We start from the raw sequence: 72089 nt of genomic DNA, 5'->3' as shown, positions 1-72089 counted from the left end.
AAGCTTGGGAAATATTTTTTGTATCCAAATCTGGCTTTAAACTTCTTCACAACAGTATCTCGGACCTGCCTGGTGTGTTCCTTGTTCTTCATGATGCTCTCTGCGCTTTTAACGGACCTCTGAGACTATCACAGTGCAGGTGCATTTATACGGAGACTTGATTACACACAGGTGGATTGTATTTATCATCATTAGTCATTTAGGTCAACATTGGATCATTCAGAGATCCTCACTGAACTTCTGGAGAGAGTTTGCTGCACTGAAAGTAAAGGGGCTGAATCATTTTGCACGCCCAATTTTTCAGTTTTTGATTTGTTAAAAAAGTTTGAAATATCCAATAAATGTCGTTCCACTTCATGATTGTGTCCCACTTGTTGTTGATTCTTCACAAAAAAATACAGTTTTATATCTTTATGTTTGAAGCCTGAAATGTGGCAAAAGGTCACAAAGTTCAAGGGGGCCGAATACTTTCGCAAGGCACTGTATATATATTTTTTTGAACACAAGGCCTGCACTGGAAATAAATATGTTTGAATATGCATGTATCTACAGTACATACCAAGTTGTCAACAGCGCGCAACAATGCCTAATCTATCATCACCGCTACACATAACAAATCATAATTGCTAAATTGCCCAATATACTGTTTACTCTATCAATCTAAAAGGTACAGTGTGGAGCCAGTCAATCTTTAGGAGAGGTTATAGCATACACACACACACACACACACACACACACACACACACACACACACACACGCACGCACGCACACACGCCCTAATAGAGTGGAAGGGGGAGGCACAAGGCTGATACAAAAAAACATAAGGGTACATACACACCTGGTCTCAGCGTTATTGGTACATACACACCTGGTCTCAGTGTTATTGGTACATACACACCTGGTCTCAGTGTTATTGGTACATACACACTTGGTCTCAGTATTATTGGTACATACACACCTGGTCTCAGTGTTATTGGTACATACACACCTGGTCTCAGTGTTATTGGTACATACACACCTGGTCTCAGTGTTATTGGTACATACACACCTGGTCTCAGTGTTATTGGTACATACACACCTGGTCTCAGCGTTATTGGTACATACACACCTGGTCTCAGTGTTATTGGTACATACACACCTGGTCTCAGTGACATTGGTACATACACACCTAGTCTCAGTGACATTGGGGGCAATGACAATCTTCCTGACTCCTGGAGGGGGCCTTTAGAACACCTGAAGAGGGAGACCAGTCAGAATAACTCCCTGAGTTATTCATGTTCTGTTGTGGGTAAAAGGAGGGTTTCTGAGACCATGCTCACCGAGGGACAAAAGGCATCAGGGAGTGCAGAGGAATGATCGCCAACCCATCTGAAACACAAGGTCAGACAACGCTCAGACACACATGCTGTGTGTGTGTGTGTGTGTGTGTGTGTGTGTGTGTGTGTGTGTGTGTGTGTGTGTGTGTGTGTGTGTGTGTTTTGAACATCTGTTGGGCCATGAGGAGGTTATTTCAACCCACGCTCAGGGAACACACACACACATCAAAGCTTTTCCCATTGCAGTGTCAGAAACTAACAAACAGGTCCTTAATAAAACCAACAGGACCTGCATTTGACCACTTTCATAAACATTCCCACTTTCTGTCATCCCAGCCAAGCTCTGAGTAACCACACGAATCCTGCCGCACACCGTCTACACAGTCAAATGAGATAATTACACAGAAGAAGCGCCTCTGTTTTGGGGTTTTGAAGCCTCATTTTGCTCAAAAGACAACAAATAAGGTAATGAGTCACCTACAAGACACACAGCCACACAGAGACAAAGCCGAGTTAAATCCACCGCAAACCACACTAAGCTGGTTAATGGGGTTCAGAGGAGAAATAGTGGCTGTGTTACCATTAGTTTGGCTTCAGATTCAATGGTGGAATTAGGCTGCGTTTACACAGGCAACCCAATTCTGATTGGGTTGCCTTTTTTCACAAATTGGTCTCTTGACCAATCAGATCAGCTCTTTTGTCAATAATTGGGCCAAAGATCAGAATTGAGCTGCCTGTGTAAATGCAGCATACAAGATTACAGTACTTAGGTAGTTAGCTTAGTTGGCGTGTGTCGTGGGTAAGTCGTGTTAGCGTCAGGGTTTTTGGGGTGATGTCTGTATGGTCCTGTTGAACTCATGAAAAATAGTCCGTTATTATGATTTATGAAGAGAATCTGTTACCAAAGCTGACTGAGCGGAGACAGTGAGAGATCATTCCAGATCATTTCGACTAAGCGATGTTACCCACCATCTCAAGATGGATCTGAAATATTTTTTTCTGTAGTTAGAAACGGATTAGCATTCCTAAAAACATTATTTTGTTGAAATATAATTTGATCTCTGAGAAATGTAATTGCCCATTTTTTAAATGTATTGGATTCATATAATCTTCAAATAAATATAGTACCTAGCATCTGATTTGGACTGTAATTATTTCTAACAACGAGTAAGACATGAGGAATGCCCCAAATCCACCCACGGACCCCCCCCACACCTATCCCCCCCACCCCAACAACCAATATACAGTATAATTTCTCCACGTTTGAGTGAAATAATGGAGGACGGGCTTAAATTATTTTTTTACCTTTTTATTTGACCTTTATTTAACTAGGCAAGTCGAGGAACAGTGGGTTAATTGCCTTGTTCAGGGGGAGAATGATAGAGTTTTACCTTGTCAGCGCAGGGATTCAATCTTTCAACTTTTCAGGTACTGCCCCGACGCTCTAACCAATAGGCTGCCTGCCGCCCCATCTTGACTTGTGAGGATGACCACACTGTGCATTTTCATCATGAGTAAAAGCAATTGGTTTTCTACCCAAAATGTGCAAATAAAATGTTGTGATTAATTTACTTAACACCAGACACCAGTAGCAGGAACAGTGTCATCTAGTGGGCAAAACTGGGTACTTTCACACTAATTTATGATATATAATGCAAATGACTTCAATGGCTAATTTCTCTGAACGGGGAAAAACACCACTGTATTCAAAAGGAATACATTTCATATTATGAAGAAGACATACTCCAAGCAGCAGCTCAGATGCTAGGTACTATATTTACTGAATATAACATGAATTCTATAAATTAAAATGGCCAATTTGGGTGCAATCAATTAGCTTAATTCCTCAGAGATCAAATTATATTTAAACAAAGTATCGTTTCAGGAAATGCTAATATTATCTGTTTGTAACAACAGAAACGATATCAGAATAATCCAATGGTGGGTGTTGAAATCTTCTAGTAGACCGTGAGAGAGGGGGAAAGAGAGAGAAGCGGGGAGAGAGAGAGAGAGGGGGGGAGAGGGGGGGGGAGAGAGAGAGAGAGAGAGAGAGGCGGCGAGAGAGAGAGACAGAGGGGGAGGGGGGAGAGAGAGAGAGAGAGAGAGCGAGAGTGGCTCAGCCAGAGCCCGGACTTGAACCTAATTGAACATCTCTGCAGAGACCTGGAGACTATCCATATTACCAAACTGTTGACTAGTTAGACTATCCATATTACCAAACCGTTGACTAGTTAGACTATCCATATTACCAAACCGTTGACTAGTTGGCTATCCATATTACCAAACCGTTGACTAGTTAGACTATCCATATTACCAAACCGTTGACTAGTTAGACTATCCATATTACCAAACCGTTGACTAGTTAGACTATCCATATTACCAAACCGTTGACTAGTTAGACTATCCATATTACCAAACCGTTGACTAGTTGGCTATCCATATTACCAAACCGTTGACTAGTTAGACTATCCATATTACCAAACCGTTGACTAGTTAGGCTATCCATATTACCAAACCGTTGACTAGTTAGACTATCCATATTACCAAACCGTTGACTAGTTGGCTATCCATATTACCAAACCGTTGACTAGTTAGGCTATCCATATTACCAAACCGTTGACTAGTTAGACTATCCATATTACCAAACCGTTGACTAGTTGGCTATCCATATTACCAAACCGTTGACTAGTTAGGCTATCCATATTACCAAACCGTTGACTAGTTAGACTACCCATATTACCAAACCGTTGACTAGTTAGACTATCCATATTACCAAACCGTTGACTAGTTAGACTGTCCATATTACCAAACCGTTGACTAGTTGGCTATCCATATTACCAAACCGTTGACTAGTTAGACTATCCATATTACCAAACCGTTGACTAGTTAGACTATCCATATTACCAAACCGTTGACTAGTTGGCTATCCATATTACCAAACCGTTGACTAGTTAGACTATCCATATTACCAAACCGTTGACTAGTTAGACTATCCATATTACCAAACCGTTGACTAGTTGGCTATCCATATTACCAAACCGTTGACTAGTTAGACTATCCATATTACCAAACCGTTGACTAGTTAGACTATCCATATTACCAAACTGTTGACTAGTTAGACTATCCATATTACCAAACCGTTGACTAGTTAGACTATCCATATTACCAAACTGTTGACTAGTTAGACTATCCATATTACCAAACTGTTGACTAGTTATATTATCCATATTACCAAACCGTTGACTAGTTAGACTATCCATATTACCAAACCGTTGACTAGTTGGCTATCCATATTACCAAACCGTTGACTAGTTGGCTATCCATATTACCAAACCGTTGACTAGTTAGACTATCCATATTACCAAATCGTTGCCTAGTTAGACTATCCATATTACCAAACCGTTGACTAGTTGGCTATCCATATTACCAAACCGTTGACTAGTTGGCTATCCATATTACCAAACCGTTGACTAGTTAGACTATCCATATTACCAAACCGTTGACTAGTTGGCTATCCATATTACCAAACCGTTGACTAGTTAGACTATCCATATTACCAAACCGTTGACTAGTTGGCTATCCATATTACCAAACCGTTGACTAGTTGGCTATCCATATTACCAAACCGTTGACTAGTTAGACTATCCATATTACCAAACCGTTGACTAGTTGGCTATCCATATTACCAAACCGTTGACTAGTTAGACTATCCATATTACCAAACTGTTGACTAGTTAGACTGTCCATATTACCAAACCGTTGACTAGTTAGACTATCCATATTACCAAACCGTTGACTAGTTAGACTATCCATATTACCAAACCGTTGACTAGTTAGACTATCCATATTACCAAACCGTTGACTAGTTAGACTATCCATATTACCAAACCGTTGACTAGTTGGCTATCCATATTACCAAACCGTTGACTAGTTATACTATCCATATTACCAAACCGTTGACTAGTTAGACTATCCATATTACCAAACCGTTGACTAGTTGGCTATCCATATTACCAAACCGTTGACTAGTTATACTATCCATATTACCAAACCGTTGACTAGTTATATTATCCATATTACCAAACCGTTGACTAGTTAGGCTATCCATATTACCAAACCGTTGACTAGTTGGCTATCCATATTACCAAACCGTTGACTAGTTAGACTATCCATATTACCAAACCGTTGACTAGTTGGCTATCCATATTACCAAACCGTTGACTAGTTATACTATCCATATTACCAAACCGTTGACTAGTTAGACTATCCATATTACCAAACCGTTGACTAGTTGGCTATCCATATTACCAAACCGTTGACTAGTTAGACTATCCATATTACCAAACCGTTGACTAGTTAGGCTATCCATATTACCAAACCGTTGACTAGTTGGCTATCCATATTACCAAACTGTTGACTAGTTATACTATCCATATTACCAAACCGTTGACTAGTTAGGCTATCCATATTACCAAACCGTTGACTAGTTAGGCTATCCATATTACCAAACCGTTAACTAGTTGGCTATCCATATTACCAAACTGTTGACTAGTTAGGCTATCCATATTACCAAACCGTTGACTAGTTAGACTATCCATATTACCAAACTGTTGACTAGTTATACTATCCATATTACCAAACCGTTGACTAGTTAGGCTATCCATATTACCAAACCGTTGACTAGTTGGCTATCCATATTACCAAACCGTTGACTAGTTAGACTATCCATATTACCAAACCGTTGACTAGTTAGGCTATCCATATTACCAAACCGTTGACTAGTTAGGCTATCCATATTACCAAACCGTTGACTAGTTAGGCTATCCATATTACCAAACCGTTGACTAGTTAGAATATCAAATCAAATCAAATTTATTCATATAGCCCTTCGTACATCAGCTGATATCTTAAAGTGCTGTACAGAAACCCAGCCTAAAACCCCAAACAGCAAGCAATGCAGGTGTAGAAGCACGGTGGCTAGGAACAACTCCCTAGAAAGGCCAAAACCTAGGAAGAAACCTAGAGAGGAAACAGGCTATGAACCAACTAATGACGATAGATTAAACACATTTTATGGCTTATATTTATTGTGTAAGTTGATTAATAAAGCCTTGGGTCAAGGCAAAAACACCTACATCTACTAAAAAAAAAGGTTTTGAAAATTCAATTTCAGGATGCATATTTTGTGTTTTTAAGGTAACCTTACTGTATTTTTAAAGCCTTTTGAAAACCAGCATTTTTTAAAATACTAAATAAGAAGTTATATTATATTTCCTGGGGACAGACAAGGCACCACACAGTAGCAACGACCCGATTATCAAAAAGGGAAACAACTCCGCTAATCCAGTGAGTCCACAAAATATCTCTCTCTCTCTTCCTCCATATATCCCTCTCCCTCTCTCTCTCTCTCTGTCTCCCCCTCTCTCTCTCTCTCTCTCTGTCTCCTTCTCTCTCTGTCTCTCTCCCTCTCCCTCTCTCTCTCTCTCTGTCTCGCTCTCTCTCTCTCTCTCTCTCTCTCTCTGTCTCCCTCTCTCTCTCTGTCTGTCTCCTTCTCTCTCTGTCTCTCTCCCTCTCCCTCTCCCTCTCTCTCTGCCTCTCTCTCACTCTGTCTCTCTCTCTCTGTCTTTCCCTCTCTCTCTCTCTCTCTCTCTCTCTCTCTCTCTCTCTCCCCATGTCCCTCTCTCTCCCCATTTCTCTCTCTCTCCATGTCTCTCTCTCCATGTCTCTCTCTGTCTCTCTCTCTCTATTTCTCTTTCTCTCTCTCTCGACAATTTTTATGGTCTGTGATGTCATCCCCATGGGTGTGTAATCACCGGGGCAAATGACTTAATTAGCCAATTACCACGGTCGGAACTCTGACAGCCGGCCTCTAGCCCCATCTAAGAACCCTGTCATGGCCAATCTAATGCTTTTCCTCTCAGCTCTTTGACAATGTCACGGCCAATCAGCCAGCTGGCTCCCTTTGGAGTCACGGTAGCTGACAGAAACAGGGTTGCTGAACTTCAAATGGACTCCTAACCTCTAGATACAGTTTAACCGTGTAGAGAAACTATCCTCTTTTCTCTTCATGTCTCTTCTCCTCTCATTCTCATGATTTATACTCCCGAGTGGTCTGAGGCACGGATCTCAGTGCTCGAGGCGTCAGTACAGACACCCTGGTTTGAATCCAGGCTGTATCACAACAGGCCGTGATTGGGAGTCCCGTACGGCGGCGCACAACTGGCCCAGCATCGTCCGGGTTTGGCAGGACTGACTTACCTTGTTAAATAAAGGTAAAATGCACATAGATACAGTTGAAGTCGGAAGTTTACATACACTCAGGTTGGAGTCATTAAAACTTGTTTTTCAACAACTTCTCAAATTTCTTGTTAACAAACCGTAGTTTTGACAAGTCGGTTAGGACATCTTCTTTCTGCACGAGACAAGTAATTTTTCCAACAATTGTTTCCAGACAGATTATTTCAATTATAATTCACTATATCACAATTCCAGTGGGTCAGAAGTTTACATACACTAAGTTGACTGTGCCTTTAAACAGCTTGGACAATTCCAGAATGGCTCTAGAAGCTTCCGATAGGCAACTTGACATAATTTGAGTCAATTGGAGGTGTACCTGTAGATGTATTTCAACGCCTACCTTCAAACTGAGTGCCTCTTTGCTTAACATCATGGGAAAATCAAAAAAAATCAGCCAAGACCTCAGAAAAAAAATTGTAGACCTCCACAAGTCTGGTTCATCATTGGGAGCAATTTCCAACCGCCTGAAGGTACCACGTTCATCTGTACAAACAATAGTACGCAAGTATAAACACCATGCGACCACGCAGCCGTCAAACCGCTCAGGAAGGAGACACGTTCTGTCTCCTAGAGATGAACGTGAAAAGTGCAAATCAATCTCAGAACAACAGCAGAGGACCTTGTGTAGAGTCTGGAGGAAACAGGTACAAAAGTATCTATATCCACTTTAAAACGAGTCCTATATCGACATAACCTGAAATGCCGCTCAGCAAGGAAGAAGCCACTGCTCCAAAACCGCCATAAAATAAGCCAGACTACGGTTTGCAACTGCACACGGGGAAAAAGATGGACGTTTTTGGAGAAATGTCTTCAGGTCTGATGAAACAAAAATAGAACTGTTTGGCCATAATGACCATCGTTATGTTTTGGGGGAGAAAGGGGGAGGCTTTCAAGCCGAAGACACCATCCAACTATATATATATATAAACTTCCAACTATATATATATATATATATATATATATATATAAATATATATATATATATTATTATAATTTTTTTTTTACTTCAATTGTGTGAGGCGCACAGTACTACATAGAGCCATGACTACATTGAGCTCTATTCGATTTCAAGTAACTGATGCAAGCAGTAATATTTTATTTAAAAAAACGGATAAAAACCACCTTATGGAACAGCAGGGACAGTGAAGCAACACAAACATAGGCACGCACACGCACACGCACCAATACACACACAAACACATGGATTTAGTACTGTAGATGTGTGGTAGTGGTGGAGTAGGGGCCTGAGGGGGACTCAGTGTGTTGTGTAATACGTAAATGTATTGTAATGTTTTTAAAATTGTATCAATGCCTTTTAATGTTGCTGGAACCCAGGAAGAGTAGCTGCTGCTTTGGCAGGAACTAATGGGGATCCATAATAAACCCCAGGAAGAGTAGCTGCTGCCTTGGCAGGAACTAATGGGGATCCATAATAAACCCCAGGAAGAGAAGCTGCTGCCTTGGCAGGAACTAATGGGGATCCATAATAAACCCCAGGAAGAGGAGCTGCTGCCTTGACAGGAACTAATGGGGATCCATAATAAACCCCAGGAAGAGTAGCTGCTGCCTTGGCAGGAACTAATGGGGGATCCATAATAAACCCCAGGAAGAGTAGCTGCTGCCTTGGCAGGAACTAATGGGGATCCATAATAAACCCCAGGAAGAGTAGCTGCTGCCTTGGCAGGAACTAATGGGGATCCATAATAAACCCCAGGAAGAGTAGCTGCTGCCTTGACAGGAACTATTGGGGATCCATAATAAACTCCAGGAAGAGTAGCTGCTGCCTTGGCAGGAACTAATGGGGATCCATAATAAACCCCAGGAAGAGTAGCTGGTGCCTTGGCAGGAACTAATGGGGATCCATAATAAACCCCAGGAAGAGTAGCTGCTGCCTTGACAGGAACTAATGGGGATCCATAATAAACCCCAGGAAGAGTAGCTGCTGCCTTGGCAGGAACTAATGGGGATCCATAATAAACCCCAGGAAGAGTAGCTGCTGCCTCGGCAGGAACTAATGGGGATCCATAATAAACCCCAGGAAGAGTAGCTGCTGTCTTGACAGGAACTAATGGGGATCCATAATAAACCCCAGGAAGAGTAGCTGCTGCCTTGACAGGAACTAATGGGGATCCATAATAAACCCCAGGAAGAGTAGCTGCTGCCTTGACAGGAACTAATGGGGATCCATAATAAACCCCAGGAAGAGTAGCTGCTGCCTCGGCAGGAACTAATGGGGATCCATAATAAACCCCAGGAAGAGTAGCTGCTGTCTTGACAGGAACTAATGGGGATCCATAATAAACTCCAGGAAGAGTAGCTGCTGCCTTGGCAGGAACTAATGGGGATCCATAATAAACCCCAGGAAGAGTAGCTGCTGCCTCGGCAGGAACTAATGGGGATCCATAATAAACCCCAGGAAGAGTAGCTGCTGCCTCGGCAGGAACTAATGGGGATCCATAATAAACCCCAGGAAGAGTAGCTGCTGTCTTGACAGGAACTAATGGGGATCCATAATAAACCCCAGGAAGAGTAGCTGCTGCCTTGACAGGAACTAATGGGGATCCATAATAAACCCCAGGAAGAGTAGCTGCTGCCTTGACAGGAACTAATGGGGATTCATAATAAACCCCAGGAAGAGTAGCTGCTGCCTTGACAGGAACTAATGGGGATCCATAATAAACCCCAGGAAGAGTAGCTGCTGCCTTGACAGGAACTAATGGGGATCCATAATAAACCCCAGGAAGAGTAGCTGCTGCTTTGGCAGGAACTAATGGGGATCCATAATAAACTCCAGGAAGAGTAGCTGCTGCCTTGGCAGGAACTAATGGTGATCCATAATAAACCCCAGGAAGAGTAGCTGCTGCCTTGGCAGGAACTAATGGGGGATCCATAATGAATACAAATACTTCTCCCCATGTTTCAACCACACAGCCCTCCCTGTTATCAAACACTGCTACTGGATAATGGTTCCACGTGGGGAAGATCGTTTTTTATTTTTTATCAAGTGGATATTTTATGTCCTATTATTATAAATTCTCGATGGGACAATAAAGATATGGATTGATTATTGATTGAACTTTGTACTGACTCGTGCTGTATTTCACTCTATCAACAGTCACCACCAAAACAGCAGTGGGACTGAGCCCGACCGACATATCGATTCACCGATATTGGCCTTAAGCGCCATAACAGTATCGATCGATAATTCCACTGATAATTAACATTCAATACATAGGAGAGAGAAAAAAAAGGGATTCTTAAGCTTATCTGAGCACTTGCGGCAGGGTAGCCTAGTGGTTAGACCGTTGGACTAGTAACCGGAAGGTTGCAAGTTCAAACCCCCGAGCTGACAAGGTACAAATCTGTCGTCCTGCTCCTGAACAGGCAGTTAACCCACTGTTCCTAGGCTGTCATTGTAAATAATACTTTGTTTCTTAACTGACTTGCCTAGTTAAATAAAGGTCAAATAAAAAGGTAAAAAAATAATTTAAGCCCGTCCTCCATTATTTCACTCAAACATGGAGAAATTATACTGTATATTGGTTGTTGGGATGGGGGGGATTGGTGTGGGGGGGTCCGTGGGTGGATTTGGGGCATTTTATTGTATTTCTCATGTCTTACTCGTTGTTAGAAATAATTACAGTCCAAATCAGATGCTAGGTACTATATTTATTTGAAGATTATATGAATCCAATACATTTAAAAAATGGCCAATTACATTTCTCAGAGATAAAATTATATTTCAACAAAATAATGTTTTTAGGAATGCTAATCTGTTTCTAACTACAGAAACAAATATTTCAGATCCATCTTGAGATGGTGGGTAACATCGCTTAGTCGAAATGATCTGGAATGATCTCTCACTGTCTCCGCTCAGTCAGCTTTGGTAACAGATTCTCTTCATAAATCATAATAACGGACTATTTTTCATGAGTTCAACAGGACCATACAGACATCACCCCAAAAACCCTGACGCTAACACGACTTACCCACGACACACGCCAACTAAGCTAACTACCTAAGTACTGTAATCTTGTACGCTGCATTTACACAGGCAGCTCAATTCTGATCTTTGGCCCAATTATTGACAAAAGAGCTGATCTGATTGGTCAAGAGACCAATTTGTGAAAAAATTTACACTTAAAACAGTATATATCGGTATCGGTAAGTTTTAACTCCCCCCCCCATTTTTTTTTGTTTCAGATCTCAAAAAAACATTGGTTAAGCTCTATTCCTCTCCAAGGATCAGTTTGCAAGTCATTTCCTGGTTCAGTTTGAAAGTCATTTCCTGGCTCAGCACGATGTGTCTGATCAGCTGCACATTGAGCTCCAGGTCAATCTTCTAATCATCGTCCATCATTTCCAACACATCGATGGTGCTGTCAGAGTACCTGCCAATCACAACGAGACAGACACGCGGAGTACCCAATCACGGACAGGAACTGACACAAACAGGAAGAGAAACAGACTAATCAGTCAAAGAATGAGACAGTAATGCTGTCGGCAATGAAAACGAGCCAAAAATAACAGTCATTTATTAAATTAAATCTTTCATTTGTTAGACAGCTTTGACAATCCTCTCAGTACCATTGACATTGTCCCATCAGAGTAATGTAATGGATGTCTAATTAACTAAAGGCATGGTAAGTTAGAGGCACTGGTGGGATAAATTCATCTCTTTAAATTCCCCCAGTAAATCACTGGTCTGGTTGTTTAAGGGCGTAGCAGGGCCAGCACCCCCCCCCCCCCCCAGTAACTCACTGGTCTGGTTGTGTGAGGGCATAGCAGGGCCAGCACCCCACCCAGTGACTCACTGGTCTGGTTGTTTAAAGGCGTAGCAGGGCCAGCATCCCCCCCCCAGTGACTCACTGGTCTGGTTGTGTGAGGGCGTAGCAGGGCCAGCACCCCCCCCCCCCCCCAGTGACTCACTGGTCTGGTTGTGTGAGGGCATAGCAGGGCCAGCACCCCACCCAGTAACTCACTGGTCTGGTTGTGTGAGGGCGTAGCAGGGCCAGCACCCCCCCCCCCCCCCCCCCCCCCAGTAACTCACTGTTCTGCTTGTGTGAGGGCGTAGCAGGGCCAGCTCTCCTTGTACATGTCTCCTCTGTACATGTAAACACACACGGACACACACAGTTCAGGCCAACGTCTTTAGTCACCGGATTAGAAGGTGCTAATCTTCCACATTAATTTAGGCTTGAGGCTAATGGATCTATCCTAGTGTGTACACCTTATCATCTCCAAAACATCCTACAGTGGGCTCTCACCTAATCATCTCCAACATATCTTCCAGTAGGAACTCACCTAATCATCTCCAACACATCCTCCAGTAGGAACTCACCTAATCATCTCCAACACATCCTCCAGTAGGAACTCACCTAATCATCTCCAACACATCCTCCAGTAGGAACTCACCTAATCCTCTCCAACACATCCTCCAGTAGGAACTCACATCCTCCAGTAGGAACTCACCTAATCATCTCCAACACATCCTCCAGTAGGAACTCACATCCTCCAGTAGGAAAGGGAGAGAGAGAGAAAGGGAGAGAGACATGGAGAAAGAGAGAGAGGGAACACGACACGGAGAAAGGGAGAGAAAGAGTGGAGGAGGAATATACTGATTTTATTAAAATGTTAATTCATAATTTCCATTTTTGATTTTCAAACTCCATTGCTCCATTTTGCTATGACCAAACACACACTGAATCCGGTCAGACTCGGAGCAGGTCGTTAACGACGATGAGCAGAACGTCAGAGGGAAGGTTCCTCTCATGAACCAGGTGGCTGACGTTGGACAGTTGACTGACAGAGAGAGAGAGAGAGAAATATTTAGAGGAGATAGGAGAGGAGGATGAGGATGATGAAGAGGAAAGAGAGGATAGGAAGACACTCACGTTGAGGAGCGAAGCCACTGTAGAATAATACCCACTGTGCAATACAGCACCGAGCCCTGTTTCCGTGGTAACCGACTAAAAAAATTCAATACTCAATTGAATATAAACACTTATTAATATGTGTTATTACTGCATAGATACTCACTTATTAATACAGGTTATTACTGCGTAGATACTCATGTATTAATACAGGTTATTACAGTTTATAAATGCACTTATTAATACAGGTTATTACTGTGTATATACTCACTTATTAATACAGGTTATTACTGCGTAGATACTCACTTATTAATACAGGTTATTACTGTGTATATACTCACTTATTAATACAGGTTATTACTGCGTAGATACTCACTTATTAATACAGGTTATTACTGTGTATATACTCACTTATTAATACAGGTTATTACTGCGTAGATACTCACTTATTAATACAGGTTATTACTGCATAGATACTCACATATTAATACAGGTTATTACTGCGTAGATACTCACATATTAATACAGGGTATTACAGCCTAGATACTCACATATTAATACAGGGTATTACAGCCTAGACACTCACTTATTAATACAGGTTATTAATCTTATAAACACACTTTCTCTAATACACTGTAAGCCATTTCATTAGGGCACAGAAAAAGGGGGCGATGTTGGGGAGTGGGAGAGAACTCAGAGAGGCCTAAGCAGGGTCTGACAATTAACCAATTAACCAACTGACAATTGGCATTACTCCTTTGGAATACTTTGTCTTGGCTAGCCTACTTTATCCAGGTCCATATCTCTTCTGGAATACTTTGTCTTGGCCAGCCTACTTTAGCCAGGTCCATATCTCCTTTGGAATACTTTGTCTTGGCTAGCCATATAGGTCCATATCTCTTCTGGAATACTTTGTATTGGCCAGCCTACTTTAGCCAGGTCCATATCTCTTCTGTAATATTTTGTCTTGGCTAGCCTACTTTAGCCAGGTCCATATCTCCTCTGGAATACTTTGTCTTGGCTAGCCTACTTTAGCCAGGTCCATATCTCTTCTGTAATACTTTGTCTTGGCCAGCCTACTTTATCCAGGTCCATATCTCCTCTGGAATACTTTGTCTTGGCTAGCCTACTTTAGCCAGGTCCATATCTCTTCTGTAATACTTTGTCTTGGCTAGCCTACTTTAGCCAGGTCCATATCTCTTCTGGAATACTTTGTATTGGCCAGCCTACTTTAGCCAGGTCCATATCTCTTCTGTAATATTTTGTCTTGGCTAGCCTACTTTAGCCAGGTCCATATCTCCTCTGGAATACTTTGTCTTGGCTAGCCTACTTTAGCCAGGTCCATATCTCTTCTGTAATACTTTGTCTTGGCCAGCCTACTTTAGCCAGGTCCATATCTCCTTTGGAATACTTTGTCTTGGCCAGCCTACTTTAGCCAGGTCCATATCTCCTCTGGAATACTTTGTCTTGGCTAGCCTACTTTAGCCAGGTCCATATCTCTTCTGTAATACTTTGTCTTGGCTCGCCTACTTTATCCAGGTCCATATCTCTTCTGGAATACTTTGTCTTGGCCAGCCTACTTTAGCCAGGTCCATATCTCTTCTGGAATACTTTGTATTGGCCAGCCTACTTTAGCCAGGTCCATATCTCCTTTGGAATACTTTGTCTTGGCTAGCCTACTTTAGCCAGGTCCATATCTCTTCTGTAATACTTTGTCTTGGCTAGCCTACTTTATCCAAGTCCATATCTCTTCTGTAATACTTTGTCTTGGCCAGCCTACTTTATCCAGGTCCATATCTCTTCTGTAATACTTTGTCTTGGCTAGCCATATAGGTCCATATCTCTTCTGTAATACTTTGTCTTGGCTAGCCTACTTTATCCAAGTCCATATCTCTTCTGTAATACTTTGTCTTGGCTAGCCTACTTTATCCAGGTCCATATCTCTTCTGTAATACTTTGTCTTGGCCAGCCTACTTTAGCCAGGTCCATATCTCTTCTGTAATACTTTGTCTTGGCCAGCCTACTTTAGCCAGGTCCATATCTCTTTTGTAATACTTTGTCTTGGCCAGCCTACTTTAGCCAGGTCCATATCTCTTCTGTAATACTTTGTCTTGGCCAGCCTACTTTATCCAGGTCCATATCTCTTCTGGAATACTTTGTCTTGGCCAGCCTACTTTAGCCAGGTCCATATCTCTTCTGTAATACTTTGTCTTGGCTAGCCATATAGGTCCATATCTCTTCTGTAATACTTTGTCTTGGCTAGCCTACTTTAGCCAGGTCCATATCTCTTCTGTAATACTTTGTCTTGGCTAGCCTACTTAAGCCAGGTCCCTATCTCTTCTGTAATACTTTGTCTTGGCCAGCCTACTTTAGCCAGGTCCATATCTCTTCTGTAATACTTTGTCTTGGCTAGCCTACTTTAGCCAGGTCCATATCTCTTCTGTAATATTTTGTCTTGGCCAGCCTATTTTAGCCAGGTCCATATCTCTTCTGTAATACTTTGTCTTGGCCAGCCTACTTTAGCCAGGTCCATATCTCCTTTGGAATACTTTGTCTTGGCTAGCCTACTTTAGCCAGATCCATATCACTTCTGTAATACTTTGTCTTGGCCAGCCTACTTTAGCCAGGTCCATATCTCTTCTGTAATACTTTGTCTTGGCTAGCCTACTTTAGCCAGGTCCATATCTCTTCTGTAATACTTTGTCTTGGCCAGTCTACTTTAGCCAGGTCCATATCTCTTCTGTAATACTTTGTCTTGGCTAGCCTACTTTAGCCAGGTCCATATCTCTTCTGTAATACTTTGTCTTGGCCAGCCTACATTAGCCAGGTCCATATCTCTTCTGTAATACTTTGTCTTGGCTAGCCTACTTTAGCCAGGTCCATATCTCTTCTGTAATACTTTGTCTTGGCCAGCCTACTTTAGCCAGGTCCATATCTCTTCTGTAATACTTTGTCTTGGCTAGCCATATAGGTCCATATCTCTTCTGTAATACTTTGTCTTGGCTAGCCTACTTTAGCCAGGTCCATATCTCTTCTGTAATACTTTGTCTTGGCTAGCCTACTTAAGCCAGGTCCCTATCTCTTCTGTAATACTTTGTCTTGGCCAGCCTACTTTAGCCAGGTCCATATCTCTTCTGTAATACTTTGTCTTGGCTAGCCTACTTTAGCCAGGTCCATATCTCTTCTGTAATATTTTGTCTTGGCCAGCCTATTTTAGCCAGGTCCATATCTCTTCTGTAATACTTTGTCTTGGCCAGCCTACTTTAGCCAGGTCCATATCTCCTTTGGAATACTTTGTCTTGGCTAGCCTACTTTAGCCAGATCCATATCTCTTCTGTAATACTTTGTCTTGGCCAGCCTACTTTAGCCAGGTCCATATCTCTTCTGTAATACTTTGTCTTGGCTAGCCTACTTTAGCCAGGTCCATATCTCTTCTGTAATACTTTGTCTTGGCCAGCCTACTTTAGCCAGGTCCATATCTCTTCTGTAATACTTTGTCTTGGCCAGCCTACTTTAGCCAGGTCCATATCTCTTCTGTAATACTTTGTCTTGGCCAGCCTACTTTAGCCAGGTCCATATCTCTTCTGTAATACTTTGTCTTGGCCAGCCTACTTTAGCCAGGTCCATATCTCTTCTGTAATACTTTGTCTTGGCCAGCCTACTTTAGCCAGGTCCATATCTCTTCTGTAATACTTTGTCTTGGCCAGCCTACTTTAGCCAGGTCCATATCTCTTCTGTAATACTTTGTCTTGGCCAGCCTACTTTAGCCAGGTCCATATCTCTTCTGTAATACTTTGTCTTGGCCAGCCTACTTTAGCCAGGTCCATATCTCTTCTGTAATACTTTGTCTTGGCCAGCCTACTTTAGCCAGGTCCATATCTCTTCTGTAATACTTTGTCTTGGCCAGCCTACTTTAGCCAGGTCCATATCTCCTTTGGAACTTGTCTTAAAAAAAGAAAAGGGGGCGGCGTCCTATTTTTAGATGTAAACAACAAAAACATATTCTCAAAATGACATTGGTCTGCTTTAGAAGCAATAATTACTACAATGCAATTCTAAAGAACAGGGAAAATATCATTTTTGACTGTACTGCCCCTTTAATACATATCATAACAACGCATGTAGCCTATAAATAACTGAATATAAATTCTGTTCGGGCCTGTACATTTTTGGCCAAGTAGCTCGACAAAGTTATCTTTGGACGTTGGGCCTACAGGCTACACACAAAAAATAGCAGCAAGTGTATTTCACTATCAAATATTTTATATCTTCCATCACCAACACATTTGAGGATGTGGACTAAGCGTCTGGCTGACACACACACACGCACACACACACACACACACGACCTGTGTGCATGATGTATTGATCACATTAGCCTGTCTCTGAGCCACTGGACACATAATTACCCCAGTCTGTCATCTCTCCTCCGTGATTATTCTGTCCTATTTCCTCTGTCTGTCTATTCTGTCCTATTTCCTATGTCTGTCTGTCTATTCTGTCATATTTCCTCTGTCTATTCTGTCCTATTTCCTCTGTCTGTCTATGTTGTCCTATTTCCTCTGTCTGTCTATTCTGTCCTATTTCCTCTGTCTGTCTATGTTGTCCTAGTTCCTCTGTCTGTCTATGCTGTCCTATTTCCTCTGTCTGTCTATTCTGTCCTATTTCCTCTGTCTGTCTATGTTGTCCTATTTCCTCTGTCTGTCTATTCTGTCCTATTTCCTCTGTCTGTCTATGTTGTCCTATTTCCTCTGTCTGTCTATGTTGTCCTATTTCCTCTGTCTGTCTATTCTGTCCTATTTCCTATGTCTGTCTGTCTATTCTGTCATATTTCCTCTGTCTATTCTGTCCTATTTCCTCTGTCTGTCTATGTTGTCCTATTTCTTCTGTCTGTCTATGTTGTCCTATTTCCTATGTCTGTCTATTCTGTCCTATTTCCTCTGTCTGTCTATGTTGTCCTATTTCCTTTGTCTGTCTATTCTGTCCTATTTCCTCTGTCTGTCTATTCTGTCCTATTTCCTCTGTCTGTCTATTCTGTCCTATTTCCTCTGTCTGTCTATTCTGTCCTATTTCCTCTGTCTGTCTATTATGTCCTATTTCCTCTGTCTGTCTATTCTGTCCTATTTCCTATGTCTGTCTGTCTATTCTGTCATATTTCCTCTGTCTATTCTGTCCTATTTCCTCTGTCTGTCTATGTTGTCCTATTTCTTCTGTCTGTCTATGTTGTCCTATTTCCTATGTCTGTCTATTCTGTCCTATTTCCTCTGTCTGTCTATGTTGTCCTATTTCCTTTGTCTGTCTATTCTGTCCTATTTCCTCTGTCTGTCTATTCTGTCCTATTTCCTCTGTCTGTCTATTCTGTCCTATTTCCTCTGTCTGTCTATTCTGTCCTATTTCCTCTGTCTGTCTATTATGTCCTATTTCCTCTGTCTGTCTATTCTGTCCTATTTCCTCTGTCTGTCTATTCTGTCCTATTTCCTCTGTCTGTCTATTCTGTCCTATTTCCTCTGTCTGTCTATTCTGGAGTCTCTCACTCTACATATGTTTAGTCATTTATCAGATATTGTTATCCAGAGAGCTTTCCAGTAATATATCCATTTTAAGATGGCTAGGTGAGACAAGCACATTACAGCCATAGAAGTACGTTTCACTATCTACTGCCATCCCCTTTTCTCTGTCACAGATCTCCTCTGTTTCTCTCTGATCTTCTCTCACTTCCCAGATTCCCCCTCCATCTGTCCTCTTCATCCCTCTCTCCTCTTGGCCTCGGATCCCTCTCCTCTTGGCCTCGGATCCCTCTCCTCTTGGCCTCGGATCCCTCTCCTTGTGGCCTCTGATCTCTCCAGCTTAGGAGGACTATACAGGACTCATATCTGTGGAAAAATCAGGACAGCATCTTAACCATCCATACCCGTGTCTGTCTGTACCCCATACCCCTGTCTGTCTGTACCCCATACCCCTGTCTGTCTCTACCCCATACCCCTGTCTGTCTGTACCCCATACCCCTGTCTGTCTGTACCCCGTACCCCTATCTGTCTGTACCCCATACCCCTATCTGTCTGTACCCCATACCCCTATCTGTCTGTACCCCGTACCTCTATCTATCTGTCTGTACCCCAAACCCCTGTCTGTCTGTACCCCATACCCCTGTCTGTCTCTACCCCAAACCCCTGTCTGTCTCTACTCCATACCCCTGTCTGTCTGTACACCATACCCGTGTCTGTCTGTACCCCGTACCCCTATCTGTCTGTACCCCATACACGTGTCTGTCTGTACCCCATACCCCTGTCTGTCTCTACTCCATACCCCTGTCTATACCCCATACCCCTGTCTGTCTGTACCCCATACCCCCGTCTGTACTCAATACCCCTGTCTGTCTGTACCCCATACCCCTGTCTGTCTGTACCCCATACCCCTGTCTGTCTGTTCTCCATACCCCTGTCTGTACTCAATACCCCTGTCTGTCTATACTCAATACCCCTGTCTATACTCCATACCCCTGTCTGTCTGTTCCCCATACCCCTGTCTGTCTCTACCCCATTCCCCTGTCTGCTCTATCCCATACCCCTGTCTGTCTCTACCCCATACCCCTGTCTGTCTGTCTCTACCCCATACCCCTGTCTGTCTGTCTGTCTGTTCTCCATACCCCTGTCTGTCTGTACCCCATACCCGTGTCTGTCTGTACCCCATACCCGTGTCTGTCTGTACCCCATACCCGTGTCTGTCTGTACCCCATACCTGTGTCTGTCTGTACCCCATACCCCTGTCTGTCTGTACCCCATACCCGTGTCTGTCTATACCCCATACCCCTGTCTGTCTGTACCCCATACCCCAGTTTGCCTGTACCCCATACCCCTGTCTGTCTGTCTGTACCCCATACCCCTGTCTGTCTGTACCCCATACCCCTGTCTGTCTGTTCTCCATACCCCTGTCTGTCTCTACCCCATACCCCTGTCTGTCTGTACATTCCCACTCTACCAATGCTTCTTGTCCTTCAGCAAAAACACATTACCACCCACACACACCGCCTCCAACACACACACAACGCAACCAAGACACACACACACACCGCAACCAACACACACACAAACACCGCCTCCAACACACACACACACACTGCCTCCAACACACACATCGCAACTAACACACACACACACACACACCGCCTCCAACACACACACACACCGCCTCCAACACACACACACACCGCCTCCAACACACACACACACCGCCTCCAACACACACACACACCGCCTCCAACATACACACACACCGCCTCCAAAATACACACACACCGCCTCCAACACACACACACACCGCCTCCAACATACACACACACCGCCTCCAACATACACACACACCGTCTCCAACACACACACATGACCTTGATGGGATTAGTTGTATTGCTCCGTCCGCCCCCAGCATCAGACTGCTGGACAGAAAGACAGAACAGACTGCTGAACAGAAAGACAGAACAGACGCTGCTAAAAGCCATCAGACTGCTGAACAGAAAGACAGAACAGACGCTGCTAAAAGCCATCAGACTGCTGGACAGAAAGACAGAACAGACGCTGCTAAAAGCCATCAGACTGCTGGACAGAAAGACAGAACAGACGCTGCTAAAAGCCATCAGACTGCTGGACAGAAAGACAGAACAGATGCTGCTAAAAGCCATCAGACTGCTGAACAGAAAGACAGAACAGACGCTGCTAAAAGCCATCAGACTGCTGGACAGAAAGACAGAACAGACGCTGTTAAAAGCCATCAGACTGCTGGACAGAAAGACAGAACAGACGCTGCTAAAAGCCATCAGACTGCTGGACAGAAAGACAGAACAGACGCTGCTAAAAGCCATCAGACTGCTGGACAGAAAGACAGAACAGACGCTGTTAAAAGCCATCAGACTGCTGGACAGAAAGACAGAACAGACGCTGCTAAAAGCCATCAGACTGCTGGACAGAAAGACAGAACAGACGCTGCTAAAAGCCATCAGACTGCTGGACAGAAAGACAGAACAGACGCTGCTAAAAGCCATCAGACTGCTGGACAGAAAGACAGAACAGACGCTGCTAAAAGCCATCAGACTGCTGGACAGAAAGACAGAACAGACGCTGCTAAAAGCCATCAGACTGCTGGACAGAAAGACAGAACAGATGCTGCTAAAAGCCATCAGACTGCTGGACAGAAAGACAGAACAGACGCTGCTAAAAGCCATCAGACTGCTGGACAGAAAGACAGAACAGACGCTGCTAAAAGCCATCAGACTGCTGGACAGAAAGACAGAACAGACGCTGCTAAAAGCCATCAGACTGCTGGACAGAAAGACAGAACAGACGCTGCTAAAAGCCATCAGACTGCTGGACAGAAAGACAGAACAGACGCTGCTAAAAGCCATCAGACTGCTGAACAGAAAGACAGAACAGACGCTGCTAAAAGCCATCAGACTGCTGGACAGAAAGACAGAACAGACGCTGCTAAAAGCCATCAGACTGCTGAACAGAAAGACAGAACAGACGCTGCTAAAAGCCATCAGACTGCTGGACAGAAAGACAGAACAGACGCTGCTAAAAGCCATCAGACTGCTGGACAGAAAGACAGAACAGACGCTGCTAAAAGCCATCAGACTGCTGAACAGAAAGACAGAACAGACGCTGCTAAAAGCCATCAGACTGCTGAACAGAAAGACAGAACAGACGCTGCTAAAAGCCATCAGACTGCTGGACAGAAAGACAGAACAGACGCTGCTAAAAGCCATCAGACTGCTGGACAGAAAGACAGAACAGACGCTGCTAAAAGTCATCAGACTGCTGGACATTAATCAAATGTCCACCCAGACTATTCACATTATATCACATTGACGCCTCCCCCTTTTGATTTTACATTTATTTACTAAATATTTTCTTGAAACTGCGTTGTTGGTTAAGGGCTTGTAAAGTAAGCATTTTACGGTAAGGTACCTGTTTTATTTTGCACATTGTGACAAATATGATTTGATTTGATTAGAATTTGATTTGATGTGAGCCGGAGACGAGAACGTAAGCTCAGTGTTTGTCTGTGTGGTAAGCAGAACACCGAGACTCACTGAGAACATCCAAGCCTCCAGACAAGACGACTGCACAGCTGTCTGCAGCCTCAGTGATCCGTCACTCACCCTGCTTGTACGACCTGCACACACCTTCTCTCACTAGTTAGTCAGAAACATCGGAGGGTAAGATTATCAGAGTCCTGTACTCCATGTGCAGCTGTGCTTTCTCCATGCCCTTAACACTTAACCCTCTATGCCCTTAACACTTAACCCTCTATGCCCTTAACACTTAACCCTCTATGCCCTTAACACTTAACCCTCTATGCCCTTAACACTTAACCCTCCATGCCCTTAACACTTAACCCTATATGCCCTTAACACTTAACCCTATATGCCCTTAACACTTAACCCTCTATGCCCTTAACACTTAACCCTATATGCCCTTAACACTTAACCCTCTATGCCCTTAACACTTAACCCTCTACGCCCTTAACACTTAACCCTCTATTCCCATACCTCTATGCCCTTAACACTTAACCCTCTTTGCCCTTAACACTTAACCCTCTATGCCCATACCTCTATGCCCTTAACACTTAACCCTCTATGCCCATACCTCTATGCCCTTAACACTTAACCCTCTATGCCCTTAACACTTAACCCTCTATGCCCTTAACACTTAGCCCTCTATGCCCTTAACACTTAACCCTCTATGCCCTTAACACGTAACCCTCTATGCCCTTAACACTTAACCCTCTATGCCCTTAACACTTAACCCTCTATGCCCTTAACACTTAACCCTCTATGCCCTTAACACTTAACCCTCTATGCCTTTAACACTTAACCCTCTATGCCTTTAACACTTAACCCTCTATGCCCTTAACACTTAACCCTCTATGCCCATACCTCTATGCCCTTAACACTTAACCCTCTATGCCCTTAACACTTAACCCTCTATGCCCTTAACACTTAACCCTCTATGCCTTTAACACTTAACCCTCTATGCCCTTAACACTTAACCCTCTATGCCCTTAACACTTAACCCTCTATGCCCTTAACACTTAACCCTCTATGCCCTTAACACTTAACCCTCTATGCCCTTAACACTTAACCCTCTATGCCCTTAACACTTTGTTCTCTATAGATCCTCTCTGTCAGGTGTATCAGGTCTATTGTTCTCTATAGATCATCTCTGTCAGGTGTATCAGGTCTATTGTTCTCTATACATCCTCTCTGTCAGGTGTATCAGGTCTATTGTTCTCTATAGATCCTCTCTGTCAGGTGTATCAGGTCTATTGTTCTCTATAGATCATCTCTGTCAGGTGTATCAGGTCTATTGTTCTCTATACATCCTCTCTGTCAGGTGTATCAGGTCTATTGTTCTCTATAGATCATCTCTGTCAGGTGTATCAGGTCTATTGTTCTCTATAGATCATCTCTGTCAGGTGTATCAGGTCTATTGTTCTCTATAGATCCTCTCTGTCAGGTGTATCAGGTCTATTGTTCTCTATAGATCATCTCTGTCAGGTGTATCAGGTCTATTGTTCTCTATAGATCATCTCTGTCAGGTGTATTAGGTCTATTGTTCTCTATAGACCCTCTCTGTCAGGTGTATCAGGTCTATTGTTCTCTATAGATCATCTCTGTCAGGTGTATCAGGTCTATTGTTCTCTATAGATCCTCTCTGTCAGGTGTATCAGGTATATTGTTCTCTATAGATCATCTCTGTCAGGTGTATCAGGTCTATTGTTCTCTATAGATCATCTCTGTCAGGTGTATTAGGTCTATTGTTCTCTATAGACCCTCTCTGTCAGGTGTATCAGGTCTATTGTTCTCTATAGATCATCTCTGTCAGGTGTATCAGGTCTATTGTTCTCTATAGATCATCTCTGTCAGGTGTATCAGGTCTATTGTTCTCTATAGATCATCTCTGTCAGGTGTATCAGGTCTATTGTTCTCTATAGATCCTCTCTGTCAGGTGTATCAGGTCTATTGTTCTCTATAGATCATCTCTGTCAGGTGTATCAGGTCTATTGTTCTCTATAGATCCTCTCTGTCAGGTGTATCAGGTCTATTGTTCTCTATAGATCATCTCTGTCAGGTGTATCAGGTCTATTGTTCTCTATAGATCATCTCTGTCAGGTGTATCAGGTCCGTTGTCTTTTCTACTTTTTATCTGGTTTAGTTTAACTCTGGTCTTTTTTCTTCTTCATTTTTTGGCCCAACGCTGCTAAGTTAAAGGTCACTCACCCGTGTAAATGGCAGAAGAAGACAATTACCAAGGGGACAAAGTGAACACTCCACAGTGTGCGACCTGGTGACTGAGCCGTTTCCGAAGATGAGGATCTACTCGGACAACTGAAATACTACGAGACTGAACGGAAAAAATATGAACGCAACATTGTAAAGTGTTGGTCCCGTGTTTCATGAGCTGAAATATCAAAAGATCCCAGAAATGTTCCATACGCACAAAAAGCTTATTTCTCTCTAAAATGTTGTGTACAGACTTGTTTATATCCCAGTTAGTGAGCATTTCTGTGGCATATCAAGAAGCTGCCAAGTGTGGCATATTAAGAAGCTGATTAAACAGCATGATTATTACACAGGTGCACCTCGTCTACATGCGTGTCGTGTTCACCAGGGTCTTGACCTGACCGCAGTTTGAAGTCGTAAATGCTGGAGAAGTGTGCTCTTCACGGATGAATCCCGGTTTCAACTGTACCGGTCAGATGGCAGACAGCATGTATGGCGTCGTGTGGGCGAGCGATTTGCTGATGTCAACGATGTCTACAGAGTGGCCCCATAGTGGCAGTGGGGTTATGGTATGGGCAGGAATAAGCTACGGACAACGAACACAATTGCATTTTTATCGACGGCAATTTGAATGCAGAGAGATACCGTGACGAGATCCTGAGGCCCATTGTCGTGCCATTCATCCGCCGCCATCACCTCATGTTTCAGCATGATAATGCATGGCACCATGTTGCAAGGATCTGTACACAATTCCTGCAAGCTGAAAATGTCCCAGTTCTTCCATGGCCTGCATACTCACCAGACATGTCACCCATCGAGCATGTTTGGGATGCTCTGGATCGACGTATCCAGGAACTCTGTTAAAGTCATTGAAGAGGAGTGGGGACAACATTCCACAGGCCACAATCAACAGTCTGATCAACTCAATGCGAAGGAGATGCCTGAGGCAAATGGTGGTCTCACCAGATACTGACTGGTTTTCTGTACCACGCCCCTATTTTTAAAAAAAATAAATTAAAGGTATCTCTGACCAGCAGAAGCACATCCATATTCCCAGTCAGGTGAAATCCATAGATTAGGGACTAATTCATTTATTTCAATTCACTGATTTCTTATATATAAACTGTAACTCAGTAAAAATCTTTGAAATGGTTACATGTTGATTTATTTTTGTTCAGTGTAGTTCAGTTTTGTATATTCAATAAAAGTACCTTTTCTGTTTGAAACGTTCATGGTGTCTCCGTTGCCCTGGACTCCAGGGGCCGTCTGTGATCGTACCATCAAATCCTATGGAGGATATTTAAAGGAAAACTCCACCTAAAAACTATCTTTTGTTATTTGTTTCATTCGTTGTCAACATAATCCCAACATGCTTTCAAGATATGCACCTTTTAAAATGCATAAATCATCTGATGCATTTTGTGCCAGATCAAAAAACAACAAACCAAAAGACTAAAATTAATGTTTATTTATTTAAACAAGTGCCTTGTTTTTATGCCTAATGGTGTGCAGAACACAGTACACGATCGAACGGCTTTTTCAAATCATCACTTGGCTGCAGGTGCCTTTAATGCCTCAAACTTTTACACATTGATCTGGAGCCGTTCGCAATTACTGGGGCTTCGTGTTCCGAAGAGACCGGGATGTCCTTCACTACGTGGTCAGTCTGCCGCTGTTCCCACCAAACACCGAGGTTTTTAATTGGACTGTGTTCAGATTTCAGATTTCCATTAGCCTTTTGTTGAAAATCTGTTGAATAACGGGGAAGTGAAATGCTGTTTTATTTACAGAGCAGAGAGCGAGATAATTACTGCCCTAAAAGCATGGCAAAGAGAGAGTAAGAAGGAGAGTGTTATATAAATAGAGAGACGGGGTGGGGGGGGGGGGCTCTTGAGAGGTATACAGAAAGAGAGGGTGAGCTTTTAAGAGGGGTCAAAATTAAGGGAGCGAGACATGCATGTGAGACGTATGAGGTAACAAGGCAGATTGCCCTGTCATGAAATATGGATAAAATGTTCAGCAAGAGCCCTTTTGAAATGTGCTTCCCTCTCCTCCTGCTTCTGTCACCTCCTGCATCCCTCTCCTCTGACTTCTGTCACCTCCTGCATCCCTCTCCTCCGACTTCTGTCACATCCTGCTTCCTTCTGCTCCTGCTTCTGTCACCTCCTGCTTCCGTCTGCTCCTGCTTCTGTCTCTTCCTGAAGGTGTCTCCTCCTGCTTCTGTCTCTTCCTGAAGGAGTCTCCTTCTGCTTCTGTCTCCTCCTGAAGGAGTCTCCTCCTGCATCCCTCTCCTCCTGAAGGTGTCTCCTCCTGCTTCTGTCTCCTCCTGCTTCTGTCTCATCCTGCTTCTGTCACCTCCTGAAGGAGTCTCCTCCTGCTTCTGTCTCCTCCTGAAGGAGTCTCCTCCTGCTTCTGTCACCTCCTGAAGGAGGCTCCTCCTGCTTCTGTTTCCTCCTGCTTCTGTCTCCTCCTGATTCTGTCTCCTCCTGAAGGAGTCTCCTCCTGCTTCTGTGTCCTCCTGAAGGAGTCTCAGTAATAATACAGGAGTTTGTGACTCTCCTCCTGAAGGAGTCTCAGTAATAATACAGGAGTTTGTGACTCTCCTCCTGAAGGAGTCTCAGTAATAATACAGGAGTTTGTGACTCTCCTCCTCCTGAAGGAGTGTCAGTAATAATACAGGAGTTTGTGACTCTCCTCCTGAAGGAGTCTCAGTAATAATACAGGAGTTTGTGACTCTCCTCCTCCTGCTGCTGTAATGTTTTTCCGTCCGTCAGTCCGTCTGCACCTCGTCCATCACTATGGAGGTCGTCCTCAACTCCTACTCTGTGTGGTCCAGCGTTTCATCCAGCCAATCAATGAACAGGAATGACCTCAGAATGCAGTCCGTCTGCACCTCGTCCATCACTATGGAGGTCGTCCTCAACTCCCACTCTGTGTGGTCCAGCGTTTCATCCAGCCAATCAATGAACAGGAATGACCTCAGAATGCAGTCCGTCAAAGGGCGAAGCTGCTATTCAATCAAATAAATAACTGAAATCAGTGTGAATTTAAATGAATGACAGGTGATTATTGTTGGGGTTATTCTGTTTTGACCATGATTCAGCCTTCTGTGTGTACTTAATGTTAGTCCCCAATCTCGGGAGGATGTTTCACTTCCTAGAAATCAAAATCAAATCCATTTTTATTTGTCACATACACATGGTTAGCAGATGTTAATGCGAGCGTAGCGAAATGCTTGTGCTTCTAGTTCCGACCATGCAGTAATATCTAACAAGGAATCTAACAATTTCACAACAACTACCTTATACACACAAGTGTAAAGGAATTAATAAGATATGTACATAAAATTATATGAATGAGTGATGGCTGAACGGTATCTGCTTGATATTCTACCTTTTAAGATCCGCCACTAATCAGTTGTGACTGAAATCTACTCCGTCTGTGAACATTTTTCTGGGAGACGATGTGAAAGATTCACAATGTGTCTGGGTTTGAATCAGAGGTTTCCTCTGGCGTTGAGGTGACGCGGGAAAACACAGACATCTCTCCATCTGCTAGTGCCTTTAGTCTCAACTTTAGTCTCCTCCTGCATCCCTCTCCTCCTGAAGGTGTCTCCTCCTGCTTCTGTCTCCTCCTGCTTCTGTCTCATCCTGCTTCTGTCACCTCCTGAAGGAGTCTCCTCCTGCTTCTGTCTCCTCCTGAAGGAGTCTCCTCCTGCTTCTGTCACCTCCTGAAGGAGGCTCCTCCTGCTTCTGTTTCCTCCTGCTTCTGTCTCCTCCTGATTCTGTCTCCTCCTGAAGGAGTCTCCTCCTGCTTCTGTGTCCTCCTGAAGGAGTCTCAGTAATAATACAGGAGTTTGTGACTCTCCTCCTGAAGGAGTCTCAGTAATAATACAGGAGTTTGTGACTCTCCTCCTGAAGGAGTCTCAGTAATAATACAGGAGTTTGTGACTCTCCTCCTCCTGAAGGAGTCTCAGTAATAATACAGGAGTTTGTGACTCTCCTCCTGTAGGAGTCTCAGTAATAATACAGGAGTTTGTGACTCTCCTCCTCCTGCTGCTGTAATGTTTTTCCGTCCGTCAGTCCGTCTGCACCTCGTCCATCACTATGGAGGTCGTCCTCAACTCCTACTCTGTGTGGTCCAGCGTTTCATCCAGCCAATCAATGAACAGGAATGACCTCAGAATGCAGTCCGTCTGCACCTCGTCCATCACTATGGAGGTCGTCCTCAACTCCTACTCTGTGTGGTCCAGCGTTTCATCCAGCCAATCAATGAACAGGAATGACCTCAGAATGCAGTCCGTCAAAGGGCGAAGCTGCTATTCAATCAAATAAATAACTGAAATCAGTGTGAATTTAAATGAATGACAGGTGATTATTGTTGGGGTTATTCTGTTTTGACCATGATTCAGCCTTCTGTGTGTACTTAATGTTAGTCCCCAATCTCGGGAGGATGTTTCACTTCCTAGAAATCAAAATCAAATCCATTTTTATTTGTCACATACACATGGTTAGCAGATGTTAATGCGAGCGTAGCGAAATGCTTGTGCTTCTAGTTCCGACCATGCAGTAATATCTAACAAGGAATCTAACAATTTCACAACAACTACCTTATACACACAAGTGTAAAGGAATTAATAAGATATGTACATAAAATTATATGAATGAGTGATGGCTGAACGGTATCTGCTTGATATTCTACCTTTTAAGATCCGCCACTAATCAGTTGTGACTGAAATCTACTCCGTCTGTGAACATTTTTCTGGGAGACGATGTGAAAGATTCACAATGTGTCTGGGTTTGAATCAGAGGTTTCCTCTGGCGTTGAGGTGACGCGGGAAAACACAGACATCTCTCCATCTGCTAGTGCCTTTAGTCTCAACTTTAGCACTCTTTGAAACGTGCGAGATAGGGGATGAGTCAGAAAGAGTGGAGAGAGGAAAGAGATTGGAGGGGAGGGGAGAGAGAATGAAGAGATAGGAGTCCATAGAAATCGAGTTAGAGAGATTGAGAGGGAGAGTTGCTTTAGGTTGAATTGAATTCCCCACCCTCTATCCTCCCCATCTGTGCTTCCTTACACTTTAACTCTCCTTAGGCCTCCCGGTGTTACCTGGCAACCAACAACCTTTGACCCCCCCCATACTGAATGACTTAACCCAGAGGTGAGGAAAAGCATGCTGTTTTAACATTCATGCGGTAGTGCTAGTAGGTGTAACTCTTTATATTTGGTTGCCACTATTTCAGATTTGATTCTTCAAGTAACAAGAGTGTTATTACATTTTGTTAATGGGAAGATCTATCCCTCATACCATCATGGCCACCTAATCACCCCCCCCCCCCTTCCTCTCTGTAAATTAGAATGCGTTCTCAGTCAACTAAACCTGGTAAAATAAGGATTAAATAAACATTTAAATAAATAAATAAAGTGGCTTCAGGACAGATTAGGGATGTGTCACCTACTGGTTAAAGAGGACATCAACACTCAGTTCCTACCCCAGGACACTTCCTATGGTCTTCAGTTTCTACCCCAGGAAACCTCCTATAGTCTTCAGTTCCTTCCCCAGGACACCTCCTATAGTCTTCAGTTCCTTCCCCAGGAAACCTCCTATAGTCTTCAGTTCCTACCCCAGGACACCTCCTATAGTCTTCAGTTCCTACCCCAGGACACTTCCTATGGTCTTCAGTTCCTACCCCAGGACACCGCCTATAGTCTTCAGTTCCTACCCCAGGACACTTCCTATGGTCTTCAGTTCCTACCCCAGGACACTTCCTATGGTCTTCAGTTCCTACCCCAGGAAACCTCCTATAGTCTTCAGTTCCTACCCCAGGACACCTCCTATAGTCTTCAGTTCCTACCCCAGGACACTTCCTATGGTCTTCAGTTCCTACCCCAGGACACCTCCTATAGTCTTCAGTTCCTACCCCAGGACACTTCCTATGGTCTTCAGTTCCTACCCCAGGAAACCTCCTATAGTCTTCAGTTCCTTCCCCAGGACACAGAGGTCATATTCAAAAAGCTAATAGTGGAGAGGTTAAAACTGCATTAAGAACCCAGAGGACGTGCCAGGTGACGGCAGTGTGACTGGGACATGGGCGAGAGGACGGGGATGGGGGATGGGGGGTACATGGGCGAGAGGACGGGGATGGGGGATGGGGGGTACATGGGCGAGAGGACGGGGATGGGGGATGGGGGGTACATGGGCGAGAGGACGGGGATGGGAGGGTACATGGGCGAGAGGACGGGGATGGGGGGGTACATGGGAGAGAGGACGGGGATGGGTGGGTACATGGGAGAGAGGATGGGGATAGGGGGGTACATGGGAGAGAGGACAGGGATGGGGGGGTACATGGGAGAGAGGACGGGGATGGGGGGGTACATGGGAGAGAGGACGGGGATGGGGGGGTACATGGGAGAGAGGACGGGGATGGGGGGGTACATGGGAGAGAGGACGGGGATGGAGGGGTACATGGGAGAGAGGACGGGGATGGGGGATGGGGGGGTACATGGGCGAGAGGACGGGGACGGGGGATGGGGGGTACATGGGCGAGAGGACGGGGATGGGGCGGTACATGGGAGAGAGGACGGGGATGGGGGGGTACATGGGCGAGAGGACGGGGATGGGGCGGTACATGGGAGAGAGGACGGGGATGGGGGGGTACATGAGTGAGAGGACCACCATAATTTGCGAATAAATTCAGTTAAAAGTCCTACAATGTGATTTTCTGGATTTGTTTTCTCATTTTGTCCGTCATAGTTGAAGTGTACCTATGATGAAAATTACAGGCCTCTCTCATCTTTTTAAGTGGGAGAACTTGCACAATTGGTGGCTGACTAAATCTTTTTTTGCCCCACTGTAGGTAAACAAACATCAATGCCAGCCTTCTCAGTGGTGAGCCATGCATCCTTCCTCAATGTTTTCCAATTAAAAAGAAGAAAAACATCTAAAAATGTGTACTGAATGGAAAAGCAGACGGGCTTTCAAAACCTTGTATTCGCATTAATGAATAAATAAGACAATGTTGAGTTTATTTCCATTCTGCTTGGCTGAAGAGATGTGGTACTGCTGTGTTGAAAGGGTTGGTCAATTCTAAACACTCTGTCAAAACACTGAAATGCTCTCTATTCATTACAAGGTCAGAGGTCAACTCATCTACTGGGACACACTGGTTATGATTCATATACCATATTATGAATAAGCCATATGATTCAAAAGCCATATGATTCATAAGCCATATTATTCAAAAGCCATATGATTCATAAGCCATATGATTCATAAGCCATATGATTCATAAGTCATATGATTCATAAACCATATTATTCAAAAGCCATATGATTCAAAAGCCATATGATTCAAAAGCCATATGATTCAAAAGCCATATGATTCATAAGCCATATGATTCATAAGTCATATGATTCATAAGCCATATGATTCAAAGCCATATTATTCAAAAGCCATATGATTCAAAAGCCATATGATTCATAAAACATATGATTCATAAGTCATATGATTCATAAGCCATATGATTCAAAGCCATATTATTCAAAAGCCATATGATTCATAAGCCATATGATTCTGTAAGCCTCTTTTCTCTAACTTGCTTTTGTTGTTGTTGCCTTGAAGCAGTCTGGATGTTAATGCATTTTACAGTGTTGTTTGAGGCAATTTTCTTGTATAAATATGTAATGAGCACATACTCATATGAAGGACAGAACATTATGTCACACGTGACAAAGCTTTTCTCTGCTGAAAGACACACGGCACAGATGACACACAACAAAACACATCCGTTATGAAACATCAAATAGAATACATCCATTACTGCGTGACCTGGAGGTAGGGTGTAATGTACCTTGTTGATGTGTGTTTGCGTACGTGCGTGTGTGTGTGTGTGTGTGCGTGCGTGTGTGTGCATACAAAGCAGTGAAACAGAATATAACTATAATATAACACCATCTTTTAGTTCATAGTCATCCTGGTGAATATTTAGAACCGTAGTGAATCACCAATAGATATTCTATTACCGTCTAGTTTTAAGCATATGTACGAAGCCTAGCGGGAAGGGCCTGGGTCACTCCGTGTGATTGGAGAGGCAGTGAACTGAGAGGCTAGAGGAGAACAGCTCTAAGTGACTCGGGGAAAAAAACGTACATTCACTTGGTGCCTCCATCAGTGGTAAAATATTCACACTGTCGTTCAGGGAAATTATTAGTGGAATGTTCATGAGGAAGAAAAAAACACTGTCATATATTCTCTCTCTACCTCTCTCTGTCTCTCTCTCTCTCTCTCCCTCTCTACCTCTCTCTCTCTCTCTCTACCTCTCTCTCTCTCGCTACCTCTCTCCCTCCCTCTCTCTACCGCTCTCTCTCTCTCTCTCTCTCTCTACCCCTCTCTCTCTCTCTCTCTACCTCTCTCTCTCTCCCTCCCTCTCTCTACCTCTCTCTACCTCTCTCTCTCTCTCTCTCTCTCGCACCTTCTATTTCTCTCTTCAGACTGATTTACATAAAATGATAGTTTTGTCTCACAGCAGCAGAATGAACAGTATGGTAAATGATCTATTCTGAGTCCAGGCTTTCAGCAGATTATATTACGAGTACAGACACACTGTACAGAGTACAGATCTGTATGTAACACACACTCAGTGGGATGACTCAGACACAGGGGCTGGTAGTCTCCATGTTTACTTATTGGTGAGGGCTATACCCATTGGCAGCCATATGTTGGAGACCCTGGCATGAATACTAACATGGGTAATCCTCTCTCCATCCTTTCTCTCTGCACTCCCTTTCAGTCTTCACTCTTTCATTGTGCTGCTAACCTTTAGTCCTGTATCCACTTCTCTCCACCTCACCTCATCCCTTAGTCCTGCATCACCTTCTCTCCACCTCATCCCTTAGTCCTGCATCACCTTCTCTCCAACTCATCCCTTAGTCCTGCATCACCTTCTCTCCACCTCATTCCTTAGTCCTGCAGCATATCACCTTCTCTCCACCTCACCTCATCCCTTAGTCCTGCATCACCTTCTCTCCACCTCATCCCTTAGTCCTGCATCACCTTCTCTCCACCTCATCCCTTAGTCCTGCAGCATCACCTTCTCTCCACCTCACCTCATCCCTTAGTCCTGCAGCTTTACCTTCTCTCCACCTCACCTCATCCCTTAGTCCTGCAGCATCACCTTCTCTCCACCTCATCCCTTAGTCCTGCAGCATCACCTTCTCTCTACCTCATCCTTTAGTCCTGCAGCATCACCTTCTCTCCACCTCATCCTTTAGTCCTGCAGCATTATCTTCTCTCCACCTCATCCCTTAGTCCTGCATCACCTTCTCTCCATCTCATCCCTTAGTCCTGCATCACCTTCTCTCCACCTCATCCCTTAGTCCTGCATCACCTTCTCTCCACCTCATCCCTTAGTCCTGCATCACCTTCTCTCCACCTCATCCCTTAGTCCTGCATCACCTTCTCTCCACCTCATCCTTTAGTCCTGCATCACCTTCTCTCCACCTCATCCTTTAGTCCTGCATCACCTTCTCTCCACCTCACCGCATCCCTTAGTCCTGCAGCATCACCTTCTCTCCACCTCATCTCATCCTTTATTCCTGCATCCACTTCTCTCCACCTCACCTCATCACATCTATACATAATAGACCTCTAAATCACAGAATGGATGTGTCCCAGCAGTCTTAGGCAGTGGCAGCTAATGTTTAGTCAAAATACATACTTAAAATATATAGTTATGCATTCCCAGTCTGCATCCTTTGTGTGCTCATCAATATTATATGTCCACTCATTGTCTTCCTGTGTGTATCAGACTTCTCTGTCCACTTCCTGCTTCCTGTGTATGTGTCAGACTTCTCTGTCCACTTCCTGCGTCCTGTGTGTTTATCAGTCTTCTCTGTCTCTTCCTGCTTCCTGTGTATGTATCAGACTTCTCTGTCCACTTCCTGCTTCCTGTGTGTATCAGTCTTCTCTGTCCTCTTCCTGCTTCCTGTGTGTTTATCAGTCTTCTCTGTCTCTTCCTGCTTCCTGTGTATGTATCAGACTTCTCTGTCCACTTCCGGCTTCCTGTGTGTATCAGTCTTCTCTGTCCTCTTCCTGCTTCCTGTAGGCTTCGTTGAGCAGCTGTATCTCCTCGCGGTAGCCTCCCGTCTCCTGTTTCTGCCTGCGACTGTTCTGCCGGTGGGCCTCCACAGTGTCAGGGATGTTGATGTTGATGTTGTCCACCTCGGGGTTGCCACTGTTGGGGATGAGCAGTGAGTAGGAGGCTGTCTCCCCCAGGTCACAGGAGACAAAGCGGTTCTCCTTCCGAGAATAGCGCAGCGACGGGGAGCGGGCGTGGGTGGACGACTGGCTGATGTTAGAGATGATGGACACGCTGTCCGTGGCCTCCTCGTTGTCACAGATCTCCAACACCTCCAGGTGGATCTTCACATTGGTGTCCCGCATTGCCACCTCCACCTCCATCCCCACTCCCCCGGCCGGGCCCCCGGTGGTGGGGTCGTCTGCACTGGGCTCGTGGCCTACAGACTTTGAGCGGTAGACCTCCACCTTCTTGGTGGCGTGGGGGGAGATGGTGAGGCCGTCGCTGCTGACCTCGTAGGTGGAGAGGGAGAGGGTCTTCCCTGTGGGGGCATGCAGGGAGACGGTGCCCTGGAAGGCACACAGAGGGAGGGCCAGACCTCCCCCAGATCTCTGTAAGGACACAAGACAAACACAGACTAAAGTCAAAATCTAGTAGAGCAACAACTATACATTTTATCTAGGGCATATACAGAAATATCTCAACGTACATTTCCAATTATATACAGATCCAAGAGACTAAATAAATACAGATCATTTGTGATGCTGCAACAAAAAACAATTCAATTGACATGCACTCACTGTTATGAGCTGGAAATGGTAGTAGTTCTTAAAAGGCCTTTATCTTTGTTGAGAAACCTCTCAATGACATGAGCTCCAGTAACACAATGTGTCTATGATATGTAACAGGGCAGCCTGATGAATGTGTGGGCCCACCAAGCTGTGAGTCCCTTCCCCTGAGTTCCCATTGAGATCGAGGGCCTTGGAAGAGTGTGTGTGTGTGTGTGTGTGTGTGTGTGTGTGTATATGTGCAGGTGTGATTAGAGCACAGGGTATAATACCTTTTCTCTCATTTCAAGCTCCCCTGCGTCACTCAGCTAGGTGCTAGCATAGCTCGTGGTAATAGAATGGGTGATCTGCGTCACTCAGCTAGGTGCTAGCATAGCTCGTGGTAATAGAATGGGTGATCTGCGTCACTCAGCTAGGTGCTAGCATAGCTCGTGGTAATAGAATTGGTGATCTGCGTCACTCAGCTAGGTGCTAGCATAGCTCGTGGTAATAGAATGGGTGATCTGCGTCACTCAGCTAGGTGCTAGCATAGCTCGTGGTAATAGAATGGGTGAGCTTTCACCATTAAGTGTAAATGGATGTTCTCAATCCATTATTTTGCATTTTGTCATGTCGCTTTAATGTTGATGTACTTGTATGTAAACACAGATTTCATTCGAAGAGAAAGAAAAGAGAAACTGACCCAAAATTAGGGAAAGCGTTGAAAATGTACAGAATCAGTGAGCATAGCCTTGCTATTGAGAAAGGCCGACTTGGCACTCAAGAGAAGACAGGCTATGTGCTCACTGCCCACAAAATGAGGTGGAAACTGAGCTGCACTTCCTAACCTCCTGCCAAATGTATGACCATATTAGAGAGACATATTTCCCTCAGATTACACAGATCCACAAAGATTTCGAAAACAAACCCAATTTTAATAAACTCCCATATCTACTGGGTGAAATTCCACAGTGTGCCATCAGAGCAGCAAGATTTGTGACCTGTTGCCACAAGAAAAGGGCAACCAGTGAAGAACAAACAACATTGTAAATACAACCCATATTTATGTTTATTTATTTTCCCTTTTGTACTTTAACTATTTGTACATCGTTACAACACTGTATGTATACATAATATGACATTGTAATGTCTCTATTCTGTTGGAACTGTTGTGAGTGTAATGTTTACTGTTTAGTTTTTATTGTTTATTTCACTTTTGTTTATTATCTATTTAATTTGCTCTGGCAATGTAAAAATATGTTTTCCATGCCAATAAAGCCCTTTAATTGAAAGTGTGAGAGTGTGAGAAAGAGAATGAGAGAGGCATAGCGAGTGAGAGAGGCATAGCGTGAGAGGGAGAGAGGGAGAGAGGGAGAGAGGGAGAGAGTGATGGTTAAGGGAGTGGCAGGTTGTCTAACTGGTTGTATTGAGCTTGACTAAGATGAGTGAATTAGTTAAGACATCTGGTGATCTGAGTGAGGCATTAGGATCTTACCCACCCTGTCATTCTCTCCATCTTCAACCCCCTCTATTTCCTTTCTCTCTCTTATCTGTCTTACCCTCTGTCTCCCATTGTCTCTCTTTCTCTTCTATCCCACATTCGAGAAAACTAAAGCATTGAGACGACAATATGCCTGCCGTGCCTCACAGTCACGCTGGGAGGAAAACACACTGTCAAATAATGCACCAAGCTCATCAGCGGAGCAACAGGGAGGGAGAGCAGGAGGGGGAGGGAGAGCAGGAGGGGGGAGGGAGAGCAGGAGGGGGGAGGGAGAGAAGGGAGACATAGGGGTAGGCAGAGAGAGGGAGAACGAGAGAGAGAGATAGAGAGAAGTATATTTTGTATATTATCTACCTCACTTGCTTTGGCAATGTTAACACGTTTTCCATGCCAATAAAGCCCCTTGAATTGAATTGAGAGAGAGAGAGAGAGAGACAGAGAGAGAGAGAGAGAGAGAGAGGGAGACAGAGAGGAGAGAGAGAGAGAGAGAGAGAGAGACAGAGAGAGAGAGAGGGAGACAGAGAGGAGAGAGAGAGAGAGAGAGAGAGAGAGAGGGGGGAGAGAGAGAGAGGGGGAGACAGAGAGGAGAGAGAGAGAGAGAGAGAGAGAGGAGAGAGAGAGAGAGAGAGGGGGGGAGAGAGAGAGAGAGAGGAGAGAGAGACAGAGAGGAGAGAGAGAGAGAGAGAGAGAGAGAGAGAGAGAGAGAGAGAGAGGGGGAGACAGAGAGGAGAGAGAGAGAGAGAGAGAGAGAGAGAGAGAGGGAGACAGAGAGGAGAGAGAGAGAGAGAGAGAGAGAGAGAGAGAGGGGAGAGAGAGAGAGAGAGGAGAGAGAGACAGAGAGGAGAGAGAGAGAGAGAGAGAGAGAGAGAGAGAGAGAGAGAGAGAGAGAGAGAGAGAGAGAGAGAGAGAGAGATGAAGACAACATCAATTCACACATCTCTCCATGGCCCCAAGAAAACGACATGTTTCCAACTTCTGGTCTAAACTTGTCTGTGGTGTTTCTAAAATGTCCTTAACATTGCCCAGAGATAGAGAGTGATAGTGAAAGCTAGTGTCACCCTGTCTTTATTAACACAGTGGGTAGAGTCACTGAAAGGCCAAACAATGTCTTTCTCCTTAATGTCTGGATAACTAGAGGCTAGAGGCTTGTAGCAGTGGCGTAGTGGATGAAAACAGGACACCACAACAACACAACCCTGACCTCTGTTTTCATCTGTGAAGCACGTGACCTTCTGTTCCTAATGTGTTTCCAGAAATGTTACATGGGTATACTCGCGGATGATCATTTAGTATGTGAGAACATCTTAAAACACACACACACACACACACACACACACACACAATACTAGAAACAGGATGTAAACTAAGTGCCAAAACACACTCCTTGGTGTTTACACCCAAGGCACTTCCTAATCCACTGCACAGCAGCGTTGTAGAAAGCAGCCAATTTGTGTGTGTGTGTGTGTGTGTGGAATATGGTGTGTGTCTGGAGTACAATGCATTTATAACGCCTTCCTAATATTGAGCTGCACAGTAATTATGACAACTTCCAGTGGACGTCTTCCAACCTATCAGAGCTCATGAACTGACATGTTGTCCACCGAATCAAAGGATCAGAGAATGAATCTAGTACTGAAAGCATAAGCTACAGCTAGCTAGCACCGCAGTCTATAACATGTAGTGAGTAGTTGACTCAAAGAGATAGAGAGACAATAGTAGAACAGTTTTGAACTAATTAATTAATTTAAAAAGGAAGTGAATACAGATATCTCGTTTTTTAGCCTCAAACACCGGGCTCAAAACAGAAAGGGATGCTATGTTAGCCATCAGGCTACGGCTAGCCAACAGAAAGGGATGCTATGTTAGCCAGCTGGCTACGGCTAGACAACAGAAAGGGATGCTATGTTAACCAGCTGGCTACGGCTAGCCAACAGAAGGGATGCTACGTTAACCAGCTGGCTACGGCTAGCCAACAGAAAGGGATGCTATGTTAACCAGCTGACTACGGCTAGCCAACAGAAAGGGATGCTATGTTAGCCAGCAGGCTGCGGCTAGCCGACACTGGAACTCTTCCAAGTCGAGGTAGATTTTGGTTTTAATAATTATGAATTATCAGTTGGTTTTATTAATTTATTGCCACTGGGGCCCAGGGGTGTAACTGCTAAACTGCTTGAACACTGTACTGCATGATTGTAGCGGGTTAACCAACTAATTAGCTCTAGTAGCGATGTTGACTAGCTATGACATTAGCTAATATGGTGACAATGATGTAGGCTGCGTGTAGCAGTTAGCGGTTATGATATGAAGGCTTGAAAAGGTTTTTTCTCCTGGTCACAGGCAGCTGATGTAGTGTTCACTGAAGTCCACAAACAAAGGGAAAAGGTGAAGAAGAGCACGTAGACGTGAGAAGGAATTCTACAAGGAGCAAAATGATCATGCTGTTTGTATGTGGCTGCTTTGAAAGTGAACTGTGTCTGCGTGTGATTCATTCCACCGATTTTCTTGAAAAAACATTTCTTAAAAGGAAGCAAACGGAATGAAACAGAGATAAACATACCTGAATTTGTCCATTAGAAACTCTTGTTTGCAACTGTTGGACTAATGCTTACACCCTAGATCAGCTAGATGCAGGCAAGAGTGTGCAAGGCGGTATTGAATGTGTGACTGTCTGTCAGTTTGACTGATCAAATTTCTCTCGACTTGTGCACCTACGTTGTAAACTTTTATAGGCTAGATTGTAGCAACTTCATGATGGGTTTAGGGAAAATTAGAGTATCATGCAGTAGCCTAAACCTATCGATGTTACATTGAACTGGGTGAATGGAATATGAATGAGAGTCATCCAATATGCTGTAATAGAAATAAGGCCATGTTCACGAAACAAAAATCATCCTCTCTCATCTTAAACGTCTCCGAACGTCACTGAATTTAGGTAATATGTTCTTGTAGGTAGGGGTAAAAGTGATCAGGCAATCAGGATAGATAATCAAGAGAGTAGCAGCAGCAGCATATGTGAAGAGAATGAAAGAGTGTGGAAGATCCACAGATGATGCAATCTCTGTTGCACTCCACACTGTCCTTTCCCACCTGGACAAAAGGAATACTTATGTGAGAATGCTATTCATTGACTACAGCTCAGCGTTCAACACCATAGTACCCTCAAATCACTAAGCTAAGGATCCAGGGACTCAACACCTCCCTCTGCACCTGGATCCTGGATTTCCTGACGGGCCGCCCCCAGGTGGTGAGGGTAGGTAGCAACACATCTGCCATCCTGAACACTGGTGCTCCCCAGGGGTGCGTGCTCAGTCCACTCCTGTACTCCCTGTTCACCCACGACTGCATGGCCATGGCACGACTCCAACACCATCATTAAGTTTGCAAACGACACAACAGTGGAAGGCCTGATCACCGACAATGACGAGACAGCCAATAGGGAGGAGGTCAGAGACCTGGCCGGGTGGTGCCAGAATAACAACCTATCCCTCAATGTAACCAAGACTAAGGAGATGATTGTGGACTACAGGAAAAGGAGGACTGAGCACGCCCCCATTATCATCGACGGGGCTGTAGTGGAGCAGGTTCAGAGCTTCAAGTTCCTAGGTGTCCACATCAACAACAAACTAGAATGGTCCAAGCACACCAAGACAGTCGTGAAAAGGGCACGACAAAGCCTATTCCCCCTCAGGAAACTAAAAAGATTAGCATGGGTCCTGAGATCCTCAAAATGTTCTACAGCTGCAACATCGAGAGCATCCTGACTGGTTGCATCACTGCCTGGTACGGCAATTGCTCGGCCTCCGACCGCAAGGTACTACAGAGCGTAGTGCGTATGGCCCAGTACGTCACTGGGGCTAAACTGCCTGCCATCCAGGACCTCTACACCAGGCAGTGTCAGAGGAAGGCCCTAAAAATTGTCAAATACCCCAGCCACCCCAACCATAAACTGTTCTCTCAACTACCGCATGGCAAGCAGAACCGGAGTGCCAAGTCTAGGACAAAAAGGCTTCTCAACAGTTTTTACTGTTGACATGGCTACCGGGACTATTTGCATTGTGTGCCCTCCCCCAACCCCTCTTTTACACTGCTGCTACTATCTGTTTATCTTATATGCATAGTCACTTTAACTACACATCCATGTACATACTACCTCAATTGGCCCGACCAACCAGTGCTCCCACACATTGGCTAGCTGGGCTATCTGCATTGTGTCCCGCCACCCGCCAACCCATCTTTTACACTAATGCTACTCTCTGTTCATCATATATGCATAGTCACTTTAACCATATCTACATGTACATACTACCTCGCTCAGCCTGACTAACCAGTGTCTGTATAGAGCCTCGCTACTGTTATTTTTCACTGTCTTTTTACTGTTGTTGTACTTCTTTACTTACCTATTGTTCACCTAATACCTTTTTTTGCACTGTTGGTTAAAGCCTGTAAGTAAGCATTTCACTGTAAGGTCTACATCTGTTGTATTCAGCGCACGTGACAAATTAACTTTGATTTGACTCTAGGGCCTTCATCTGACACCGCCTGGTATAGAGGTCCAGGATGGCAGGGAGCTTGGCTCCAGTGATGTACTGGGCGGTATGCATTACCCTTTCAAGCACCTTATGGTTCGATGCCAAGAAGTTGATGCCAGTCAAGATGCTCTCAATGGTGCAGCTGTAGAACTTTTTGAGGATCTGAGGGCCTGTCCCAAACATTTTCAGCCTCCTGAGTGGGAAGAGGAGTTGGCATGCACTATTCACGACTGTGTTGGTGTGTTTGGACCACGATAGTTCTTTAGTGATGGAGACACAGAGGAACTCAAAGCTCTCAATCCATTTCACTACAGCCCCTTTTAGAGTCGTGCGGTCATGGGTGAACAGGGAGTACAGGAAGGGACTAAGCATGCACCCCTGACAGTCCCCCATGTTGAGGGTTAGTGTGGCGCATGTGTTGCTGCCTACCTTCACCACCTGGAGGCTGCCAGTCAAGAAGTCCATGATCTAGTTGCAGAGGGAGGTGTTCGGTCCCAGGGTCCTGAGCTTAGTGATGAGCTTGGAGGGCACTATGGTGTTGAAAACTGAGCTGTATTCAATGAACAGCATTCTCACGTAGGTGTTCCTTTTATCCAGGTGGGAAAGGGCAGTGTGGAGTACACTAGAGATGGCGTCATCTGTGGATCTGTTGGGGTGGTATGCAAATAGGAGTGGGTCCAGGGTGTCTGGGATGATGGTGTTGATGTGAGCCATGGCCGGCCTTTAGAAGACATTTTGTCTCGTCTAGCAGGCTCGTGTCACTATGCAGCTCGCGGCTGGGTTCCCCTTTGTACCTCTTGATAGTTTGCAAGCCCTGCCACATCCGATGAGTGTCAAAGCCGGGCAAAGTAGGATTCAATCTTAGTCCTGTATTGATACTTTGCCTGTTTGATGGTTCGTCGGAGGGTGTGTGCATGTGTGTGGAAAGCCTGGTCCCAACCTCCTGAGAGTTCAATACTACCCGAAAGCGGAATCGCTCAGAACAGCTGACATCTGTGGCTGGAAGGCTGCAATCTGGAGCAGTGTAAAGTGTAGAATACAGTATGTTGTAAAGTAGAAAGTGTAGGGTACAGTATGTTGTAAAGTAGAAAGTGTAGGGTACAGTATGTTGTAATGTAGAAAGTAGAATGTGTAGGATACAGTATGTTCTCTGACTTCTCCTGGCTGTCATCTCAATATCATTCAGTCTGACTTCTCCTGGCTGTCTGCTCAATATCATTCAGTCTGACTTCTGGCTGTCATCTCAATATCATTCAGTCTGACTTCTCCTTGCTGTCTGCTCAATATCATTCAGTCAGGAACCCATTACCAGAACAATACTCAGAGTACAATACACACACACACGCACGCAAACCCACAGTGTTTGAGTGTGAATGTGTGTCTTTGAGATAGGGGACTGAGTGTGAATGTGTGTCTTTGAGATAGGGGACTGAGTGTGAATGTGTGTCTTTGAGATAGGGGACTGAGTGTGAATGTGTGTCTTTGAGATAGGGGACTGAGTGTGAATGTGTGTCTTTGAGATAGGGGACTGAGTGTGAATGTGTGTCTTTGAGATAGGGGACTGAGTGTGAATGTGTGTCTTTGAGATAGGGGACTGAGTGTGAATGTGTGTCTTTGAGATAGGCGACTGAGTGTGAATGTGTGTCTTTGAGATAGGGGACTGAGTGTGAATGTGTGTCTTTGAGATAGGGGACTGAGTGTGAATGTGTGTCTTTGAGATAGGGGACTGAGTGTGAATGTGTGTCTTTGAGATAGGCGACTGAGTGTGAATGTGTGTCTTTGAGATAGGCGACTGAGTGTGAATGTGTGTCTTTGAGATAGGGGACTGAGTGTGAATGTGTGTCTTTGAGATAGGGGACTGAGTGTGAATGTGTGTCTTTGAGATAGGCGACTGAGTGTGAATGTGTGTCTTTGAGATAGGGGACTGAGTGTGAATGTGTGTCTTTGAGATAGGGGACTGAGTGTGAATGTGTGTCTTTGAGATAGGCAACTGAGTGTGAATGTGTGTCTTTGAGATAGGGGACTGAGTGTGAATGTGTGTCTTTGAGATAGGGGACTGAGTGTGAATGTGTGTCTTTGAGATAGGGGACTGAGTGTGAATGTGTGTCTTTGAGATAGGGGACTGAGTGTGAATGTGTGTCTTTGAGATAGGCGACTGAGTGTGAATGTGTGTCTTTGAGATAGGCGACTGAGTGTGAATGTGTGTCTTTGAGATAGGGGACTGAGTGTGAATGTGTGTCTTTGAGATAGGGGACTGAGTGTGAATGTGTGTCTTTGAGATAGGGGACTGAGTGTGAATGTGTGTCTTTGAGATAGGGGACTGAGTGTGAATGTGTGTCTTTGAGATAGGGGACTGAGTGTGAATGTGTGTCTTTGAGATAGGGGACTGAGTGTGAATGTGTGTCTTTGAGATAGGGGACTGAGTGTGAATGTGTGTCTTTGAGATAGGGGACTGAGTGTGAATGTGTGTCTTTGAGATAGGGGACTGAGTGTGAATGTGTGTCTTTGAGATAGGGGACTGAGTGTGAATGTGTGTCTTTGAGATAGGGGACTGAGTGTGAATGTGTGTCTTTGAGATAGGGGACTGAGTGTGAATGTGTGTCTTTGAGATAGGGGACTGAGTGTGAATGTGTGTCTTTGAGATAGGGGACTGAGTGTGAATGTGTGTCTTTGAGATAGGGGACTGAGTGTGAATGTGTGTCTTTGAGATAGGGGACTGAGTGTGAATGTGTGTCTTTGAGATAGGGGACTGAGTGTGAATGTGTGTCTTTGAGATAGGGGACTGAGTGTGAATGTGTGTCTTTGAGATAGGGGACTGAGTGTGAATGTGTGTCTTTGAGATAGGGGACTGAGTGTGAATGTGTGTCTTTGAGATAGGGGACTGAGTGTGAATGTGTGTCTTTGAGATAGGGGACTGAGTGTGAATGTGTGTCTTTGAGATAGGGGACTGAGTGTGAATGTGTGTCTTTGAGATAGGGGACTGAGTGTGAATGTGTGTCTTTGAGATAGGGGACTGAGTGTGAATGTGTGTCTTTGAGATAGGGGACTGAGTGTGAATGTGTGTCTTTGAGATAGGCGACTGAGTGTGAATGTGTGTCTTTGAGATAGGGGACTGAGTGTGAATGTGTGTCTTTGAGATAGGGGACTGAGTGTGAATGTGTGTCTTTGAGATAGGCGACTGAGTGTGAATGTGTGTCTTTGAGATAGGGGACTGAGTGTGAATGTGTGTCTTTGAGATAGGGGACTGAGTGTCAATGTGTGTCTTTGAGATAGGGGACTGAGTGTGAATGTGTGTCTTTGAGATAGGCGACTGAGTGTGAATGTGTGTCTTTGAGATAGGGGACTGAGTGTGAATGTGTGTCTTTGAGATAGGCGACTGAGTGTGAATGTGTGTCTTTGAGATAGGCGACTGAGTGTGAATGTGTGTCTTTGAGATAGGGGACTGAGTGTGAATGTGTGTCTTTGAGATAGGGGACTGAGTGTGAATGTGTGTCTTTGAGATAGGGGACTGAGTGTGAATGTGTGTCTTTGAGATAGGGGACTGAGTGTGAATGTGTGTCTTTGAGATAGGCGACTGAGTGTGAATGTGTGTCTTTGAGATAGGGGACTGAGTGTGAATGTGTGTCTTTGAGATAGGGGACTGAGTGTGAATGTGTGTCTTTGAGATAGGGGACTGAGTGTGAATGTGTGTCTTTGAGATAGGGGACTGAGTGTGAATGTGTGTCTTTGAGATAGGGGACTGAGTGTGAATGTGTGTCTTTGAGATAGGGGACTGAGTGTGAATGTGTGTCTTTGAGATAGGCGACTGAGTGTGAATGTGTGTCTTTGAGATAGGGGACTGAGTGTGAATGTGTGTCTTTGAGATAGGCGACTGAGTGTGAATGTGTGTCTTTGAGATAGGGGACTGAGTGTGAATGTGTGTCTTTGAGATAGGGGACTGAGTGTCAATGTGTGTCTTTGAGATAGGGGACTGAGTGTGAATGTGTGTCTTTGAGATAGGGGACTGAGTGTGAATGTGTGTCTTTGAGATAGGGGACTGAGTGTGAATGTGTGTCTTTGAGATAGGGGACTGAGTGTGAATGTGTGTCTTTGAGATAGGGGACTGAGTGTGAATGTGTGTCTTTGAGATAGGGGACTGAGTGTGAATGTGTGTCTTTGAGATAGGCGACTGAGTGTGAATGTGTGTCTTTGAGATAGGGGACTGAGTGTGAATGTGTGTCTTTGAGATAGGGGACTGAGTGTGAATGTGTGTCTTTGAGATAGGCGACTGAGTGTGAATGTGTGTCTTTGAGATAGGGGACTGAGTGTGAATGTGTGTCTTTGAGATAGGCGACTGAGTGTGAATGTGTGTCTTTGAGATAGGCGACTGAGTGGTGTTAAAAACTGCTCTGTCTCTTCTCATCGTTCACTCCTTTGTTTTCTAAACCCTTGCCTTCAGCAGTGGAGCGACTGTATTGCCTACATCCAGCTGTATACCGTATTCACACACAGCCAAAACGTCCCTCACACCTTCTTCCGCTGTCGTTATTCACATCAAGTCTGGAAACAGTCTTAAAAAAACTGTCTTACAGAACCGAATCTAAATAGACAGACCTGACTTTTTCAAAGTTCACAAAGAGTTCATGGATTTCATGGAAGGTAATGCCTATCCTGAGAAATTAGACTAGAATCACAGGGTTATATCTGAATAACACGAGTATTCCTAAAACCACGACTGTCAAATACAACGCACAATCCTACCATTCTGAGGTAAATGGTTAACTAAGACAGGAAGGACAGCAAAACAACATAGAGTCATTTAACTGTAGGTCTATCTCCTGTTATCATTTAACTGTAGGTCTAACTCCTGTTGTTATTTAACTGTAGGTCTATCTCCTGTTATCATTTAACTGTAGGTCTAACTCCTGTTGTTATTTAACTGTAGGTCTATCTCCTGTTATCATTTAACTTTAGGCCTATCTCCTGTTGTCATTTAACTGTAGGCCTATCTCCTGTTGTCATTTAACTGTAGGTCTATGTCCTGTTATCATTTAACTGTAGGTCTAACTCCTGTTGTCATTTAACTGTAGGCCTATCTCCTGTTGTCATTTAACTGTAGGCCTATCTCCTGTTATCATTTAACTTTAGGCCTATCTCCTGTTGTCATTTAACTGTAGGCCTATCTCCTGTTGTCATTTAACTGTAGGCCTATCTCCTGTTGTCATTTAACTGTAGGCCTATCTCCTGTTATCATTTAACTGTAGGTCTATCTCCTGTTATCATTTAACTGTAGGCCTATCTCCTGTTGTCATTTAACTGTAGGTCTATCTCCTGTTATCATTTAACTGTAGGCCTATCTCCTGTTATCATTTAACTGTAGGCCTATCTCCTGTTATCATTTAACTGTAGGCCTATCTCCTGTTGTCATTTAACTGTAGGCCTATCTCCTGTTGTCATTTTAATGGGTTGGTGGGGCGTAATGTCAGGGATAATTCACTGAAATGATTCTGGCCATCGATCTACGCTTTGATAACTGACATGAATCTGGGTTGCTGTGGTTAAAAGAACAGCCAATAACATTACTGTGACTGTAATGTGACTCTCTACAATGACTGGCACTTCAATGCAAACACAAGTCCATCTCTCTCTCTCTCTCTCTCTCTCTCTCTCTCTCTCTCTCTCTCTCTCTCGCACACACACACACACACACACTAGATGCACACACACACACACACACACACACTAGATGAACACACACACACACACACACACACACACACACACACACACACTAGATACACACACACACACACACACACTAGATGCACACACACACACACACACACACACACACACACTAGATGCACACACACACACACACACACACACACTAGATGCACACATGGCTTGTTTTCAAGTGAAGCTGCTGGATGTTCCAACAACGAACTGCTACAACGGGACATTTAACGGGACATTTAAGTACCATCTGTGAGCTTTTTAAATGACCAATTAGAAAGCCATCAGGCTTGCCAGCGCCGACAGGTGCGCTCCGTACAGAGGCTATGGGTCATTTCTGCCTAACGTAATGTGTGTAAACTGACAAGTAGCCTAGAGAGATGAAAAGTCCATCTGTTGTATGGGGCAGTTCCTTAGAATTGGCCCTGAATTACAAACGTTTTAGTTACTGTAGGCCTACGCAATATCACTATAGCCGCTGTTAATTCATGATTGATCTTGTTGTTCACTTTGTTTGCAAGTGAGAATAAAGCAGAAAAAAAGGGGAATGTCTTGGAGGATAATCAATATTATACAACGGGTTAGTCTAATCCTGAATTCTGATTGGTTAAACACGTATTCCAGCTGGTGTCTATTCCACAAATCATTATTTGAATGGGTTGGTAACCCGTTGTACAAAAGTGATAAACCCTCGAAGCCGGTGTTTGTTGTGTATATTGGCACGGTTTGCCGGCCCTCCACTTCGATACCAATACATCCAACAAACACTGGCTTCTCGGGCGTTATCACTTAATCATATGATGGCTAGATAGCAGGGGACACATGGGTCAGCCTCGTTCACACTGCAGGTCTTAATGCTCAAATCAGTTTTTGGGAATAGGGTACAGGTGACCAAGTCGAATGTGTGTGTTCAGACAGCAGTCATTTGTTGACCTGGCTATGCCGGTTGTCATAGTAACGACTGGTGTGTGAGCGGTGGTGTAGTCTGATTGGTGTTGGTTCTCCCGCTTCACTCAGAAGTTATGTAGCGAGCTAAGCTGACAACAATGCGTGGACGTTTCCCAGTCACTTCGAATGTTCAAAATCATAGAGTAAGAATACTTTTAAGTTAAAAAAAAAATTATCCTACTTTCAAAACAAATCATTTTTGGCTAGTCACAGCAGTCAACTAGCTAGTCACAGCAGTCGACCAGCTAGTCACAGCAGTCAACTAGCTAGTCACAGCAGTCGACTAGCTAGTCACAGCAGTCGACTAGCTAGTCACAGCAGTCAACTAGCTAGTCACAGCAGTCGACTAGCTAGTCACAGCAGTCAACTAGCTAGTCACAGCAGTCAACTAGCTAGTCACAGCAGTCAACTAGCTAGTCACAGCAGTCAACTAGCTAGTCACAGCAGTCAACTAGCTAGTCACAGCAGTCAACTAGCTAGTCACAGCAGTCGACTAGCTAGTCACAGCAGTCAACTAGCTAGTCACAGCAGTCGACTAGCTAGTCACAGCAGTCAACTAGCTAGTCACAGCAGTCAACTAGCTAGTCACAGCAGTCAACTAGCTAGTCACAGCAGTCAACTAGCTAGTCACAGCAGTCAACTAGCTAGTCACAGCAGTCAACTAGCTAGTCACAGCAGTCAACTAGCTATTCACAGCAGTCAACTAGCTAGTCACAGCAGTCAACTAGCTAGTCACAGCAGTCAACTAGCTAGTCACAGCAGTCAACTAGCTAGTCACAGCAGTCAACTAGCTATTCACAGCAGTCAACTAGCTAGTCACAGCAGTCAACTAGCTAGTCACAGCAGTCAACTAGCTAGTCACAGCAGTCAACTAGCTAGTCACAGCAGTCAACTAGCTATTCACAGCAGTCAACTAGCTAGTCACAGCAGTCAACTAGCTAGTCACAGCAGTCAACTAGCTAGTCACAGCAGTCAACTAGCTATTCACAGCAGTCAACTAGCTAGTCACAGCAGTCAACTAGCTAGTCACAGCAGTCAACTAGCTAGTCACAGCAGTCAACTAGCTAGTCACAGCAGTCAACTAGCTAATCACAGCAGTCAACTAGCTATTCACAGCAGTCAACTAGCTAGTCACAGCAGTCAACTAGCTAGTCACAGCAGTCAACTAGCTAGTCACAGCAGTCAACTAGCTAGTCACAGCAGTCAACTAGCTAGTCACAGCAGTCAACTAGCTAGTCACAGCAGTCAACTAGCTATTCACAGCAGTCAACTAGCTAGTCACAGCAGTCAACTAGCTAGTCACAGCAGTCAACTAGCTAGTCACAGCAGTCAACTAGCTAGTCACAGCAGTCAACTAGCTAGTCACAGCAGTCAACTAGCTATTCACAGCAGTCAACTAGCTAGTCACAGCAGTCAACTAGCTAGTCACAGCAGTCAACTAGCTAGTCACAGCAGTCAACTAGCTAGTCACAGCAGTCAACTAGCTAGTCACAGCAGTCAACTAGCTAGTCACAGCAGTCAACTAGCTAGTCACAGCAGTCAACTAGCTAGCAAGGTAGCTGTTTAACTTTCTAACACATTCACTAATTCGTTTGTAAACAATTAACAAGCTAACTAGCTACCACATGTTATGGTCAAAACTGTTAACAGAGTAGCAAGCAAGCAACAAGATATGGCAAATCATAGTGTTAAAAACCACGAGGGAAAATAAATCAGATTTGACCTTTCAGACACAAGTTGCATTGCCAGGAATACGATTTGTATATGACTTCAAAACACCTACGAAAGTGGTTTGAAATGTGGCTTGAAATATCAGATTCCATGTGCTTTTTTGGCAGTTCGGAATCGGAACTGGAATCTGAACTGGAATCAGATATGCAAATCAATCGGATTTGAGTCCCTTCAAACTGCCAGTGTGAACAGGGCTTCGATCTATCTATATCTATCTATATCTTCTATCTATCTATATATATCTATGTCTTCTATCTATCTATGTCTTCTATCTATCTATATATTCTATCTATCTATCTATATATATATATATATATATATATATATATATCTTCTATCTATCTATATATTCTATATCTTCTATCTATCTATATATATCTATATCTTCTATCTATCTATATATCTATATCTTCTATCTATCTATATATATCTATATCTTCTATCTATCTATATATCTCTATATCTTCTATCTATCTATATATCTATATCTTCTATCTATCTATATATATCTATATCTTCTATCTATCTATATCTTCTATCTATCTATATATATATATATATATATATCTTCTATATCTTCTATCTATCTATATCTTCTATATCTTCTATCTATATATATCTATATCTTCTATCTATCTATATATCTATATCTTCTATCTATCTATATATATCTATATCTTCTATCTATCTATATATATCTATATCTTCTATCTATCTATATATCTATATCTTCTATCTATCTATATATATCTATATCTTCTATCTATCTATATATATCTATATCTTCTATCTATCTATATCTTCTATCTATCTATATATATATATATATATATATCTTCTATATCTTCTATCTATCTATATCTTCTATATCTTCTATCTATATATATCTATATCTTCTATCTATCTATATATCTATATCTTCTATCTATCTATATATATCTATATCTTCTATCTATCTATATATATCTATATCTTCTATCTATATATACGTTACCGGTGTTTCTTAATTCTGGTCCTGGAAACACAGAGGACCTGAGTAATGTATTGCCTCAGCACTACACACACCTGATTGTGGTTTGAAATGTGGCTTGAAATATCAGATTCCATGTGCTTTTTTGGCAGTTCGGAATCTGAACTGGAATCAGATATGCAAATCAATCGGATTTGAGTCCCTTCAAACTGCCAGTGTGAACAGGGCTTCGATCTATATATATCTATCTATATCTTCTATCTATCTATATATATCTATGTCTTCTATCTATCTATGTCTTCTATCTATCTATATCTTCTATCTATATATATCTATATCTTCTATCTATCTATACCTTCTATCTATCTATCTATATATATATATATATATATATATATATATATATATATATATATCTTCTATCTATCTATATCTTCTATCTATCTATCTATATATATATATATATATATCTTCTATATCTTCTATCTATCTATATCTTCTATATCTTCTATCTATCTATATATCTATATCTTCTATCTATCTATATATATATCTATATCTTCTATCTATCTATATATCTATATCTTCTATCTATCTATATATATCTATATCTTCTATCTATCTATATATATCTATATCTTCTATCTATATATACGTTACCGGTGTTTCTTAATTCTGGTCCTGGAAACACAGAGGACCTGAGTAATGTATTGCCTCAGCACTACACACACCTGATTTAACTCTAAAGCTTGATGGTGAGTTGATCATTTGAATCAGCTGAGTAGTTGCTAGGGGCAAAAACTAAAATGTGCACCCCTTTGCGTTCCTAGGACCAGGATGAAGAACCACTGGGTTAGGCTATACAGGTCAAAGTGATGCAGCCCTAGTGTAAACATTTATTTACCTAGCTAGCCTATAGTCTAACCCAGAGCCATATTATTTTCTAAATTTACGGCACTGGTTGGTATAGACTAAAGGTTTGTTTATGTTAGCCACTTAGGTAAACGTTGCGAGGTTAGATACCTGTCTGGGGGTCCTCTCGGATTTACTCCTACACCACTCCCAGTCCATCAGCTCCATTTTTCTACACTCTACATGCGACAGTCTCCGTTCCGTTCCCTCGAACACCGACGACGTGTCGGTGAGGTTGAGGTCCTGGTCTCTGTGGTTATCATGAGGAAATTGGAGGCAGTCTGCCAGCGCCAGGGTCTCTCCTCCACCTGGCACTACCTCAAGAAGCAGCTCGCCATGTTCACGCAGTGGGGAGCTGTCCACTGCACGTGGGGTCCTGAACTCCAGCTCGGCCTGCAGGCTCGCGACCCTGGAGCTGTCCAGCACGGCAAACTGGTTTTCTGTGAAGTCGCAGTTGAAGAAGTTGTAATAGGAAGGCTTCTCGATGGACGGGTTTCGGTGGGGTTTGGTCGCGTGCGATATCTTGTATATTCCGTACCCTTTTTGGAAGGAGAGGTTAAATTCAAACCTCTTCTTTGCTGCGGGAAGAAAATGAAAATGTATAGTAACTTTTGCCCCCCAAAAAATAAATAAACATATTTCATTTAGATAAGTGATTGTTTTTAAATGTACGACATTGATGTATGCTTATGTGTTTCAGACCCAAATTATGCTTCATTATAACAACTGTTGTCGCGTAAATGTATTAGGTTTAATGTGTAGGTCTATACTGTATGTTATGGGGCATTTACCATAATACTGTGAGTTTGATTCTCATAGGCATATACTGTAGGGTTATGTAGCTTATGTTATGTTTAAATGGTACGTCGCTTTAGATAAGCGTCTGGTTTTTTCCACTCTGCACCTCAGCCCTTTACAATCACAGAGGGCATAGCCTACCGGTGGGCTCATTCTCTGTGTCCCGCGGGCAGTTGATGAAGCAGCCGCACGGAAGGTGGATCCAGCGATCGGAGAGTATGAACACCGGCGTGACGGCAGGCGCCAGCAGGGTCAGGAAGAAGCTCACCGTTTCCACCGCCTCCAGGTATGAGCTGTTGGCGTTTACAGCATGACGCACGAGCACCAGAGTCTGTGAATAAAACGGTACTCATCATTAGATGACAACACAGGGTAATGTGGGGTAACTGCCCACCACACACACCGTAATTCCAACAGCACTTTGAGATATCAGCTGATGTACGAAGGGCTATATAAATACATTTGATTTGATTTGATTTGATGTACCTTTCCAATAAATATCGAGGGTCTTATTCTGGTGACATGATTATCGATGCTTGCCTGCCGTTTGACAAAATACAAATAATCTCTCTCTCTTCAGTCCATAATAATCTCATCATGTATGCTATACCCACACGGTATCTGAGAACTGTTGGCTGGAGCGCCCTGCCAATATCAGACTGAGCACATTTATAACGCAATGTTTTTTTTTTTGTGAAAAAAAAAAAAAAAAAAAACTCAGTTGTGTAAAATGAGATGTGAATTATATTGAAAAAGTATGTTTTATGTGCACTACATTATCACGCACAGCCTTTTATCCACCACAAATCAGTTTGATGGAAACACATATCTGGTGGGATAATTTGCATATTGTTTTTATGCAGATTTTTGAATATTTGCATGAAAATCTGTTGCCAATTGAATGTAAACCAAAAGCCATAGTGAGGATATTAACAGTGAGATGTGCAATGCCATTTTGTGGTGCTGGTTACCCCACCTTACCCCACATGCTTTATAGAGTGGGCAGACGGCCTACGTGGCATTGCAGGACTAAGAAAATACACTGTATATAATGAAATAAAACCCCGCATGAACACCTATTTGCTATAGGAGCATAAATAGCCTGTCTATGATTTGATATTTTTTTGTAATCTACACATTCTAGCATCTCTAGGCCACTCACCATCATAGGCATCCACAAGACAACTCTCACCACCGCTAGGATCATGGAGAAGCGCTTTTGTGCAAAGAACACCGGGGATTCCCAGTTACAGATGGTACCGCCATCCCTCAGTACACCGTCAGAGGCAGGGTTTGAACAGGTATATGTTTCCACTTTGTCCCGCACCCCTAACCCTTTCCCCAACCCACCCGGACTCAGCTCGTTGTAGGTACTGAAACTTCTGTCCAAGCTATCCCGAGAGAAGGACGGGAGTTCGCAGAGAGGCGCAGACCCGTCCCCTCTCAGATCCCTGGCTATATCCAAGTAGTTCGGGTATAACGTCCCCTGTGGCTCTCTGGAACACAGAAGCTGGTAGGTGAGAGGAACGAAGAAGATCACCAATCCGCAGAAACACACGGAGTACAAAGAGAAAAGGATCAGAAGGTAAAAGCCTCGTCTCTCCGGGAAGCAGCCGAGAGAGAGCCGAGTGAAAGTCCCCCAGCCGCACAGGGGTAGTACACTGACGACCAGGCTGACTACCCACACCCCTGCTATCGCCAACATCATCCTTAACGGACGAGGGCTTCCTTCTCGCTTGGTAACGTAAAAGGTATAGGCTGCGATAAGGCAAGCCTTCATATTGCTGGAGAGTCCTTGGAACACATAGAGAAGTCCCGATAACGTGCATATGGTCACCGACCCTCCCTCTCCATCTCTCTCCCACTGGAGGAGCATGAAGAGGGAGAGAGGTATCACGCTGAGCAGGTCGTCCACGGACATTGAAGCCACGATGAGCCACAGGATGGTTTTCCACCTCATCCGAATGAAAAAGAAGAGAGAATAAACACTTCCCAAGAAGGTAAGAGCGGCGATGGCGACGCACAAGCCGAACAGAAGCAGGCTCATCTGTCTTTGCGCCTCCGTGAGGTCCGTCCTCTCGTAGCTCGCCGTGAAAAGGTTGCTGTTGTTCGGCGATGGGGAGCTGAGAGTCGAGGACATTTTCATTTAGGTAACTTTGTCGACCTGGCTTGTGTTGCCCAATGTCCAGCCGCCCATATATATATATATATATATATATATATTTAAAAAACAACAACTTTGAGCCAATGCCAAAATGTTACTAGAGTTATAACGGTACACATAGGCTAGACTACATCCCTGGTGAGTCACTCTGATAGGCTATATTTCAGCAGTCCAGTTGGATATATCTTGGATACATAACGGAAAGTAGCTTCCAGAATAGGACACCGGTGCACTTTAGACGCGCACTGGAGGAGATAGATGGCGAGACTCCTCGAGGATGATGCTCCGCGATTTATGTACAAACCCGAGAAGTGCGTGCTGCACTTTTACAAACCTCACGCTGTCGTCACTGTCTTTTCTTTCAATGGCAGAAGGGTAGGCTGCCGTGTAATAATAACATCTTTATACTTATACAAGTGTTCATCGGTTCCAAGTGTTTAATGGACACGTGCTTCTTCAATATGCCCACAGGGAGTGGGGTCATGGCCAGGGTCTCCATTGTCCAGCGCCTCTGGAACATTTGGGGATTAAGTGCCTTGCTCAAGGACACATCGACAGATTGCTCACCTTGTCAGCTCAAGGATTCAAACCAGTGACCTTTCAGTTATTGGCAGAATGTTCTAATGTCGAGGCTAGCTGCCATGTGTGTGTGTGTGTGTGTGTGTGAGCTCCGGTTTTGAGGGTTGTGTGTTCAATCCCGATACTAGGCACTAGTTTTTAATAGTTTTGTTTGAACAATGACGACCATTCTGAATTCATGCCTGATCTGTTTCAGACCGTACAGGGTGTATACAAACACACTCCATAATGCTGCTGGCTCCCAGTGGTTCCCTCTGCCTTGTTTCAGACCGTACAGGGTGTATGGAAACACACTCCATAATGCTGCTGGCTCCCAGTGGTTCCCTCTGTCTTGTTTCAGACCGTACAGGGTGTATAGAAACACACTCCATAATGCTGCTGGCTCCCAGTGGTTCCCTCTGCCTTGTTTCAGACCGTACAGGGTGTATGGAAACACACTCCATAATGCTGCTGGCTCCCAGTGGTTCCCTCTGTCTTGTTTCAGACCGTACAGGGTGTATGGAAACACACTCCATAATGCTGCTGGCTCCCAGTGGTTCCCTCTGCCTTGTTTCAGACCGTACAGGGTGTATACAAACACACTCCATAATGCTGCTGGCTCCCAGTGGTTCCCTCTGTCTTGTTTCAGACCGTACAGGGTGTATGGAAACACACTCCATAATGCTGCTGGCTCCCAGTGGTTCCCTCTGTCTTGTTTCAGACCGTACAGGGTGTATGGAAACACACTCCATAATGCTGCTGGCTCCCAGTGGTTCCCTCTGCCTTGTTTCAGACCGTACAGGGTGTATGGAAACACACTCCATAATGCTGCTGGCTCCCAGTGGTTCCCTCTGTCTTGTTTCAGACCGTACAGGGTGTATACAAACACACTCCATAATGCTGCTGGCTCCCAGTGGTTCCCTCTGCCTTGTTTCAGACCGTACAGGGTGTATGGAAACACACTCCATAATGCTGCTGGCTCCCAGTGGTTCCCTCTGCCTTGTTTCAGACCGTACAGGGTGTATGGAAACACACTCCATAATGCTGCTGGCTCCCAGTGGTTCCCTCTGCCTTGTTTCAGACCGTACAGGGTGTATACAAACACACTCCATAATGCTGCTGGGTCTCAGTGGTTCCCTCTGCCTTGTTTCAGACCGTACAGGGTGTATGGAAACACACTCCATAATGCTGCTGGGTCTCAGTGGTTCCCTCTGTCTTGTTTCAGACCGTACAGGGTGTATGGAAACACACTCCATAATGCTGCTGGCTCCCAGTGGTTCCCTCTGTCTTGAACATGTGTTTTATTTAACCTTTATTTAACTAAGCATGTCAGTTAAGAACATATTCTTATTTACAATGACGGCCCTACCGTCGGCCCTACCGTCGGCCCTACCGTCGGCCTACCGGGGAACAGTGGGTTAACTGCCTTGTTCAGGGGCAGAACAAACTATTTTTTACCTTGTCAGCTCAGGGATTCGATCCAGCAACCTTTTGGTTAATGGCTCAACACTCTAACCACTAGGCTACCTGCCTCCTCCACACTCTAACAACTAGGCTACCTGCCACCCCAGGTGATGGTGATGGTGTGGTGATGGTTATGGTGATGGTGTGGTGATGGTTATGGTGTGGTGATGGTGTGGTGATGGTGTGTGTGGACCACCTTACGTCAGTGAATAATGTGTTTGGGATCACCAAAGAGAGCACATGGACAGACAAGCTTCCTTCACTTAAGCCAATTTCACCCTGTAAGCATTTACAGCGCCCTACATGAGCCTAAATGCAGCAAGGGGATAAAGAGTTTAATAACATGTAATGTAACTAGGAGATAAAGAGTTTAACATTACATTTTGCTAGGAGATAAAGAGTTTAATAACATGTAATGTGGCTAGGAGATAAAGAGTTTAATGACATGTAATGCAGCCAGGAATTGAAGAGTTTGATAACATGTAATGTAACTAGGAGATAAAGAGTTTAATAACATGTAATGTAACTAGGAGATAAAGAGTTTTATAACATGTAATGTGGCTAGGAGATAAAGAGTTTAATAACATGTAATGTAACTAGGAGATAAAGAGTTTAATGACATGTAATGCAGCCAGGAATTGAAGAGTTTGATAAGATTTAATTGGAGACCATCTCATTTCCAATTGGACAACACACCACCAATGGGTCACCTCGTCACCTCGTCTCCGGGCTCCATTGCTAGTGATCGGGCTGGGAGGACCAGATTAACCGGGCTGGGTGGACCAGATTAACCAGGCTGGGTGGACCAGATTAACCGGGCTGGGTGGACCAGATTAACCGGGCTGAGTGGACCAGATTAACCGGGCTGGGTGGACCAGATTAACCGGGTTGAGTGGACCAGATTAACCGGGTTGAGTGGACCAGATTAACCGGGCTGGGTGGACCAGATTAACCGGGCTGGGTGGACCAGATTCACCGGGCTGGGTGGACCAGATTCACCGGGCTGAGTGGACCAGATTAACCGGGCTGGGTGGACCAGATTAACCGGGTTGAGTGGACCAGATTAACCGGGCTGAGTGGACCAGATTAACCGGGCTGGGTGGACCAGATTAACCGGGCTGGGTGGACCAGATTAACCGGGCTGGAAGGACCAGATTAACCGGGCTGGGTGGACCAGATTAACCGGGTTGGGTGGACCAGATTAACCGGGCTGGGTGGACCAGATTAACCGGGCTGGAAGGACCAGATTAACCGGGCTGGGTGGAGCAGATTAACCGGGCTGGGTGGACCAGATTAACCGGGTTGAGTGGACCAGATTAACCGGGTTGAGTGGACCAGATTAACCGGGCTGAGTGGACAAGATTAATTGATGGGATATGTTATGATATCTCATTTCCAATTGGACAACACACCACCAATGGGTCACCTCGTCACCTCGTCTCCGGGCTCCATTGCTAGTAATCGGGCTGGGAGGACCAGATTAACCGGGCTGGGTGGACCAGATTAACCGGGCTGGGTGGACCAGATTAACCGGGCTGGGTGGACCAGATTAACCGGGCTGGGTGGACCAGATTAACCGGGCTGGGTGGACCAGATTAACCGGGCTGGGTGGACCAGATTAACCGGGTTGAGTGGACCAGATTAACCGGGTTGAGTGGACCAGATTAACCGGGCTGGGTGGACCAGATTAACCGGGCTGGGTGGACCAGATTCACCGGGCTGGGTGGACCAGATTCACCGGGCTGAGTGGACCAGATTAACCGGGCTGGGTGGACCAGATTAACCGGGCTGGGTGGACCAGATTAACCGGGCTGGAAGGACCAGATTAACCGGGCTGGGTGGACCAGATTAACCGGGCTGGGTGGACCAGATTAACCGTGCTGGAAGGACCAGATTAACCGGGCTGGAAGGACCAGATTAACCGGGCTGGAAGGACCAGATTAACCGGGCTGGGTGGAGCAGATTAACCGGGCTGGTTGGACCAGATTAACCGGGTTGAGTGGACCAGATTAACCGGGTTGAGTGGACCAGATTAACCGGGCTGAGTGGACCAGATTAATTGATGGGATATGTTGGTCTGTGTCTTGTGCAGAGGGTCGCAGGAGGGAATGGTATCCTGTCTTGTCCTTATAGGGTGTAGTTGACTGGTTGTCTGATTGAACCACCATGTTCATCAGGTTATAGAGGAGGGAATGGTATCCTGTATATATTCTTGTCCTTATAGGGTGTAGTTGTCTGGTTGAACCACCATGTTCATCAGGTTATAGAGGAGGGAATGGTATCCTGTATATATTCTTGTCCTTATAGGGTGTAGTTGTCTGGTTGAACCACCATGTTCATCAGGTTATAGAGGTCAACAAGCAAAACATGAAGAAAAAAATACATGAGAAATAATTGCCAAATACATTGAAATTAATTTATTCTAATCTAATTTAATTCAACCGCACTTTACCTGCGTTTAAGAGTGACCGGTTGGTTTTTGAGGAGGGAGGATAAGAGTGACTGGTTTGTTTCTGATGAGGGAGGATAAGAGTGACTGGTTTGTTTCTGATGAGGGAGGATAAGAGTGACCGGTTTGTTTTTAAGGAGGGAGGATAAGAGTGACTGGTTGGTTTTTGAGGAGGGAGGATAAGAGTGACCGGTTGGTTTTTGAGGAGGGAGGATAAGAGTGACTGGTTGGTTTTTGAGGAGGGAGGATAAGAGTGACTGGTTGGTTTTTGAGGAGGGAGGATAAGAGTGACTGGTTGGTTTTTGAGGAGGGAGGATAAGAGTGACCGGTTTGTTTTTGAGGAGGGAGGATAAGAGTGACCGGTTTGTTTTTGAGGAGGGAGGATAAGAGTGACTGGTTAGTTTTTGAGGAGGGAGGATAAGAGTGACTGGTTTGTTTCTGATGAGGGAGGATAAGAGTGACCGGTTTGTTTTTAAGGAGGGAGGATAAGAGTGACTGGTTGGTTTTTGAGGAGGGAGGATAAGAGTGACCGGTTGGTTTTTGAGGAGGGAGGATAAGAGTGACTGTTTGGTTTTTGAGGAGGGAGGATAAGAGTGACTGGTTGGTTTTTGAGGAGGGAGGATAAGAGTGACTGGTTGGTTTTTGAGGAGGGAGGATAAGAGTGACCGGTTGGTTTTTGAGGAGGGAGGATAAGAGTGACCGGTTTGTTTTTAAGGAGGGAGGATAAGAGTGACTGGTTGGTTTTTGAGGAGGGAGGATAAGAGTGACCGGTTGGTTTTTGAGGAGGGAGGATAAGAGTGACTGTTTGGTTTTTGAGGAGGGAGGATAAGAGTGACTGGTTGGTTTTTGAGGAGGGAGGATAAGAGTGACTGGTTGGTTTTTGAGGAGGGAGGATGAGTGACCGGTTGGTTTTTGAGGAGGGAGGATAAGAGTGACCGGTTTGTTTTTAAGGAGGGAGGATAAGAGTTGTATAAAGAGTATGTGTACCTCTGTTTCCAAGGCAGCAGTTAGAACGCACAACACAACACTACAGATCACATCACAACACAACACAACAGATCACATCACAACACAACACTACAGATCACATCACAACACAACACAACAGATCACATCACAACACAACACTACAGATCACATCACAACACAACACAACAGATCACATCACAACACAACAGATCACATCACAACACAACACAACAGATCACATCACAACACAACACAACAGATCACATCACAACACAACACAACAGATCACAACACAACACAACACAACAGATCACATCACAACAGATCACATCACAACACAACACAACAGATCACATCACAACACAACAGATCACATCACAACACAACAGATCACAACACAACACAACAGATCACAACACAACACAACACAACACAACAGATCACATCACAACAGATCACATCACAACACAACACAACAGATCACATCACAACACAACACAACAGATCACATCACAACACAACACAACAGATCACATCACAACACAACACAACAGATCACATCACAACACAACACAACAGATCAGATCACAACACAACACAACAGATCACATCACAACAGATCACATCACAACACAACAGATCACAACACAACACAACAGATCACAACACAACAGATCACATCACAACACAACACAACAGATCACATCACAACCTCTGGAATGTTTGTCTTGTGTCCAAAGACGACCAGCGAAATGAATAGTCAATGTGTGTGTGTGTGTGTGTGTGTCTGTGTCTGTGTGTGTGAGAGAGAGAGAGAGAGAAGCCGTAGGCTACACAGTAAACCCCTGCCTAACACATATCCTTTTCATTTTCATTTTCTGCCTGTTAACACATAATATAGAAATGACTACGCGACACAAAGCTTTAGTTTCTTCTGTCCCGTACAGTAACTTTATTACAGAAATACAGTTTGATCATTTGCTCTCATTGTTTTCTATGTTGTGTGCACGCTTCATAGTTTACGTGGTAACAGTCAATGGTATAATTTAAACTCATTCTTCTACTTTTATAATTGAACCTTTTTTTATTCTCCAGCAAATAGTCACAGTTGAATGTAATGTCTTGTTTACCTCCCTGTCTCAGCAGTCTAACCGGCACCACGTCTGCAGCATCGATTCTGTGGTGTTCTGGTAAAGGAGGTCAGAGAGCGAGACAGACACAGAGGGAGAGAGAGAGACAGAGGGAGGGAGAGAGAGAGACAGAGGGAGGGAGAGAGAGAGACAGAGGGAGGGAGAGAGAGAGAGAGACAGAGGGAGGGAGAGAGAGAGACAGACAAAGAGACAGACAGAGGGAGGGAGAGAGAGAGACAGAGGGAGGGAGAGAGAGAGACAGAGGGAGGGAGAGAGAGAGACAGACAAAGAGACAGACAGAGGGAGGGAGAGAGAGAGACAGAGGGAGGGAGAGAGAGAGACAGAGGGAGGGAGAGAGAGAGAGAGACAGAGGGAGGGAGAGAGAGAGACAGACAAAGAGACAGACAGAGGGAGGGAGAGAGAGAGACAGAGGGAGGGAGAGAGAGAGACAGAGGGAGGGAGAGAGAGAGACAGACAAAGAGACAGACAGAGGGAGGGAGAGAGAGAGACAGAGGGAGGGAGAGAGAGAGACAGAGGGAGGGAGAGAGAGACAGACAAAGAGACAGACAGAGGGAGGGAGAGAGAGAGACAGAGGGAGGGAGAGAGAGAGACAGACAAAGACAGACACAGTGGGAGGGAGTGACATACAGAGGGAGGGAGTGACAGAGAAAGACAGAGGGAGGGAGAGAGAGAGACAGACAAAGAGACAGACACAGTGGGAGGGAGTGACATACAGAGGGAGGGAGTGACAGAGAAAGACAGAGGGAGGGAGAGAGAGAGACAGACAAAGAGACAGACACAGTGGGAGGGAGTGACATACAGAGGGAGGGAGTGACAGAGAAAGACAGAGGGAGGGAGAGAGAGAGAGACAGACAAAGAGACAGACACAGTGGGAGGGAGTGACATACAGAGGGAGGGAGTGACAGAGAAAGACAGAGGGAGGGAGAGAGAGAGACAGACAAAGAGACAGACACAGTGGGAGGGAGTGACATACAGAGGGAGGGAGTGACAGAGAAAGACAGAGGGAGGGCGAGAGAGAGACAGACAAAGAGACAGACACAGTGGGAGGGAGTGACATACAGAGGGAGGGAGTGACAGAGAAAGACAGAGGGAGGGAGAGAGAGAGACAGACAAAGAGACAGACACAGTGGGAGGGAGTGACATACAGAGGGAGGGAGTGACAGAGAAAGACAGAGGGAGGGAGAGAGAGAGACAGACAAAGACAGACACAGTGGGAGGGAGAGACATACAGAGGGAGGGAGTGACAGAGACAGACAGAGGGAGGGAGAGACAGACACAGTGGGAGGGAGAGACATACAGAGGGAGGGAGTGACAGAGAAAGACAGAGGGAGGGAGAGAGAGAGACAGACAAAGAGACAGACACAGTGGGAGGGAGAGAGAGAGACAGAGGGAGGGAGAGAGAGAGACAGAGGGAGGGAGAGAGAGAGACAGACAAAGAGACAGACAGAGGGAGGGAGAGAGAGAGACAGAGGGAGGGAGAGAGAGAGACAGAGGGAGGGAGAGAGAGACAGACAAAGAGACAGACAGAGGGAGGGAGAGAGAGAGACAGAGGGAGGGAGAGAGAGAGACAGACAAAGACAGACACAGTGGGAGGGAGTGACATACAGAGGGAGGGAGTGACAGAGAAAGACAGAGGGAGGGAGAGAGAGAGACAGACAAAGAGACAGACACAGTGGGAGGGAGTGACATACAGAGGGAGGGAGTGACAGAGAAAGACAGAGGGAGGGAGAGAGAGAGACAGACAAAGAGACAGACACAGTGGGAGGGAGTGACATACAGAGGGAGGGAGTGACAGAGAAAGACAGAGGGAGGGAGAGAGAGAGAGACAGACAAAGAGACAGACACAGTGGGAGGGAGTGACATACAGAGGGAGGGAGTGACAGAGAAAGACAGAGGGAGGGAGAGAGAGAGACAGACAAAGAGACAGACACAGTGGGAGGGAGTGACATACAGAGGGAGGGAGTGACAGAGAAAGACAGAGGGAGGGCGAGAGAGAGACAGACAAAGAGACAGACACAGTGGGAGGGAGTGACATACAGAGGGAGGGAGTGACAGAGAAAGACAGAGGGAGGGAGAGAGAGAGACAGACAAAGAGACAGACACAGTGGGAGGGAGTGACATACAGAGGGAGGGAGTGACAGAGAAAGACAGAGGGAGGGAGAGAGAGAGACAGACAAAGACAGACACAGTGGGAGGGAGAGACATACAGAGGGAGGGAGTGACAGAGACAGACAGAGGGAGGGAGGGAGAGAGACAGACAAAGACAGACACAGTGGGAGGGAGAGACATACAGAGGGAGGGAGTGACAGAGAAAGACAGAGGGAGGGAGAGAGAGAGACAGACAAAGAGACAGACACAGTGGGAGGGAGTGACATACAGAGGGAGGGAGTGACAGAGAAAGACAGAGGGAGGGAGAGAGAGAGACAGACAAAGACAGACACAGTGGGAGGGAGAGACATACAGAGGGAGGGAGTGACAGAGACAGACAGAGGGAGGGAGAGACATACAGAGGGAGGGAGTGACAGAGAAAGACAGAGGGAGGGAGAGAGAGAGACAGACAAAGACAGACACCGTGGGAGGGAGAGACATACAGAGGGAGGGAGTGACAGAGAAAGACAGAGGGAGGGGGAGAGAGAGACAGACAAAGACAGACACAGTGGGAGGGAGAGACATACAGAGGGAGGGAGTGACAGAGAAAGACAGAGGGAGGGAGAGAGAGAGACAGACAAAGACAGACACAGTGGGAGGGAGAGACATACAGAGGGAAGGAGTGACAGAGACAGACAGAGGGAGGGAGAGAGAGAGACAGACAAAGACAGACACAGTGGGAGGGAGAGACATACAGAGGGACGGAGTGACAGAGACAGACAGTGGGAGGGAGAGAAAAAAACAGAGACAGACAGGGAGGGAGATACAGACAGAGACAGACAGAGGGAGAGACAAAGACAGAGACAGACAGGGAGGGAGAGACAGACAGAGACAGACACAGAGGGAGAGACAGAAAGAGACAGACAGAGAGACACAGCCAGAGAGAGATAGACACAGAGAGAGAGACAGACACAAAGGGAGACACAGAGAGAGACAGACAAAGGGAGACACAGAGAGAGACAATAGGAGAGAGTAACAGACAGACAGACAGACACAGAGAGAGACAATAGGAGAGAGTAACAGACAGACAGACAGACACAGAGAGAGACAATAGGAGAGAGTAACAGACAGACAGACAGACACAGAGAGAGACAATAGGAGAGAGTAACAGACAGACAGACAGACACAAAGGGAGACACAGAGAGGGAGAGAGTAACAGACAGACAGACAGACAGACAGACAGACAGACAGACAGACAGACAGACAGACAGACAGACAGACAGACAGACAGACAGACAGACAGACAGACAGACAGACAGACAGACAGACAGACAGACAGACAGACAGACAGACAGACAGACAGACAGACAGACAGACAGACAGATAGATAGATAGATAGATAGATAGATAGATAGATAGATAGAGGGAGAGACAGACAGAGAAGGAAATAGACGGAGGGAGACACAGACAGAGAAGGAGACAGACAGAGGGAGAGACAGACAGAGAAGGAGACAGACAGAGAAGGAGACAGACAGAGAAGGAGACAGACAGAGAAGGAGACAGACAGAGGGAGAAACCTTCCATTACCTACAGAGAGATGAACCTGGAGGAGAGTCCCCTAAGCAAGCTGGTCCTGGGGATCTGTTCACAAACACAAACAGACCCCACAGAGCCCCAGGACAGCAGCACAATTAGACCCTACCAAATCACGAGAAAACAAAAAGATAATTACTTGACATATTGGAAAGAATTAACAAAAAAACAGAGCAAACTAGAATGCTATTTGGCCCTACGCAGAGAGTACACAGCGGCAGAATACCTGACCACTGTAACTGACCCAAACTTAAGGAAAGATTTGACTATGTACAGACTTAGTGAGCATAGCCTTGCTATTGAGACCGTAGGCAGACATGGCTCTCAAGGGAAGACAGGCTATGTGCACACTGCCCACAAAATGAGGTGGAATCTGAACTGCACTTCCTAACCTCCTGCCCAATGTATGACCATATTAGAGAGACATATTTCTCTCAGATTACACAGATCCACAAAGAATTTGAAAACAAATCCAATTTTGATAAACTCCCATATCTACTGAGTGAAATACCACAGTGTGCCATCACAGCAGCAAGATTTGTGACCTGTTGCCACAAGAAAAGGGCAACCAGTGAAGAACAAACACCATTGTAAATACAACCCATATTTATGTTTATTTATTTTCCCTTATGTACTTTAACCATTTATACATTGTTACAACACTGTATATATAATATGACATTTGTAATGTCTTTATTGTTTTGAAACTTCTGTATGTGTAATGTTTACTGTTAATTTTTATTGTTTATTTCACTTTTGTATATTATCTACCTCACTTGCTTTGGCAATGTTAACACATGTTTCCCATGCCAATAAAGCCCCTTGAATTGAATTGACAGACAGAGGGAGAGACAGAGAGGTTGGTTTTTCTGTTGGTAACATTAGTAAGTGTGTTGTCCTGAAGGAGAAAGAGAACTCCCTCAGTCTGTACAGCACTTTGAGATAACAGCTGATGTAAGAAGGGCTATATAAATACATCTGATTTGATTTGATTTTAACTAGAGAGAGAGCAGTGTTCGTCAGATCTTATCACATCATGAAACACACTGATGGTCTGTATAGCTCCTGGGAGAAAGTTTGAGAAACAAAGATGGAGAAGAGGGAGAGAGAGGGGGGTTAAATAAGACCCCTAAAGGAAAGATCCACTCAAAATCACTAATTATTTTATTTTACAGTGTAAAATAACACTAATATGTAAGAATAATATTTTTTGTGAACAAATGTTTCATACTGATGTTTTAATAAGGTTGGGAGCAACATGGACAATCATTGTGGAAATCTGCAGCTCAAGTTGACTACAAACCCACAATGCAATGCTCTTTCTATGGGCTGGCTGGCTAGCTAAGTAGCTAGCTAGCTAGAAAACGTAGTCTATTTGGCGCTAGCTCATAAATTAACAATTAACTTAGCAACCACGTGACGTAGCATGACAACGTGAACGCGATTGGTCGACAGTCTGGTGGGTGGGGCGTTATACTTATCTTCATTCATTGAATTCCTATCTCCTTTCTATAATATCTCTGACAACGGCACCATGCAATGCACCCTGGACTAAAGAGGCAGACAAATAGGAAACGTGCTAGACCCTCTGTTAAATTCAACATTTCTCCAGGTAGGATTATGGCAACAATATGATCAATGGTATTATTGATTATCGGTATTATTATCATCCCGAGTTATGACATCAGCCTGTATTGAAATCTGACATGTATGATAGACGTATTAGCGATATTAAAATAATTTTCCTATTATCTTCCAGTGTAGTGAGAGAGACTTTATCACGGTGCTACGTCATACCGGACGGATTTCTGCCTGCTTGACCACCAACAACTCAGATACACATGAAAACATGACCCAGGGAATAGATAGCACATCACTCAGAGATACACTAACGCAATATAACAAAAAAAAAATGGGTGAACATCTCCTTTAAGGGCTTCAGACACCCTCACACATTCTGTGGTGACAGCAGAGGATGGATGCAGAATAACTAATGCAGACATTACAAAGAGAGAGACGGGGAGGGAGGAGAGAAGAGATGGGGAGGAAGGGAGGAGATAAGAGACGGGGAGGAAGGGAAGGAAGGGAGGAGAGAAGAGATGGGGAGGAAGGGAGGAGATAAGAGACGGGGAGAGAGGGAAGGAAGGGAGGAGCTAAGAGACGGGGAGGGAGGGAAGGAAGGAAGGAGATAAGAGACGGGGAGGGAGGGAAGGAAGGGAGGAGAGAAGAGATGGGGAGGAAGGGAGGAGATAAGAGACGGGGAGAGAGGGAAGGAAGGGAGGAGATAAGAGACGGGGAGAAGATAAGAGACGGGGAGGGAGGGAAGGAAGGGAGGAGATAAGAGACGGGGAGGGAGGGAAGGTAAGGAGGAGATAAGAGACGGGGATGGAGGGAAGGTAGGGAGGAGATAAGAGACGGGGAGGGAGGGAAGGAAGGGAGGAGATAAGAGACGGGGAGGGAGGGAAGGAAGGGAGGAGATAAGAAACGGGGAGGAAGGGAGGGAAGGAAGGGAGGAGATAAGAGACGGGGAGGAAGGGAAGGTAGGAGAGAAGAGGCAGGGAGGGAGGGAGGGAAGGAAGGGAGGAGATAAGAGACGGGGAGGGAGGGAGGGAAGGAAGGGAGGAGATAAGAGACGGGGAGGAAGGGAAGGTAGGAGAGAAGAGGCACGGAGGGAGGGAGGGAAGGAAGGCAGGAGATAAGAGACGCGGAGGAAGGGAAGGTAGGAGAGAATAGGCATTTAACTGGGGTGGACAGGGAAAGATGGAGGAGAAATGAGAGGCAGGGAGGGAGGGAAAGAGGGAGGAGAAATGAGAGGCAGGGAGGGAGGGAAAGAGGGAGGAGAAATGAGAGGCAGGGAGGGAGGGAAAGAGGGAGGAGAAATGAGAGGCAGGGAGAGAGGGAAAGAGGGAGGAGAAATGAGAGGCAGGGAGGGAAAGAGGGAAAGAGGGAGGAGAAATGAGAGGCAGGGAGGGAAGGAAGTGGAAAGAGAGATACAGCGGAATTAAATCAATGGTCCATTGTCTCTTTAAGACAAACCTTGGATATAAAAATGGAACACTTTCATTTCAGGTGTCAGTTTAAGTGGTCCGGGAGAGATAAGATCTCTTGTCAAAGAGAGACCTGTCATGATAGTTTACAAACACACACACACACACATTCCTTTGTGGAAGCCACAGGGTTCCTATACCACTGGGTTCCTATACCACTGGGTTCCTATACCACTGGGTTCCTATACCACTGGGTTCCTATACCATTAGGTTAATATAACACTGGGTTCCTATACCACTGGGTTCCTATACCACTGGGTTCATATACCACTGGGTTCCTATACCACTGGGTTCCTATACCACTGGGTTCCTATACCACTGGGTTCCTATAACACAGGGTTCCTATACCACTGGGTTCCTATAACACAGGGTTCCTATACCACTGGGTTCCTTTACCACTAGGTTAATATAACACTGGGTTCCTATACCACTGGGTTCCTATACCACTGGGTTCCTATACCACTGGGTTCCTATACCACTAGGTTAATATATCACTGGGTTCCTATACCACTAGGTTAATATAACACTGGGTTCCTATATCACTGGGTTCCTATAACACAGGGTTCCTATACTGCTGGGTTCCTATACCACTGGGTTCCTTAACCACTAGGTTAATATAACACTGGGTTCCTATATCACTGGGTTCCTATAACACAGGGTTCCTATACCACTGGGTTCCTTTACCACTATGTTCCTATACCACTTGTCTCATATAACACTGGGTTCCTATAACACTGGGTTCCTATACCACTAGGTTAATATACCACTGGGTTCCTATACCACTGGGTTCCTATACCACTAGGTTAATATACCACTGGGTTCCTATACCACTGGGTTCCTATACCACTGGGTTCCTAAAACACTGGGTTCCTATACCACTGGGTTCCTATACCACTGGGTTCCTATAACACTTGTCTCCTTCCTATACCACTGGGTTCCTATACCACTAGGTTAATTAATATAACACTGGGTTCCTATATCACTGGGTTCCTATACTACTGGGTTCCTATACCACTTGTCACCTATAACACTTGTCTCCTATAACACAGGGTTCCTATACCACTAGGTTAATATAACACTGGGTTCCTATACCACTGGGTTCCTATACCACTGGGTTCCTATACCACTAGGTTAATATAACACTGGGTTCCTATACCACTGGGTTCCTATACCACTGGGTTCCTATACCACTAGGTTAATATAACACTGGGTTCCTATACCACTAGGTTAATATAACACTGGGTTCCTATACCACTGGGTTCCTATACCACTGGGTTCCTATAACACAGGGTTCCTATACCACTGGGTTCCTATAACACAGGGTTCCTATACCACTGGGTTCCTTTACCACTAGGTTAATATAACACTGGGTTCCTATACCACTGGGTTCCTATACCACTAGGTTAATATAACACTGGGTTCCTATATCACTGGGTTCCTATACAACTAGGTTAATATAACACTGGGTTCCTATATCACTGGGTTCCTATAACACAGGGTTCGTATACTGCTGGGTTCCTATACCACTGGGTTCCTTAACCACTAGGTTAATATAACACTGGGTTCCTATATCACTGGGTTCCTATAACACAGGGTTCCTATACTGCTGGGTTCCTATACCACTGGGTTCCTTTACCACTATGTTCCTATACCACTTGTCTCCTATAACACTGGGTTCCTATATCACTGGGTTCCTATACCACTAGGTTAATATACCACTGGGTTCCTATACCACTGGGTTCCTATACCACTAGGTTAATATACCACTGGGTTCCTATACCACTGGGTTCCTATACCACTGGGTTCCTATACCACTAGGTTAATATATCACTGGGTTCCTATACCACTAGGTTAATATAACACTGGGTTCCTATATCACTGGGTTCCTATAACACAGTGTTCCTATACTGCTGGGTTCCTATACCACTGGGTTCCTTAACCACTATGTTCCTATACCACTTGTCTCCTATAACACTGGGTTCCTATAACACTGGGTTCCTATACCACTAGGTTAATATACCACTGGGTTCCTATAACACTAGGTTAATATAACACTGGGTTCCTATACCACTGGGTTCCTATACCACTGGGTTCCTATACCACTGGGTTCCTATACCACTAGGTTAATATATCACTGGGTTCCTATACCACTAGGTTAATATAACACTGGGTTCCTATATCACTGGGTTCCTATAACACAGTGTTCCTATACTGCTGGGTTCCTATACCACTGGGTTCCTTAACCACTATGTTCCTATACCACTTGTCTCCTATAACACTGGGTTCCTATAACACTGGGTTCCTATACCACTAGGTTAATATACCACTGGGTTCCTATAACACTAGGTTAATATAACACAGGGTTCTTATACCACTGGGTTCCTATACCACTGGGTTCCTATACCACTGGGTTCCTATACCACTAGGTTAATATATCACTGGGTTCCTATACCACTAGGTTAATACAACACTGGGTTCCTATATCACTGGGTTCCTATAACACAGGGTTCCTATACTGCTGGGTTCCTATACCACTGGGTTCCTTAACCACTAGGTTAATATAACACAGGGTTCCTATACCACATGTCTCCTATAACACTGGGTTCCTATACCACTAGGTTAATATACCACTGGGTTCCTATAACACTAGGTTAATATAACACTGGGTTCCTATACCACTGGGTTCCTATACCACTGGGTTCCTATACCACTGGGTTCCTATACCACTGGGTTCATATACTACTGGGTTCCTATACCACTGGGTTCATATACCACTGGGTTCCCATATCACTGGGTTCCTATACCACTGGGTTCATATATCACTAGGATAATATACCACTGGGTTCCTATGCCACTGGGTTCCTATACCACTAGGTTAATATAACACTGGGTTCCTATACCACTGGGTTCCTAAAACACTGGGTTCCTAAAACACTGGGTTCCTATACCACTGGGTTCCTATACCACTGGGTTCCTATACCACTGGGTTCATATACCACTGGGTTCCTATATCACTGGGTTCCTATACCACTGGGTTCCTATACCACTGGGTTCCTATACCACTGGGTTCCTATACCACTGGGTTCCTATACCACTGGGTTCCTATACCACTGGGTTCCTATACCACTGGGTTCCTATACCACTGGGTTCCTATACAACTGGGTTCCTATACCACTGGGTTCCTATACCACTGGGTTCCTATACCACTGGGTTCCTATACCACTAGGTTAATATAACAGTATTCGTTATAACATTATTAGTTATTAACGTTTTATTTATAACAGTTGTAGTTATTAAAGTATTAGTTATTACATTATTAGATATTACAGTATAAGGACAATGACGACGATAGAACCACACTCCCATTCATTTACAACGAACACCCAGTTAGTCAGTGGTATTACACAACAAGATGATCACTCAGTGTGGAGAAGAACCTTAAAGGACACTACAACGTCTAAGCGAAAATCAAAACATTTGAATGTTCTCCTGTGATCACAGTGCAGTAGGAGTCATTTGAATGTTCTCCTGTGATCACAGCACAGTAGGAGTCATTTGAATGTTCTCCTGTGATCACAGCACAGTAGGAGTCATTTGAATGTTCTCCTGTGATCACAGCGCAGTAGGAGTCATTTGAATGTTCTCCTGTGATCACAGCACAGTAGGAGTCATTTGAATGTTCTCCTGTGATCACAGCACAGTAGGAGTCATTTGAATGTTCTCCTGTGATCACAGTGCAGTAGGAGTCATTTGAATGTTCTCCTGTGATCACAGCACAGTAGGAGTCATTTGAATGTTCTCCTGTGATCACAGCACAGTAGGAGTCATTTGAATGTTCTCCTGTGATCACAGTGCAGTAGGAGTCATTTGAATGTTGAGGTAATGGATGTAATGAAA

The 72089-nt window shown here is 44.6% G+C and overlaps 1 protein-coding gene across 1 annotated transcript; it reads right to left on the bottom strand.

The window, feature by feature from the left end:
* Positions 1-33181: 33181 nt before the first annotated feature.
* LOC110503239 (probable G-protein coupled receptor 149) lies at positions 33182-54890 on the bottom strand. The gene is made up of 4 exons (XM_021581604.2): positions 53872-54890; positions 52851-53040; positions 52023-52489; positions 33182-35449 (listed from the first exon to the last, which is right to left on the bottom strand). Exons 1-4 carry the CDS (start codon positions 54853-54855, stop codon positions 34832-34834), a joined length of 2259 nt encoding a protein of 752 aa, XP_021437279.2. The 5' UTR covers positions 54856-54890; the 3' UTR covers positions 33182-34831.
* Between the last annotated feature and the right edge of the window lie 17199 nt (positions 54891-72089).

This window comes from Oncorhynchus mykiss, chromosome 24 (genome assembly GCF_013265735.2).
Source record: "Oncorhynchus mykiss isolate Arlee chromosome 24, USDA_OmykA_1.1, whole genome shotgun sequence".
In the NCBI taxonomy this organism is placed as follows: Eukaryota; Metazoa; Chordata; class Actinopteri; order Salmoniformes; family Salmonidae; genus Oncorhynchus; species Oncorhynchus mykiss.
Note: the sequence above shows the minus strand (reverse complement) of the source record. Positions and strands in the feature narration are given on the sequence as shown.

What these genes read in the sequence shown, in the direction of transcription:
- LOC110503239 (XM_021581604.2), bottom strand. Translation starts at nt 54,855, where the DNA reads ATGAAAATGTCCTCGACTCTCAGCTCCCCATCGCCGAACAACAGCAAC. An exon ending in TCTTGTGGATGCCTATGATG is followed by an intron (nt 53,041 to 53,871) that starts GTGAGTGGCCTA and finishes TTTTATTCACAG; the next exon opens with ACTCTGGTGCTCGTGCGTCA. An exon ending in CACAGAGAATGAGCCCACCG is followed by an intron (nt 52,490 to 52,850) that starts GTAGGCTATGCC and finishes TTCTTCCCGCAG; the next exon opens with CAAAGAAGAGGTTTGAATTT.